Source organism: Pyricularia pennisetigena, chromosome 3, assembly GCF_004337985.1.
Source record: "Pyricularia pennisetigena strain Br36 chromosome 3, whole genome shotgun sequence".
In the NCBI taxonomy this organism is placed as follows: Eukaryota; Fungi; Ascomycota; class Sordariomycetes; order Magnaporthales; family Pyriculariaceae; genus Pyricularia; species Pyricularia pennisetigena.
In genome coordinates this window covers 1,369,268-1,441,356 of record NC_043742.1, presented here as the reverse complement: position 1 = coordinate 1,441,356, position 72,089 = coordinate 1,369,268, and the positions used below count along the sequence as shown (strand labels likewise).

General features: G+C 33.7%; 6 protein-coding genes across 6 annotated transcripts; 3 read left to right on the top strand and 3 right to left on the bottom strand.

Annotated features, from left to right (window-relative positions):
* Nucleotides 1-6,773: 6,773 nt before the first annotated feature.
* Nucleotides 6,774-7,758, top strand: PpBr36_02306 (uncharacterized protein; the record flags this gene model as incomplete). Its single annotated transcript, XM_029889488.1, has 4 exons — nucleotides 6,774-6,817; nucleotides 6,893-7,007; nucleotides 7,073-7,316; nucleotides 7,355-7,758. 4 exons carry the CDS (start codon nucleotides 6,774-6,776, stop codon nucleotides 7,756-7,758), a joined length of 807 nt encoding a protein of 268 aa, XP_029753211.1.
* Nucleotides 7,759-27,629: 19,871 nt separating this feature from the next.
* PpBr36_02305 (uncharacterized protein) lies at nucleotides 27,630-28,209 on the bottom strand (the record flags this gene model as incomplete). Its single annotated transcript, XM_029889487.1, has 2 exons — nucleotides 27,630-27,755; nucleotides 28,042-28,209. The coding sequence occupies 2 exons, from the start codon at nucleotides 28,207-28,209 to the stop codon at nucleotides 27,630-27,632; spliced, it is 294 nt and encodes a 97-aa protein (XP_029753212.1).
* Nucleotides 28,210-29,269: 1,060 nt separating this feature from the next.
* On the top strand, nucleotides 29,270-31,528 carry PpBr36_02304 (uncharacterized protein; the record flags this gene model as incomplete). The annotated part of the gene is made up of 3 exons (XM_029889486.1): nucleotides 29,270-29,279; nucleotides 30,202-30,281; nucleotides 31,433-31,528. The coding sequence occupies 3 exons, from the start codon at nucleotides 29,270-29,272 to the stop codon at nucleotides 31,526-31,528; spliced, it is 186 nt and encodes a 61-aa protein (XP_029753213.1).
* A 326-nt stretch (nucleotides 31,529-31,854) lies between these two features.
* PpBr36_02303 (uncharacterized protein) lies at nucleotides 31,855-33,001 on the bottom strand (the record flags this gene model as incomplete). Its single annotated transcript, XM_029889485.1, has 3 exons — nucleotides 31,855-32,019; nucleotides 32,176-32,370; nucleotides 32,813-33,001. Coding segments are annotated over 3 exons (543 nt in total), but the record flags the coding sequence as incomplete, so codon positions are not given.
* A 6,569-nt stretch (nucleotides 33,002-39,570) lies between these two features.
* Nucleotides 39,571-40,749, top strand: PpBr36_02302 (uncharacterized protein; the record flags this gene model as incomplete). The annotated part of the gene is made up of 2 exons (XM_029889484.1): nucleotides 39,571-39,905; nucleotides 40,422-40,749. A coding segment is annotated over one exon (273 nt), but the record flags the coding sequence as incomplete, so codon positions are not given.
* A 27,964-nt stretch (nucleotides 40,750-68,713) lies between these two features.
* Nucleotides 68,714-70,056, bottom strand: PpBr36_02301 (uncharacterized protein; the record flags this gene model as incomplete). Its single annotated transcript, XM_029889483.1, has 2 exons — nucleotides 68,714-69,049; nucleotides 70,048-70,056. 2 exons carry the CDS (start codon nucleotides 70,054-70,056, stop codon nucleotides 68,714-68,716), a joined length of 345 nt encoding a protein of 114 aa, XP_029753208.1.
* Between the last annotated feature and the right edge of the window lie 2,033 nt (nucleotides 70,057-72,089).

Genomic DNA, 72,089 nt, shown 5'->3' with positions numbered 1-72,089 from the left:
TAACCAAAAATTCGAAACAGGATTACCCGAACACAGTCCGTTCGACCACGAAATACCATTAAAAAAAAAAACCCAACCAAAATTCCACAAAATATACGGTCTAAATCCGATACAAATGGAGGCTTTAAACGAATACCTCGCGGAAAACCTTAAAAAAAATTACATTAAACCATCGACATTACCAATAAAATACCCAATCCTTTTCGTACCAAAGAAAAACGGAAAACTACGATTATGCGTGGATTACAAACAATTAAACGACATTATAATAAAAAATTGCTACCCGCTCCCACTAATAGGAGAATTTCGAAACATGCTTTACCAAATATAATAATTTACGATATTAAACCTCAAAAAAGCATACAACTTAATCCGCATAAAGGAAGGCGAGGAATGGAAAACAGCATTTCGCACCAGACGAGGACATTACGAATACCTGGTAATGCTTTTCGGTTTTACCAACGCCCCCGCAACCTTTTAAACCATAATTAACCACGTTTTTAGGGAATGCTTAAACATTTTTATTATTATTTACCTGGACGATATCTTTATTTTTTCCAAAACGTTGGAAAAATATAAAAAACACGTCCATACAATTTTACAAAAGCTACAAAACGCTAAACTCTTAATTAAACCCGAAAAATGCATCTTTCATAGCAAACAGATTAACTTCTTAGGATATACTATCGCCCCTGGAAAAATCAGGATGGAAAAATCAAAGATCCAAATAATAAGGGAATAGCCCCAACTATAAAACGTAAAAAACGTTCGAATATTCCTTGGATTCGTAAACTTTTACAAAAAATTTATTAAGGGTTACGGCGCGATCGCCACCCCATTGACCAACATAACCAAAAAGGACCTAAAATTCCAATGGACGGAATAAATACAGCAAGTTTTCGAACAATTACGAAAGGCAATAGCACAAAAACCGATCCTCAAAATACCAAACCCAACGAAACCCTTCGAAATCGAAACCGACGCATCCGACTACGTAATCGGAGGACAATTTAACCAACGAAACGAAAAAAAACGCTTACACCCTTGCGCCTTTTTTTCACAAAAATTACATAAACCAAAACTCAATTACCAAATCCACGATAAAAAACTTATAATTATTATCCGAACATTTAAAAAATGGAAACCATAATTATCCGGAATTAAATACGAAATATTAATTTATACGGACCACAAAAACCTAACCCATTTTACTACCAGCAAAATATTAAACAAACGACAAATCAAATGGGCAAAATTCCTATTAAAATTCCATTTTAAAATTATCTACCGAAAAAAAACAGAAAATGGCAGGGCCAACGCCTTTAACAAAAAACCAAACCATAAAAACATAATACCCGAAGAAACACGGAAAATTTTCACGGCAAACGACAACGGAAACCTTTTACCAACTCACCGAAATCTTATAACGACCAATACGGTAACCACACCAGAAAAAATACGGAAAATCCACGAAAGCAAAGCTTACGGACACCAAGGGATTTCCAAAATATGGAAACGGCTAAAACAGCACCACAACTTTAAAAAAACACGATAAAAAATACGAAAAACTATTAAAAACTGCGAATTTTGCGCAAAAAACAAATCCGCCAAACACAAACCTTACGGGCTTTTACAACCTTTACCAGCCCCTAATAAGGCCTGGCAAACCATTACAATGGACTTTATCGTCAAATTACCACCTTCCGAAAAACCATTCACTAAAACTAAATACAACAACATATTAATTATAATGGATAAATTCACTAAATACGCCTACTTCCTACCCTATAAGGAAAGTAGCAACGCCGAAAAAATCGCCTACACATTTTTACGAATAATTGTTAACAACCACGGACTTCCAGGAAGCATTATCACGGATAAAAATAAGCTTTTTACATTAAAATTTTGGAAATTTTTAATGGAACAGCTAAAAACCGACCACAAATTATTTATAACATTCCACCCACAAACAAATGGACAAACAAAACGAGTAAACCAAATATTAAAACAATATTTAAAATATTATATAAACCACAAATAGGATAATTGGGTACGGTTATTACCCATAATACAATTCGCATATAACAGTTTAAAAAATAAAAATACCAAAATAACCCCGTTTTATACCAATTACGGATTTAACCCTACGGTATATGGAAAACCAAAAACCACGATTACGGCCCCACGAACCGATAAACAAACAAACGAACTACGAAAACTCCGCTAAAAACTCCAACAGGAATTGGAATTCGTACGAAAAAAAATGACCAAATACGCCAACCAGTATCGGATAAAGGGACTATCCTTCCAAAAAGGAAATAACGTTTACTTTATTCGACGCAATATTAAAATATAACGACCAAATAGCAAATTTAATTATAAAAAACTTGGACCTTTTAAAATCGACAAAAAAATTAGCGAAACCAATTACAAATTATTATTACCAGGAATTATGAAAATCCACCCAACGTTCCACGTATTACTATTAAAACCAGCACCACCCGGCACCAATATATAAAAAACAATCGAAATCGACGAAAAAAAAATATACGACGTCGAACGAATACTGGACCACAAACGCAACCACGGTAAAACAAAATACTTTATTAAATAGGAAAATTACGGACACGAAAAAAACATTTGGGAACCCCTTAACCACTTCCAAAATTGCTAAAAACTACTCCGTTAATATTACCAGGAATTGGATTTGCGAGCAAATTAACCAAAAAAAAAAGGACGATTTAAAAAAGCACCATTTACCATTCCCAAAAACTAAAAATCGACCAGGATTCGAAACCATACCACCAAACGAATTTACAAAAAAACGATTAACATATATTAACAAACCAAAACATACGGATAAAAGCAATTCACCGACCGAATATTGCGTAAAAACATTTATCTCGTCCAACAAAAAAGGATTTAAAAGACCTATTGGGAAAAACGAATCCCAAACGAAATTGGAATCCGGAAAAAGCAACTCGAATGACATTTTAGGAAAAACTTCGGCCGATCGCCGCCGCTCCTCCTACTCTACCTCCTCACGCTCGATTCGATCCAATTCCTCCAAATCGTTAATCCCGCGAAACACAGCTCGCATTATTTTCTTAAACCATATTTTTTTTTGTTTACGCAATCGAAAAACTTTTTCCTCCGCCGCCTCCAATTTAAATTTAAATTTTAAATATTGGGCCGCGATCCTATATAGCTGCTTTCGGGAAATACCCATAACATCGCATCGCGAGCGACCCAGGCGAACACATTCGACACAACGAAAGGAATCCCGAGGCGACACAACGCATTTCGCAATCCCCTGCGACTCGCAAATAAAACAAAAAGGCATTTCGACCGCCGAAAAAAAAAACACAAAAAACAAATCGTTACGACGAGCAATGGACGTGCAACCACGGGTTTTAATTACGCGACTAAATATAACGTAAAAAGGTTAGCAAAAAAAAAACATAAAAACAAAAACAAAAATCAGGAAAATACAAACTATTTAAAAACCAAAAGGACTTGGCCAAAGAAAGGGAAACCTGATATTACAACCAAACAAAATGGGTCGGTACCAATAAGGCCAGGCGGGGTCACCCCCCTCCTAACGACATTCGACCAAAGGAAACACCGACCGACAGGAAACAAAATAACATAAAAAATCACGTAACCCCACGTAATCGCCAAAAAAACGATATAATTAATATGTCACATATCAATTATAGCAAAACAAGTGATATGCGGGCTATGGGACATATTAAGCATATCACACCCAGGACAACGGACTATATAAAATACGTTCATTACCATGTAAATAAATTCGATTCTAAGATTGCTTAGCAGCAATCAAACTCTAGTTAACCTCAATACTTACTTGAAAACGATTATAATTTCACCCCAGTTATTAAGAACCCCAGTTACCCAGTCAAGACGCTCAGTTGCTTCAACCCACTGTACTTTACCCTAAGAACAGGTTACCCGATACCTTGATCGTAACACATTTTTTCGAATATAGAGAAAAATTGGTGGCGCAAAAAACTTTATAAACGGTTCCCCGCATATAGGGAATGGGAACTCCAATATATATTGAAAAAGGAGCCCGAGGAACTGGGTTTACCAAGACCCCTGCTGGGCCACTATTTTTGGCCACAAGGACCGGCCATGGTGATTTTAAAATTTACTATAACCGTTTTAACCACCAGGATGCAAATATTTCGTATACCTGGTACTGGAAGCGGACGTCCCCCGAACCGGTCGGGCCGCCAAACCGCGCCCAATACCGCAAAAAAGCCTCCCGTCCCCCACGCACAGTTTCGTTAGTAAATATTCGTTTATAATATTAACAAACTATTGGCTGTCCTCGTCGCCCACGTCCTTCAAATTAACAGGATAATCCACATTAATATTAACGCCCATTACCTGGTTATTTAACCGAAAGAACAATGTTTTACAGCTGCGACGCTTTCCCAAATTTAATCGATTGTCGGGTGCTGTTCCTAACTTTTTGTGCTGGATAATGGAAAAAACTGCAAATAAAAATAAACAAATATAAAGGCTGTTTAAGGGAAAGGGGACACGCACACCCCTTTTTAATTTCTTTTGGTTATTTTGTAATTAAGTTTGGTAAAGAAGAAAATGGGTCGATAATTTTAATTATATAAGCGTTCCATTTACATTTTATCCTATTGGTTGGATTTATTTTTTTTGCAACTTGATTTAAATAAAAAACGCTATCGAGCTGGCAGACAATATTCGTACGAACTCCTTATTACTTTGTTAAGCTTTTTAGGCATTTTCAACTTTCGTTCGGCTGTGTGGCAACCCTGTCAACATATATATAACATTTGGCAAAAACTGGAAACGCGCAGGAATCGAAACTATCGGTATTTTTAATGCTTTATTATATAAAACCTGTAACCTTCCCATTTAATATTTACAGCGAAATTTATTCCATATTTAACTCCGTTATTTTATACCATTTTGGTATTTGATCGTCGGCGTAATCCCAGTTTCACGGTTTTTCAAACGCATGTAAATCGGATAAAAGGGGCGTTATTGCACTTAAAAAATTAAAACGCGATGGACGGTTCTCCGGCTCCATTTCGTACAATTAAAACCAGGCCCAACGCTGTAATTTTGGACCCATATAACTATCCCATTTACGGTTGGCAATATAATATTTATAGCCTAAAACGGGCGATTCGAGTTTATCCGCCCTAATTATTATAAAGGTACCCCTTATACCCAGATTTTAAATAAATTAACGAATTGGAAACAGTGGCCGGGTCTTGTTTGGGAAAATCCCTGGCTGACGTAAATTTTGGTTGGAAATACGAAATTGTGCATATTTAATCACGAAAACTGGTTTCGATGGCTATTAAACGGTATTAATTTCCAATGGGATTACCAATGCACGGTTATTATTAACGCGCCGAAGGTTGTCGATTTTGGCAACGTTAAAAATATCGGCCCATATAATATCCCGAATTATCCAGCTTTAATAAAAAAACTCCCTTAAAATTGAACCGAATTAATTATCCATAGGTTTTAAAGGGTAAAATTAATGGTTAATAAGGCTTTATCGGGGAAATATCGAATATATTTTACTCCATATAATAAAGTTAACACACGCCGTTGTGTTCGAAGTCGTAAGGATTGTTCGCACAGTATACCCGTTCGTTCGATAATAAACATATGGGTTCCTGTCTTTTTACCGTATTACCACCCGGGTTTTTATTCTAATATTTCTCAGTTTTTCCAATATACCCCGTAAACCGATCGGTATTATCGCCATTTTATACAAACATATTTAAATATCGGACGCCCTAACGGCCCAATTCAAAAAAGTTAAATGCGAATATTCCTAACACTAATGCGTTGCAATTCCAAACAGGGTTCGAAATATAATAAAATTATCCACGAAAACCTTTAGGCCAATATTAATGTTGGTGATTTTCCTTAGGATACAGGTTTGGAGCCCAAAAATGCTTTTTATGCCCGATACAATGCCAAAAAATCCACTATAGTAAGGTGCGAAGACAGCGTTTCGAGGACCGGGTAGTATTTTCCCGGATTAAGCAATTCCACCAGTTTTAACTGACGCCCGTGTGCGATATTTGGAAAATTTATCGCTATATTGCGCATTTTGTTTATTTTTTACAGGAATCGCGTTTGGCGGGAGATGTTAAGGGCTGAAAAAGCGGTTGCGAAAGGCAAAATAACGCGCAAAAGCGTTAAAATAAACCTGGTTCCGTTGGACTCCGCATTAAAACCCAACACGACGCGCGTTTTTTTAAAATAATTGAGGTAATGGGGAAGGTCACGCAATGGGCACCTTCTCCAACCTAGTGCTTTTAGACCTTAAACCGCTTAAAAAGAAAAAAAGGTGCTAAACGTCCAACGTAAACACCAAATAGTGGGCAGTATATACAGCCTATTAAACAAACAAATTTGTTTAATTATGCAGGAGGCCCTTCAATTTGTGGTATGGAGCAAAAACGCAATCCGATTCGTGGGCTAGGGCGGCAAATGGCGGGGTCGACCTCGCATAATAACAATTGGACTTTTCGGGGCCGGGCAAGGATCTGGGTCCTTATACTTCTAATTTGACCATAAAACCAACGCTGCTACCTAACCCGTTAATAAGGAGGGTATATGGCTGTATTTTGGTAACCGCAGTTTGCCGATAAATCCTCCACCTGGCTTTCAAACTTGTCGTTAACAAGGTCAAATGTTTAACAATGCTCACAATTTTAACGGGTGAATAAGCCACGCTCGAGATGAATATATCGCCAAAACAGGCCTTAAAGGATTCGTTGAAAAGGTGCGTTAGCAAAACGATAGCATTAAATCGTAAAACGAACTAATAATGATTTTACCATTCAAATTTTCGCATTAGTGGAAATTATTCCGATATAATTATCGTTTGCGGCCACGATACCTATTATATCCACAAAGCGATTATGTACCCGCGTTCGAAATATTTCGAAACCGTTTTCAAAGCGGATATGCAGGTAAGTCCACGGCACGCGTGCATTAAAAAGACTTTAATAAGGTTTAAAGCTGAGCTATTTTCCAGGAGAACCGCACATCTTGCGTAAACCTGTCCGACTATAACCCAGATGCAATTAAATTTATAATCGATTTTTTCTATTTTACGGATTATGAACCTTTGCACAAAACCGCAGCTTGGGGATTCGAAATTAAGAAAAAACCTACAAATTTCGAATTTTTTGCCGCTGCAGTTGTCGAACCGGAAGATATTACAGCCGAACGCGGGGATCTTCCAACAAAACCCGAGGTTTATAATCCTTTGGAAAAACGTTTCGTGCCCAAAATGGATAAAAAAAGAAAAAAAAAGGCAAATTAATCGCCATAAACGAACCAGCGAGCTTACCAACCGAAAACCCTAATTCGGAGCCCATTAGCTTTGCCGAATCGCTGTTTAACAAAGCTTTCCTTTTTACGCACTGCCACGTTTACGTTTTGGCCGAGTATTTGCAAATCGGCGATTTTAAGGTTTTAGCGGCGGGTAAGTTTCGCGCCGAGGCCGAAAAGCGATGGAATTACCCAAACTTTTTCGAAACGGTGCAGGAGGTTTACCGAACGTCGGTCCGCAGCGACAGGCTCCTGCGCGACGTCGTGGTTAATGTTATGAAGCGACGTAAGGAGTTATTGGATCGGTTTAAATACCAGGATGTTGTCAGCCAGTTTAATTTGGTTTTTAAGCTATTTATAGCGGTTAAAACTAGGGAGTGGGGTTGAGGGCTTTTAATGACAAGCGCTATAATTACGTTAGTAAGGTATTGCGTGGAGGATGTACGAATCCACAAATTCTGCCGCCGAGCTATTTCGTATATTTTTGGTCTGATTATTGAATTCTAAATGCCGTACTTATTTCGATTAAAGTTTTTTTCGATTTGTGGAACCAGGTTATTCGCAATTCGGTATATTGGTTATATTTACCTGCGATGTCCTAATAACTTACCAATCCATATTCCTGTTAAAGTAGCACCTGCAAAATTGCCTAAGCAAATGGGTATAGCCAATTGGTGTAAAAAAGGATTTTGGACCCGATATATGTAAAATCATTTTGCCTATTAAACGTGTTATTTCCAAAACTCTGGCAAATCCCACAATTTTAAACTAATCGACACCCGTAAACGGCCTCCTGCATTTCGGAAGCTAGTTTGTGGCTGCATGCTAGGCTCCCAAATGGGGATAAAATTAAAATTGACCGCCAATAGACCAAATTACGATTATTCCTTTAAAACGTTGCCCATTTAATACGCCATAACTTTATCAACTTGGGCTTTGTTTTCCTAAAACAAGCTCCAAAATAAAGCTAAAACAAACCTGTCCTTAAAACCGATTTTTTTCTATATTATATATTTTCCTTATAGTTATCGTAAAAAGTGAAATACTTTCCCGCGATTAATTTAATTTTGTCCCCGTATTGTCTCAGCTATGCAAAGGCTTGCCATTTTTGCGGTTTGGAGCAAGACCGCAAGTTGATTTAAGGACCTTGGGCGGCAAAATGCGGAGTAAACCTCCGCATTATTTCGCCACGTATTACCATGCGCCATACGCTGTTGGCGCCCGCAATTCGCCGCCCCGTAAATAGCGCGCCGCAATAATGGACGTGATAAACCCCCTTCCGACTGGAATAAATGGCTCAAAATGGCTTATATTGTATTTGCAGGGCTATAACGTCAATTTATCGAATTATATTATCTGTTTTGTAAAGGTGCAATTATTGACAGGCGTTCACTACCGCCTGTACATATTATTCCCCATTTAAGCATGCGAAGGATTTGGAAACGCAAATTAGAATTTTATAATATGCATTTTTTCCAAGCTGCATACCAATTGAAATCAATGTTGTAAAACTGAAAAGCAATAGTTTCCCCAATACCCTCTTAGTGCCAATGCGTGGTGTTAAACAATCGGTTCCCTATATTAGTACCTTTTGCACCAGTGTATTTATTTTCAAATACCCGTAACGCCATAATGCACACGTTTCCATACCACCCTAATTTCCGCCGAAAATTACCCCCTGTAGAAATTCCATCCACCTTAAGCTCGATCGCACCAACCTGAACCACACCTGCAACGAGCAAAATCTTGGTTTTGGAATTTATAGCTCGGATATGCTCGACGAAATTAATCATACATTTATTTATATTAATAATTGAATCGATTAACAAAATGCTTTCCATATCCACAACGTTTTTCGTAGCAAATTTATACGGGTATTTGGCGAATGCAAACATCGCCAAAAGAAAAGTTTGGTATACGCCCCTAACCATAAATTCGCCGCCACGTATTATAACCACGATCAATATTCGTTTTTCGGTTTTAAGCCGATATCCAATGGTATTTTAACCTTATACGTGCGGAATAATATGCTCCTTTAGGCCAATTACCTGGGCGATAACCTGCGTCGCCAAAAATCGTCCGGTTTAAGTATACGTTTTTTGTAAAACTGGGCCGGCGATTAAGGCGTCCCGCATGGGTGAAGCTAGGAGTTTGGCTGCCGTCGACGGCGCGATATTAACAAATACGTCCTCCATTGGATATTGCAATTCCGCAATCGGTAACCCTGGACGTGGGGTTATATTCGATGGTAAAAATATTTATTTAATTATGGTTTTAAAATTTTTATTATGGGTTTTCCCGAAGATTTCGGAGCGGATGGCTTTTTTTAGCTTTAAATCCATCGTGTTATTCCGGGTTTTTTTATTCCCGACAATTACGAAGGCGCGGCCAATCTAAGCCATTATGGGGATATTTAAAAGGTTATCCCCATATACCGTAACGTCGCGGCGATAATCCCCAGTTTTAACAATGGTAAACCATGCCACGATTGTCGTTTTGGTTTGGGGTATTACGACGTACTGGTCCCTAATTTGGCCGCCACCAAAAATAGGAATCCCCTGGAGTTTTATTCGTTGGAGCGCCATTTCCCAAACCCGGCGGACGCCATTTGTTATTACCAACGGAATTACCCGCGGATTTCGGGTAACCTGTAATAAAATAATGGCCATTTCCGGATAAATGGTGATTTGGTTGGATACGGTTTCGTAAATGGAATTATACGTTTCGTTAAAGTATTCGAAGCTTTCCAGAAGCACCGAAATTTGCTGGAAAGCACGGTGGGTATAATTTAACGGGCCGCCGAAAACCGTTTTAAAAATATCTTTCGTCCTTTTTGGTTGTTTTAAGTGGCCATTAATGAGGCCTTTTTTTACGAAAAACGTTCCAAAATTTTGAGGGGCAAGTGTCCGATCCGTATTAAACACCAGGATATTGCTACACAGTTTAAATTGGGTGCTGTTGAAAATTTTACTGGCTATGGATACCGCAAAATCTGAATTTTGCTGCTCGTTTAAATTCCAGAATAAGCACAGGTTTGCAACGCGTTACATCGTTGTTTCTTTCCCTTTATTAATAGTCGCGAAAACGATACCTTTGTTTAAATAAAGGTGAAACAGCCTTTTAATTTCGATATCCTGCCACTTGTTCACCTCCTTAATTGGGAATAATGCTCGTTTCCGCTGCATATTAGCAGCGTATTGCTTGCAAATGTTTTTTGCGGGGGTTTTGAGATAAACGATATGCGTAAATGTTTCCAGGTCGGCTTTAGTGTACACCTTTTGCAAACCCCCGTTAAAATTATCGTTGGGTAGGATGAAATGGCCGGCCACCAGGGCGTTTTTGCCGTTGTTATAGGTATCCCTGCCAATCTGTCGGACAGCCGTAGCCCGGTGGCGCTGTTTATTTGCATGCGCCAGCTTTTTAGAGGCAGTTAGACCGCCGTCCATAACAGAATTAATAATTTTAGAGCTTTTATAATAGTCGTACTCCCCAAACCATGTTTTTTTCGTTTGGCGGAATTAAGATAATAGGGTTGTTTTGCCGGCTCCTGGAAGGCCGTAAATACCAATTATGTTTGGAGTTTTAATTTTATTAACGTATATTGAAAAATTTCGCTAATAGTGCTTACAAAATACGAATGTAAAGGGTAGCACAAAATGAGAAAAAAGAAAATGTTTCCAGGTTAAAGGAATAAAGGAGAAATGGAAGTTTATGTTTGTAAATCCAAATGTCGAAAGGAATTAGGGAAAGCATTTAATCGAAATAAAATAACCTCCAAAATTTGCCACCTATCCGAGTTAATATGCAAAATATAAGGTAAATGGGAATAATAATTTTTTAAATATTACTAAATATAATTAGGAGAGGATGATGCAATTACGTTAAGCTGTTAACTGCAAAAGGGATTTCCCATCCTTAATTTCCTGCACTTATGCAGAAGCCACCCTCCGTAGTGTGAACGGATTAAAGTCTCCGGTTACACGTAATTAACGATAATGGGGATAATATTATATTTTATACCACAATACCATGCAGGAGGCGGCCTGCCGCCCATTTATACCTTAAGGTCTGGGAAACGTGTGGATAGTAATGCTAATTTGTCGACGATGGATTAAAATTATTTTCGGGAATGTATTAGCTATTTGCAGGCAGAGATATTTGGAAGGCCGCCAAGATAAAGTAACCGGTTTAACACGAATATTATCAAATTTCGCTTGGTTCGGAACGCCCGATTACGTTAATTAAATCCGCGCCGATATATTGCAGCGACGGGATTTGGTAATTAAAAGCCGAATTAAAAAGGCCCCTCGTATATAATTAAAGAAACAAAGGCCAAAAAACCTTTACCCTCGTTACCCAATTCCTGCAAATCCGCGGATTTAACCTATACCGCCCTGCAACCTTATCGACCTTACCAATTTTCCTAGGGTTAACAACCTTTTTAACGTTTTTTAATTTTCGTCCCCTCGCACCGTACGCAAATGTAATGATACGATAAAAAATCCACCGCAGTTTGAATTTGGTTATTATATATAGCAATATATTGGCGGGCACCCTAATAAATATGTAATTTTGAAAAAGGTGTCCGTTAAACCGCGTTTTATTAATCGTAAAAATAATATCGGCCGTTTCGTTTAATCGTGAAATCGATGTAACAGCGGCACGTAAATATGTGCCAATAGTGGAGGGCGGCGTTTCGGAAACGAATTTTAATTATTTATTTCATTTTGTGGTAGCATTTGGTAATGGGACAACTTTTTATAAATTTACGTTAATTATAGTGTCGGCCATAAAGAAAATAATATATAAAGATTAAATGGCGTTACAAACCGAGTTCCACCACAATTGTTTTCTTGCTACGCTTGGGCGGCGAAATTTTCGTTCCGTGTATTGAAAAAGAAAGTTAAATTTTCGCTGCCTATTCGATTAATTAAGTCGACGTAGTTTTCACCCTATTAAAACGGTGCCGCAATTAATTATTTCGGCAATAAACCCTGTTTAACGTGGTTTTTTCCCACACGTAAAGGTGTGTGGCTGTCAGGCCCAGCGGGTGGCAATAAGTCGGACAATACCGTCCGGACCCGCATTTTGCTGGGCAATAGATAGTGTGCCCAATAATGGAGGGCTTCCTGTATCGTAATGGACGCGGTTCTGAGTGGGGTAGGGGTAAGTGGCGCAAAATGGTTTGTGTATTTAAAAGGCTATATGGACGTACTATAACCACCTGAAAAATTGCATAAACAAACCCAATATGGTCAATTGCCCCCAACATTTTCCAAAAATACGAATCTTGGAATCTTGTATCCCATACAGTTTTGCAAATGTTTCGATCCTAACCTTATTAACAGCTGGTGGAAAGTTTTTTGCATTTTAAATGCTAATTTATAATTGGATCGCTTACTGGTAAGGCTGTTAAATTAGATAATAGGAGGGTATAAAGCCTCCCGCATCGCATTTGGCTGGGTACGGGCCACCAATTACAGGTTTTCAAAATACCTGGTAGTAAATATCGCTTCCTTGCCTAGCATGCTGCTGATTATGCAACAGGCCCTTAGCTGACGGAGCGGTTCCATTATTAGCTTAAAGCTTTTATAAAGAAGTTTACATCGATTAACCCAACAAATGTACGACGCCTGCATTAAACCCCATTATTTATACCAAAATTTAAATGCATTTTGCTCTAATTAGAAGCAGTATTAAAAATCGTCAAAAATTTTAAAATGGTTACAAATATATTGGCAATTGCAAACCAACCTGCTGCTTGTGTTTATATTATTTTCCTAATTATTGGGACGTCGTCCAAACCCGCCATTCTTATAGCAGTTTATAACCCAAATGGTGCCTTCCAAATTTGTACCTGGATAAGCAGTGTATAATATCCCAAAAACTTTATAAGCGAGTGGTACGGATAATAGTGCATGTTCGTAACGATGCCAAACGCAGATTAAAGGGGGAATTCCCTTTAAAAACGAAGCACAGCTCCAATAAAAGCTTTTGCACACCGAGGTTGTACGATCTAAGGGATTAACGGGAAATATTGCTTCCTAAACAATTTACAATCGAATCCATCTTAAATGGTAGAACAGCAACCGCCTACCAAAACGTGCCGGAGATTTGTGTAAGATGTGTTTGCATTTTTACACCTAATTATTTGATTTTTGTTACTCCTATCGAAACTTTATATACATAATGTGAAAAAAATTTTAATTTTTGTTTAATGCGATACCCAGAGGAAAAAATAACAAATAAATATTAGTTAATTAATATAATGGGGTTTTTATATAAAAACCTTAAAAGCTTCACCCTAACCGTATTTACTGTTTAAATTTTGCAAAATATTATTAAAGTCCTTATAGGGTTGCTCGTTATTATTAATTACCCTTATTTTCGTAAATGTGGAGGTAAACCACGTTAACCATATCAATACCCAGCAAAAACCACGTTAGGGTAAGGCCAAACAGCGATTAAAAACAGTGCTAAAGGGGAGACAGTTGCACTTTATCGATCGTTCACAGCCCAAACAGCGCGCTATCATTAAAATGAAAATTATTCTTCCCTAACTAAATATGCTGCGATTATGCAAAAGGCCCCTTATATGCAAAGGCTAAGGAAAATGCTCTGTTGCGGGCCATTAACCAAAATGCTTGCTTATCAGGTATGTCGGAAACCTACGGTTGCATTCCCAGAAATTATTAGGTTTATATAAAGGGCCTGCTACCCTCCTACTATTATATCCTACAAACAATGGTTTTGGTGGGCATCGCTTATACGATTACGAAAAAGCTTTAAAATGCATAAGGTTAGCTTTCCATATAATTATACAGCCAAAAGCTGGCGCGGTAATTTGTGGTTGAAAACGGGCTGGAATGGCCACATAATGCAATTAAAAAGCAACACTGCAAAAGCTATGCGCCTATAAGCTAGCTGACGAAGAATCGGTTAATGCGCTGTATTACCCCCTATCGCTTCGCAAAAAAACCCGCCCAAAAGCTACTAGTTCCGGGAAAGGACGGCCTCCTGCATAAGGGGTAGCGCTATTCCGACTGGCTGGCTAATAGTACACCATATATTAAACTGTATATGGTGCTTTTAAAAATATATAATTATATATTGTGGGAGAGATAAAAGCATGTGAGGGCAGTTACAACGCCCTTTTCCATGCTTTTACCACATTATTTCCTGTTCGCAAACGTCGATTTGCGCCTTTCCTGCATGAAAAAAATACGTTTAATAATTTCCCCAGGCCCAGCCAAACTGACAGCGTAAATTATAATCTGGTTAATTAGAATTTCCCTTTATCCGCCGTATTTTTTTCTCTAATAACGAATTATATAGTCGTATCGCGCAAATATTGCGCCATATATAGGACACTTTCCCCCTATATTAAAATATTTGTTTTAAGCCGCCCATATCCTGTAAATGTTCCAAACGTGACGTTTCTTTTTTTTCCCATTTTCCGTCCCTTCCCATAGGCAATCCCCTTTAGGACATTTTCGATATTGGCGCATATATATCCTATATAATAGGTACAGGAAGGTAATAATAATTATTATAAGTGAAAAAGTTAAAAGAATTAATTTAAATTAAATTTATTTTAATTTATTTAAAATTGCGGCGTTGTATCGGTAATCCTTCCAGTTATAACGAAGCCGAATTCTTTGTCTTACTGGCTGCTTTCCAAAGGCATTCCTAATAGGAGCAAAATATTAAAAATATTTGTAATAAAGTAGGAAAAAACAGTTGTTTAACTTCACCAGATTGTTAGCGATACTTTTTAATAAACCTAAATTCGTTATTTTCCGGTACCGTTTGCACCGATTATTTATCAGAAGCCATGGGATCCTGATGAAATCGTTGCAATCCACCAGCGGTTCAAACATTTTGGGAGGTTAGTCAGGCTTACAGGATAGGTAATATTTTTGTGACCGGTAGGCGACCATATGCAGCCAAAACAGGCTTTTCGCTTAAACTGGGCAGGCAATTTTTTGACAATCTTACCAAATCAGTATTAAGCTGTCCTAAGTCTCTTATGTGCTAAAACCTCGTCACACCGCTTTTTTAATTGGGGCTTTCGTCCAAAATACCACCTGCATTTTAACCGCTGTCAATCCCGGATTTAATATAATAAAAAAGGCGATTAAAAACTCCACCATCAATTTTTAAAACCAGGTAAATAAAATAAAAAAATCACCCCACCGAGGTTTAATTACGTATAATTATATAATAATATATTTGTTTAACTGTTTTATTGGAGCTAATTTGCCCTATATTTTTCGGTGACGGATTAATGCAATTTTGGGAAAAAAATTTAATATAATTACAAAAAACCTCCCGGATAAAAGGATATACCAAATAAATAAAATAAAATAATATTATTTAGGAAAATCTTCCTGCGATTGTAATTATATTAGGAGGTTTTTGCGGTAAATTGTATTTGTTTTAAAAATGTAAACCGGGGAACCACCAATAAAAAATACGTTAAAATACCTGGAAATTTCAAAAATTATTTTACCGATTCCACCGCAGCGATTTTATTTTTCGGTAATATTAACAACAGCGCTTTATACATTTATATCCTATTAATATCCGTTCGTTTATTTCCCAATTTAGAACGTAAAATTTGACGAACCCCGGAATAAATCTTATAATTAAACTTATTTTGGTTTGCGGGTATAACCATTATTATCCGGTATAATTAATCGAATTCCCCCGGTTTTACGCTGTTTTCCCAATAAAACGCGTCCATTATATATATAATAAATAATATTAGTAATAAGTATTTTGAAAATTATAATGCGGGATTTACATATTTTAAACGCCCGAAATTTAAATAATCCGTTATCCAGCAAAATAACCTTTTTTTCGTCGCTTTTTTCGTTTTATTTTAATACGAAATTATTAAACCGCTAAATTTTCCCCGGTTCCTATAAACGGTTAATAAATATAATTTACGTTAAATAAAATTTATTGGATAGGTTTTTTCGGTATATTATTGCATTTTATTTAATAAAATTTAACTCGAGTATAAATAGGAATTTAATAATATTTACCGGGTTAACGGTTATTATTAAACAAAATCATTTTTTAAAAACCCGTATAATATTGTTAATTAACCCAGTTTTTCGATTTAATTGGTTTTCGAAAACCCAAAAACGCCAATTAAAAAATTAAAGATTTTTATCCCCGTTTTTTACGGTTAAAATCATAATTAACCAATTTTAATTTTATTTTCGGCCCCGAATATGGATTACCAATATGTGTTAAATATTTTCCGAGCGTGTGTATCGCGGTAGGGTTAAAAAAGGCGAAATATTAAATAAAACGACCCCATTTTCAATGTATTTGCCTGTTAATAAAACCTACAACCGTAATAAAACCTTTTAAAATAATTGTTCCTCCGCAAATACAAACGGAGCGATAACGTAACGTAATAAAAACGAACCCGTTAATGAGGTATTTGCAAATCGCTGGAAAAATAATAAATAAATATTACTTTCCGTAAAATATTAATTGTATAAAAACGGGTTACCCGGTATTAAATCCTATTGGTAAGAATTAAAAAATGGGTGTAATTTACCTCCGTTAATTTCCACCGGATGTTTTTATTTGTAATATAGGGTATTTATTAATAATATAAAGTAATATATAAATATTTTAAAACGTGTCGATAAACAGGGCCAAAATAATTTAGCTTTGGGTTATATATGCAAATTTTACAATAAACAATTACCGGCGCCTTTACAGGGTTTAACCCTGTTTTTGGGTATAGGGCCGACAGGAAACCAAAAAAGCGATGCTATGGGTTAAAATTTGGAAATATTGCGCCCAAAAATTTAATAATAATAATAATTGGCGTTTATTTATAATTTTATTTTCCGCTAAAAATATTTACTTTTGGAATTATTTAAGCCCAATTAGCCGCGATATTTTAAAGCAAATACGTTATTGGGGGTTGTTTTTATTTATTATAATTTACTAATGCGGTTATGCAAAGGTTGGATTTTTTTAAAAATTATTACGGTGGGTTAAAATTTGTTATAGCTTTTTACCAAAAAAATTCGTTGTATATTAGGCCAGGTTTAATTAATATTATATTTTTTCGCCTTTTTAAATTCTGCCTAAAGGTAATAAGCGGTAATACCCCTGAAAGGTTGCATACCCTCCTTTGGTTAACCTATACCTCATTGATGAAGCAGCTGGGGCGAAAAGTGTTGCAGGGTGCGAATCGGCACAAATATATTTTTGTTAATTGCCGGAATGCTACCACATATATATATTAATATTTTCAATTGTAAATAACGACGAATGGCGATGGAGAGTTTTTTCGGTGTGATCGGCCTAGTTTTGCTTACTGCCACTTCCCAAACCCCTGTTTTTGGCCCTGGTTTTGTGCTTTTAATTTTGTACCACCACCTGTTTCTGCTTTTGATCGATTTGCTGTTAAATAGCGAACACGGGCACCAATGACGGGAACGGCGGATATTCCCTTACAGATTCCTGCGCCTTCGTTTTTTTTTTGCAGTTTTACCAGCACTTTAGCAAAGATGTGGCAGGAATTTATAAATATGGTTTAGGTTAATAAAAGGAGGGTATGCAGTTTCCCGGGGTATTGCCGTTTATTATTTTTGGGCATTGGGCTAATATGTAACGAATAATACCTTTTAAAGGAATCCAACCTTTGCACAATTGTATTGGCGAACCACGCCAAGTAAAAGCACCAACGACTTAATCTGGTCTAAGCGGCTCCATAACCCAAATTACTATTTTGATAATGCAGGTGGCCAAAAAAATCGTAACATCTGTTCCAAGTCGGATGTAACCCGCGAAGCAAATCGGAATTAAAACCATTATATGGGATTTGGTTAAAAATCCAGTTTTATATTTCCGGTGCCTGTGTTGGTTTTACCATGATTTTTTTTGGATGGGAAGGCTAATTCCAGGGTGGGGCACGATGGGCTTATCACCGGAAATAAGGGTTTTAATTGGTTTGTTTCGTATTTTAAGGCGATAAACGGCCCCCTGAACTCGAATAAGGTAACCGAAATAATGTAAAACTAAATTTGGCAATTGCTTTTCATCTAATTTCGCGTTTATTTATTCTAATTATATTAAAACATCAAATATAAACAGCTGTCCAATACGAGAGTTTAGTAAAGGAAATATGGGATAAAAGTACAAACCGGGGTCAGAACCGCGAAAAGAAAAAAAAAAAATGTTGGTAGGATGCTAATAATCAAATAAAAACAATAATTCTGGATTATTTTGGCCATTTTAAACAAATTCGTTTATTTAGCAAAAACGTCGTTATAATCCCTTTAGGAAATGTCCAGGATATATTGGTAAACGCACGCCAGGGAGAAATTATGCGGCTAATTAGGTGTGCTAATTGGAGGTATAATTTCACTTCGCATAAAGGCTAAAACTAGGTTGGTAATCCAATATGCTGCAAAAGTATAGCAGTTAAAAATTTAGCACCGAAAAGTTTGTTAAATTTTGACTGTGGTATTTTTAGGCAGCCTACTTTCCTGCGGAGGCATGTACAATCCGTCGTGCACATTTTTAAACCCTAAATATTGAGGCTAATTTAATTTAATCCTCCATTTCCAGCAGGGATGATAAAACGGGTCGGGCGAAGCTTTTTTTAAAGTGCAAATGGGCACAATTATACCCTAATTAGTTAAGCACAGGGATGGTTACCTTAAATTATTTTTTTAAAAGGTTCCCTGGAAACAAAGGCCAATAAAAACGAGGTTATTACACAACGCGCCCCTTTAGGAAAACTGGCATTAATTTCACCCCCGAAATATTCCCACATAGGTTATTAGTTCCTTGGCAATACACTATAACGGTATAAATTGGGAAAAACGACATGGTTCGCCAACGAGGCCTCCAATTCGAAAAACGAGGCAAAAGTACAGCTGAATTTGCAAAACAATACTGCCTTACCCGTTTTAGGTATCCCCGCTGGGTTATATATAAATATTTCCACTATTATTGGCAAAACCATCCTAAAAACGTTCCTAATTTATAAAAATACCTTTCGCACCCCCGCAAACCCATACAATCTCAATTTTAACATAATTATCCCTAAATACATTATTATTTTTTATTAATAATCCTTAAATTAAATATATGCAAATTTATGTACGAAATTTTTAAATACGGATATAATTTAAAATGGATTTAATCCTATACCGAAAATGAAAAAAGGTAATATTAACCAAAAAATATTATTTTAATTAAATTAAACTATTAATGCGCAATTTCAAACTACGACCGCGAGCAAAACCATAACCGCCGCGAAAACCCAGGTAAAACCAAACCAATTTCCGAAAACCGTATAAATTCCATTAATATTACCTAAAAAATCGTATTAACGGTGGTTTTACCGACGGTATTTTCGATATATCCGACATTGGACGGAATAATAACGAATAAATAAAAAATGGGAACATTATATCGAATATATTGCCTGTTATAATGGGTAAAAGGAGTTTTAATACCTCGGCCCAACCATTATTAGATTAAAAATGGAAATAATTCGTATATTATATTTAGCGAGTTTCGGTATAGTAAAAAAAGGTTAATAATATTAAAGGTGTTTCGGCGGTTTTTGAACGGTTTAATAAAAATTTATTTCGTTATTAAGGTTTAAATTGCCTATTTACTTTAATTCCTGGTAAATAATAATTGGTTGCGCAATTACAAATCCCGCCCCAACGAAGAACAATCCCTAAAATTAGCGTACAATAAAATATATTTAATTAATTCGGAAAATTGTCGATAAATTCGATTAAACTTTATTTAAACACAAATATAGCTAAACAAATATATTTAAAAATATAAAGACGGAAAATAATATAGCAACAGAAAAAAACGCCTTTTAGGGATATGTTAATTTTATTAAGGATTTTATACCGAATTAATAATGGAAAAACAAGCAAATACAAAAAATTTGTTCGGGTAGGATTTGAAAAATAACCACCAACCGTTAAACCTGGTTTTTATAAAATGTAAATCGGAACCGCCTTAGCTGCCCCCCCCCTAACCGCTAGCCCTAAACCATTGATTTATCACTTTAATTTTCGTAATTTATATAAATATATTTCCGTTATTTTAAATGTAACTAATTCCAAACTTTGTACATAAATTCTACAGCCAAAGCTGAAATAATATACAAAAAACGAATTCGAAACGGCTTTGCACGCAATCGCAACCGGTATATTAATCCGGAAAACCTCGAAAATATAGGTTATTCCGCATAATATACTCCGGGGCCGAATCCGGGGGGCACAAACCCGGACCCGGGCACAAAAACCAGCCCAAAAACTTTCCGGAACCCAAAAAACTCACTTTATAATTTGGACCCTTACCAAAACCAAATTGGGGCTCCCACCTATTTATAAAAAAATGCGGTAATTGGCCGAAATAATATTACGGGTTAAAGGAAACCTTTAACCTTTCGGCAAACGTTGGATTAACTCCTTTTTGGCCCGGTACTTTTTATTTAAAATATAAAGATTTTAACGAATGGATTTATAACGGGTTAACGGAGCAATTGTTAAAAAAATTAGGGAATAGTGGCCACGGTTAAAGCACCCCGAAATCCGGCCTATTAAACCGGAAAACCGCTGGAATATAAATAAGGCCGGCGTTATCGAAGGCCAAAATTCGAATAATTTGGTTTTAAGGTCCCAAAATACGAAACCAATAATTAAAAAACAACCTGGGGGTCGGGGGTAGATTATTTTTATCGAATACATCTCGGCTGCCGGGTAAGCCTTTCCGCCCTTCGTTATATATAAAAAGAAATCGGTATAATAATAATAATTCCCTACGGATATGGCCTTTTACAAAGGCTGGAAATTTACAGCTATTTTTAACGGTTGGACTAATAATAATACCGCCCTTTAATGGTTTAAAACCGTTTTTTTGCCAAATATTGTACCGGAAATCCCAGGGGATATAAAATTATTAATTATCGACGGTTATAAATCGTATACAACCCCGGATTTTATGGCCAAATATTTCGAAAATAACGTTTATATTATTTATTTTCCGGCCCATATATTTTATATCCTTTAACCCCTTAATTTAACGGTATTTTCGACCTTAAAGGAAACCTACCGACGTCGATTTTCGGAAATAGGTCAATTTAACGATTCTACTATTATTGGAAAGCGATATTTTTTTAATTATTATTATTAAACACGTTAAAAAACATTTATAAGCCGGATTATTGCAAACGGGTGGCGTGCAACGGGATTATAACCGATTAATATTAATAAACCGTTATTAAACCCCCTCCTTTTGCAAAATCGGAATAGTTCGGCACAATAACCGAATATTCCCAATACCGGGCATTACGGCCGTCGCATATTACCGTTAAAACCCAGTAATTTGGATCGTTTAACCTAAAACGGCTCGTTGGTCGATTGGAAAACCCCCAAAAATGTTAAAAAGGTGGCAAATTAATTGGGACAATATATTAGGTTAATTGGAAACAACTTTACATAACGTTTATTATTTTCAAAAATCCGCAAAGGATAGGGTTTTAAAAATTTAAATTTTACTAATGCACAGCGGAAAATTGAACAATTGGAATGGAAATTGGAGGCGGTAACATTTTAAAAAAAACGGAGGGTCGAACCTAACCCGAATACTACGTTTATGGGGTTTAGGGAGGTTTAACGAACCCAAAATAAGGCGGGTGCAATTGAGATTAATCGCGAAAAATCTTTTAAATCCGGCAATTTTAACGATATAGCTAATTATATTGTTACCGCTGTATAAATAGTTAATATTACGGGTTATTATATGGAATTATAATTGGGATTGTAATTTTTGGGTATAACGATTTAACCATGGTTGGGGATAGCTTTCCCAACCATATAATTTCCTATTAAATTCCCTACCGGAGCGTGTATAATATTGTTTCCAAAACGTTCCTCAATTACCCGTTATATTTATAAAAGCCCTTAAAATTGCATTGCTTTTTATTTTGTAAAATTAATTCGTAATTGTAATCGATTATCGCCTAATATTTCCTTTATAAATCGCCTTTAATAATTCGCTAAAATCCAGTAGGTAATACCATTTTCGTGGTATTAAAAACGGATAACCCAAAAGAAAAAAGCAACTAACAAAATTGCGTTACTAATTTCCCGCCAACCGCCAAAATTATTACGTTATAATAGTGGGATTTATTTGCGGAATATAATAAAATTATCCTATCGATATTGGGAAAAGGGATACTGTGCGCAGGGATTCGTATATATAATTAACGGGCCAAATGTTTAATATCCTATATAATAGGTAAAAATATAAATTGCTTTGGCTTACCACGAATAATTTTTTATATTAAAATAGCAGGTACGTATATCCAATTTCTAATTAAACGAACTTTAAAAAAGCCGGGATCCTACCAAAATTTTACGCTGCGCCAACACAGCGATCGGGATTATTTGCTAAATAAATACTTTTACCCCTTTTTACTATTAATATTGGTGTTTTAATAATAGGACGTAATATTGCTCGGAACGGCCCATTATCCCGATAATATTAAATAACAGCTACAGATTTCCGACGGTGGTGATATTTCGTATAATATAATAATAATTGTCGATTTTTCTATTATTATAATTTTCGTTAATCACCAAAACGAATATGATTCGTTTTGCGCTATCGCCAAAAAAACCGTTACCAGCGTAATTTATTTTTAACAAAAATAAATTGCCGAAAAACGGAATTAATAATAGCGAAAAAACCAGCGAAAACCTAATAACCGAGTTAAAATTAAAAAACCCAAAATTAATTACAAAATGGAAAAATTCGACCCTATATTTTTAATGCGGATTATTGGGTTTACCACGGGATCGCGCGAAACCCCGTCCTTATTTTAAAAATCCCACCGGCAAAAAACTCCAACGTAAAGCAGTAAATCTCGATTATATATATATTTTTTTTATAAACGAGTTTTTTAAATTAAATTATTTATATTATAGGTTATTTTCCACAAAATTTTGCTCGTAAACCGATCGCAAAATATTGGGGCTGGAATTTGCGGTAATTAAACGATAGCGGCAAAACAATTTAAATGGCAATTTTTCAATATTGTTGGTAATTATAATAATAATGCGGTTTTTTGGGTTTGCCACGCCATTTAACGAATTTAATAGCCCAAAAAGCGAATAGGCGGACCGTTTACCAAACGCGCCTGGTATTCCATTTTCGCTATCGCTTTCATTTTCCGAATTTAAATGGATGGTTGGTTAACGCCGACATTTAACAGTATTAACATCCTCCAGCAAAACGATACAATTTGGCGGTAATTTTGTAAAAAACGTTATTAATTCGTTATTATGGCGGACGTTTGGGATATGCAGCATATAAACGTCGAAATTGAATTTACCCGCCAACGTTAAACTGAAAAAAGTTTTACCGGTCCCTGGAGGTCCATATAGGAAATATCCTCGTCGGTAAGGTATCCCACGGTCGTGGTAATATTTTCTAATATTGGTAATAATTTTTAATATTATTAACGAACTGTTTTTTCGTATCGTTTTTCAAATATACCGTATTAAATAACCTTTTAGCCTTTGAAAAAGTTATATCCCAATTTGCGCGACCGCTTAAATCACAATTTTATCGTATATGGATAATAACCAATTTTTTGCGCTATTTGTTTTTAAATTCGCAATAATGGCGTAAAAACTTAACGATGGGATTTAAATACCAATTTTGGTATAATTAAAGTTTTAACGCGTCGTTTACCTATTATATTACCTGGAACCGCTTTTTATTCGCTTAAATCGCAAAAATGCAAATTTATATTTAATATTAAATTATTATACAATTTTACAGGCGTATTGGTAAACTGGTAATAAATTTTGGGTCGCTAATATATTCCCCAAAACGCCTCGTTTTTATCCAGCACTGGTTATAAACGATACGTTATACCCTTTATTGTGGAAAATCTTTATCCGTACCGCCACGAAACCGCCCCAAACGTTACGGTATATTTGGTTACCGCAACGGAAATAGCCCGATACGTAAATAACAGTATTCGATCAAATTTCCGCCGCTTTTCCTGCTAATCCAGGTTTATTATATTTTTAACGGTTTCCAGAATTCGTGGATGGAATAATGGAAAAACTAGCATTAATAAACGGTTATATTGGGAATTATAGGATAAAAGCAGTAGTAAATTTTACTAGGCCGGTTTATATTAATAATATTTAACTAATTTATACTTTATCCAAATATTGTCCTGTTTTTATTATTGTTTTAATTTAAATTAGGATATGGCGATGTTTTTGGGATTATACGTAAACAATTAAGCATAAAAAGTATTTCGGTTATTATATATTTTTTACCTGCAATACAAATAATCGCTTTTTAATAACAAACCACTAATTTCGAATTTATAAACGTCATTTTGAAAAAAGCTTTAATTAATTAACTATTTTATTTAAATTATTTGTGCAAATTGGTTTTGCGGAATTCCTTTCGGTTAATTATGGGATTATTAAATAAACGTGTAAAATAAGCTAATTTCCCACGCATTTTTTATATTTTATCCACTTTGGTTTTATCGGCCAATATAAAATTTAACCTTCTTTACGGTATAAAATATTTATACAGTAAAACTACTATACCGGTAGCAATTATAATAAAATATAATTTACAAATAATTTCCGTAACATTTTCGGCCATTTTTTTCCGCAATTCCGCAATTAATTGCGGGCCGCCTATTAACTCCGACCCCAAATTAACCAATATTTTTCGTATAATTCCGTTATTCGGTATTAATATCCCATATATATATTACTCGATCGCCTCGCGCACGTATTTTACCCTAAGGTTTTGGAAAATGCAACCACCTACAAAAATAAATAGCGTAACGCCTAATATTTGCAGCGTTATAAACGCCGTAATATAATTGTTTTCCTTAATTGCATCCCCCGCGGCCACCGTTTTAAACACGCTCCCTCCCGTTTGGAATACCAAACCCAACCTAATACCGACGACCGCCAATTTTCCCAATATAAGCGATTTTGGATTATCCACCGTTACGAAGTTTTACAACGCCGAACCGATAATAATAATACCACCTTTTAATACGTACAGCGGCGCGTATAACCTAAACCGCGATAGTAAAATATTGGCGATAATCGTGGTACCGATAAAGTTCCCGATAAACGGTATAAAATTTAACCTAATTTCGAACGGGGTTACGTCCTGCGTAAACGTAAAAAATAGCGGCGTATAATATAGCGAAATACCGTACGCGGCCGCCGCTATGGCCACCGACAGCATTAATAACGCCGAAATACGTTCGCGTAATATTTTAACGGGAAAAATCCTGTTTTCCGGCGTGGTAAAAATGTAAAAGGTTTATTACGTTACGTATACCGTACCTAAGATGCCCGTAAAAACCCACGCGGCGGTGTATTAATCCGAGCCCCATTGCTATTATATACCCGAAAAAATAAGGCTAAAATATAATATAATAAAAAAAACGTTATATAATAACCAGTTTAAAAGGTCGATATTACGAAACCGAACGGTTGGGTGGCTTATAATTTAACCCAAATATAAAACGGGTAAAAAAATAATCCAACCGACGACGAGGAACACCAGGACGGAAATATTAATATATATAGCCCAGCGCCAGGTTATCGAATAATTTTTAGCAAAAGCGCCGCCGACGACGGGGCCAAATAATAAACCGATAGCAAAACCGATACCGATTAAGGTTTGGCCACGGGGGGTTTCGACGGGTATGGAAAAAATGTAATTATAAAATATAATATTAAAATTTAAAATTGAAATTAGCAATACTGTTTTTTTTGTAAATAAAATAACCTGTAAAAAACAGAAATATTTTTGGTATAACCCAGCACCCCCAATTCCAATAATCGCCCTCCCGAGCACGACGAAATCCATATTTGTCGCAATTCCCGCGACGGCAGCACCCGCCATTTAAATACAAACGTAAATATAAATATATTACCTTATATTACCAAATATGTATAACCTGCGGTAAAACGGCACGACGCAGGAATTAACGGTTGTATAACCGATGGCGACCCAGGTAAACAGTTCGATTTTACCAAAATCGGTCACGATAGGTATTTGGATATTAATAACGTTGCTAACGTTATAACCGAGCAATATAGTATTTATAAAATTAAATAACTATACCAGCGGCCATTTATATATAAACTAGGTTATTTTAACCAAAAGGATTGGGCCTGCAAATGCGATTATGGGGCTAATTACCCGTAAAACTCCTGTACCGAATCGGGTTATGGAAAATATTGCTTTTATTTTTGTTGCAATGGAGGCTAATTGCGTATATAAAAAAAATGTGCTTAAAGGGGTTTTTTCCTAAATAAATAATAAAATATAAAATACCCTAAAAAAGTATAAAAGGGCACGATTATTTCAGAATATGTTAAATAGCTTAAAAAAGCACTATAAATTTATATTCCAAAAACGGTAATTAGGTAAAAAAAAGGACTATATATACCAACAATCCGTTACAATACGCCGGCACATTCGAAAAATAAATTTTAAAATCCAAAAATAGGGAGCGAACATATTTTTTCAATTAGCTTTTTAAACCTTTAATACCGCTTAATTATTTTGAAAATAAGGGAAAAATTAAATAAATATAATTGTCGCATTTTTCAGGTAAAATCTACAAATTTCAAAACGGTACAAAACCGAAAAAATGGTTAGGTAATTAAAACGAAAAACCCGTCATTAAAATCTATATTGTAAATCCAAAAACAATTCGCCGTTAATTTGGATTTGCATTAATATAATAGTCAAATTCTGGGATGCCCAAAAAACGTTAGGACTCCGACGAAAATAACCTGGAATATGGAAAAACTGAAATTAGGCCAGGGCTTGCCCAGTTTTGGATATACCGATTTTAATTGGGGCAATTTAACCAAAGGCCCAAAAATGGGCCGTGGCGATTCCGTTATAGGTTAAAACAATGGTCACCCTCCATTTATTTAATTGTAATTAAAAACAAATTCAGTACCGAATTTTTATATTTAATACAAATCTTACAACTGAAATTTGGAATTTAAAATTTCGTGGTCGGACCCGAGGCAGTGTAAAATTTTATTTTTCTATTATTTGTATTAACGCCAATTATAGTTATTTTTAGCTTTAAAACTCTAAATATTAAATCGGTAAACGTTTTTTACGTTCCATATTACGTACGGTTTTTAAACTGCATACTAATACCACCTCCCTGCCCCAGCATTATATTTACGCCGGTATCCGTTTGGATGCGATAACCTAATGCTGTTTAAATTGCAATATTTCCACCGGGGCCTCCCAAACCAATATTTAAACTTTTGCATCTATTCCCCGATTTAAATATTTAAACGACGACCTAATTGGCCAACGATACGCATCCATCCATACCGAATTAATATATCCAGCGTTTCCCGCATCGTAATATTAACCCCGTAAAATTAATTTAAACGCGGAATAACCCATATATTAATTAAACAGTTTTAATTTTTAATATTTTTTCGAATAGTCGCGTAAAATTGAAAAATTAAAAGGTATTGGGAATTATAAACAAAAACCTGCGGGTAATCGTATTTATAAACGTATTTTAAAAATACCAAATTTATTAATAACCGAAAACGTTCCGCAATCGTAATATATATTTATTAACCCTTTTATTTTTTGCTTTAACCTTTTGGTAATTGTTCCCATAATTTTGGTCCCGGACCATTCGTTTTCGTGAATAATACCCCATAGTTTAAACTCGCCCGCGCACAAGCAATATTTATGATTTTCGACCATTAACGAAAAATAATGGTTAATAGTTTTGGAATTAGTGGTAACCTTTAATAATCCTGATTACGAACGTTCGAATACGTTAAACCCGTCCCAAACCTAACGATATGGAAGAAACAAATATCTTTAAAAATTTCGGGTAATATCTGCTTTTTATTCGATAAATTTATTAATTATATTCGCGTTAAATGTAAATCGCTTTAAACGATATTTTGCTAAATTTTAAAAATAATTATATCCTTAACCGAACCGTTTTTCGATACAACCCAAGGTTGCGTTTCGAAATCCTGCTTTTACTTTAAGGAACTTTTATACCCAGTTTTTCTTAGAAATTTTCGGGTTTTTTCCAGGTATTTTAAAAAAAAAACACTGGGTAAATCCTTTTTCAAAACATCCCCGATAAAATTAAGCATTGCGTTTTTATTTTTGTGGTTTTAAAACCTATTTAGGCCAATTTAAAAACTTTTTCCAACCATTTTGCTAATTTTGCGGGAAAACCGAAATTTGTTCGTTTCGGTATTAACAAACGCACTATTATCCCTTTATGTAACCGGAATAATTAATTACGTTAGCGGTAAATAAAACAGCAATTACTAAAGGCCTTTATTTGTCGGGCGTTACAGGTTAAGCAAAGCCGGCGGCAATTTGCATAATAATGCGGTACGTATTAAATTTAGCCGGAATAATAAAGCTGCGAATACCCGTTCGCTGAAACTGCAATTTTACCACCTCTGGACAATGGAAAATATGCTTTGGAACCTAATATTAATATACGCCTTAATTAATAAAATAAAAATAAAAAAAAATAATCCGGAAGTTAATTCCCTAAAATTAAATATACCTATATTAACAGGGATAATAATATATTAATATAATTTTGGACCGAAATCCTGGGAAATTTATATTATTTAATAATAGTGTACAATTATTTCCGATATTATAATATTAAGGTAAAAATGGTTTAACCCGGTTCGATATATAATAACGACCCTTTAACGACAAATCGAACTATTTATCTTAAATTTATAATCACCCTTCGTCGGTCTATTTTAAATCCTTTTTAAATATGCCATTTCGTAAAACAAGCGCTTATCGAATGCAAAGGACTCGATAACAAATTCGAGCAAAATATACCAAAATAGCTAAACCAGCTATATGCCCATTTTCCCACCTTTTTGCACACCAATAACGATTATAAAAAAACGAAAATATTACCTATAATACCTACCGAATAAATTTTCCCTAAAAAGCTTACGGTTTACCAAACCTAATTTTAAACCTAAATTACGGATATATAAAAAGGGTTTAAAAAAGGCAAAAATGGTTAAAAAAATTTAATACCTGGGGGTATTGGGGATTATTTCTTATTATTCGTTTAAAATAATTTTACCACATCGCTCGATATTACTAAATTCCGCCCTAATCCCTGCATATTTTAACCTGGTAGGGTTGTTTAACATTTATTCCCGAATAATTTTTCTCGTTTGGTTTTTAAAATCGTAACTTGGGCCCGGAAGGCGTTTATAATAAAAATATTATTCGTTAATAAATACGATATATAACCAAAAACGATTTTACTACCATTTTTAATTAATTTTAAATTCCCAGTTATAACTCCCTTTTATCACGAAATAAACACAGCAATTACGTATTAAACCTTTAAAATTTTTAAAACAAACTTTGCAATACGCCAAAATACACAGCGAAATCTTATTACGGTAAAATCCGGAATCGTCCCCCTTTTTTTTACTTATCGCACTTTTCAATTATATAAATTTTATACGTTTCCCATTTATCGGGGTTCCCTGTCCCAAAATCTCGTTTTAAACCTTTACCCTCCCATTTTATCCTCTACCTTCGTTTAACACTTTTATACGAAAACCGGATATTTTAAACTTTTTAAATTAGGGAAAACTGCCAATAAAAACGGTAAATTTTAAGCTGGACTTCCATTTAGAATTTAAAAACGGAATTTAATTTTTTTATTTATTATACCAGCATATACGTGCTATTTTTCCAAAATAATTATACAAATTATCCAACCGAATTTAATGCGCAACGCGTACGACACGACCGGGGTGCCCAAACCGCCGCCACCGAAACCCCGTTAAAACATTATTTTCGTCCGTAATAAAGTTTTTCATATTTTATAATACTATTAGTACGGGTTATAAAAAAACGAAAATAGGAAATAAACTATTAAACCTAATTATATATTATTAAAATACGTTGGGAGGATATACCCGAAACATGGACGGAGGGCAAATAAATTCTATTAATATTTTAACCTTGGTTTTTATACTATTAATACTTTTTTAATTAAACTTAAATATGGGCTTTAAATTTTATTTATACATTATTAATATAAAATATATTATTTTTTTACCGTTTTTCGAAAAACCAGATATCACGTTCTCAAAATGCGATTTTCGTGTAACCAAAGCGCTATAACTTATTTCGACGCATATATTAACAATGCAAAAAAAGCTTTTTCACGTTTTTATATATTTTAGGGATAAATTTAAAAAGGCTGTATAATAGATTAAAAATAGGTGGTTTATCGTTTAAAGGCGGTTTATAAAATTATATCGGGCCAAATAACCTTTTACCTTAATATTATAAAAAATAAAAAAAAAGCGAATAAAACGCCGTAATAATAGATGTTAATAAAAATAAAAAAACATCCAACGCCGGCTAACGTGCGGATAACCTTTAATCGGAAAAAAGTTAAATGGAGTTCGCCTAATTGTAATTTGCAGGCATTTAAACAGAGGGTAATAGCTGTATTTTAATATTTTAGCAAATTACGGTGGATAACGTTATAACGTTTATTTTTAACATTAATTTTGCGTAATGTGGCGTATAACGGGTATTATGGTTTAGCTCCAAAATTTACCCGTTTTTAATAAATATAAACGAAGCGATAATTGCAATTCAAAAACCCGTTCGCATATTTGGAATAACGATATCGGGATAAAACCAAATCCTATTTTAGGTTTCCGCGATCGGTATAATTTATTAAACTTTCCGGTAAAAATTTTATACTACCCAATATTTCAAATTTTAAATTTATAAAATAACCACAGTCCAAATTCCCGTTTAATATATTGTTTTGGACAATTTAAAAAAGGTATTTCGTCCTTTTCGTCCTCCCGGATAAACCGCAGTAATAATAACCGCGATAGCCATTCGTTTGCTAAATCCAAAAATGGACGTTAAAAAAAAACAGTTAAAAGGAAATTCGCAGTTTAAAGCGATCCAGCAAATTCGGTACGATATTTTAGTAAAACGGTTTTTCATATTAACCGCTGGTACCACGCCTTAAATTTCAAACAGATATATCCGCCTTAAAAAACCGTCAATTTTGTCGAGCAGTCGAAAATTCCAATTATTTACAACCTGCCAGGAGCCTTTGAACTTCAAATATTTAAGCACAATGGTCTGGCACACCCAAATAACAGTAGCTGTATCGCTGCAATAGGGTTTTTGGATAATTAATTCCAAAAGTCTCAAAACCCGACTTTATGGCATTAAAAGCTACCCGCTATAAGCAATTGCAATGCTAAATGTATTCCAACATTTCCTTTTTTTTGGTTTATAAATAAAACTTTAAAATTGAAAAACGAAATAGTGGCGCTAAACCTTAAAAACCTATTTTTAAACACCCCTTATATGCAATTTAACTTTAACTCCCGTTCCAAAGCATATTATGGCCGTTATATTATATTTCGCATTTTGTTTTAAATCCCAATTTTTTATCCGGTCGATTGGTTGTAATAACTTCACGACCAAGTACGCAGTTTTGGTTAGTACCGACTATTGGCCGGGGCAAATTTAAAATCCTCCAACAAATTAAATAAACGGGGCAAAAACGTATTAAATTTTTATTTATAAACGCGAAACAAATACGAAAAAAAAATACAAAAATAAAAAGCAAAATTACCGGTATAAATTCCCACCCATGCATGTTACTTTTAATTTTAAATACCGGGCCGGGTCGCGCGCGAGGTTATAAAATAACCAATTAATAAACGAAACCGTGGTATCGCGGCCGGCGAATAGCACGCCCAAAATTTGGTGAAAAAATTCGACGGTGTCGGGGAAGTTTTCGGCCAGCGCGTCCAAAAAAATGTACCTGTTTTTTTCTTTATTTGTTTCGGCAAATACCTGTTTTTCGGTTATAATAGTAAAACCGTTATCCAACCGTCGGGTTACGTATTTATTTAATAGTATTACCTTAAAGCGGTAGGATTTGGTAAAAATAGAGCCTAGTTTTTGGATGGATTTACAAAATAATAACAGGGTTTTCGATAAAACGGACGATTTGGGTTAAATATACCCGTTTCAAATATAAAAAGCGGTGGAAATTTTATAAATTATAATATGTTTATAATTTTATTAACATCTTATTTACCCGTATCGGGTTTATATATTAAATATACTGCTTTTAATTTTGCATCAATTATTGTAGAAAAATATATATACGAATTGAAAAATCCCTTAATATGGCCTCAAAAAATATATTGGCCATAATTTACCATATTTCGGGGTTTAACCCGAAAAATTACGAACAAAAACGTGCGATACACAAAACCAATATATATATAACCTTTAGGATTATTAATATTGCAATAATAGCAAAAATTATATATGTTTCGATAATTATTGGGAAAGATTTTGCGTAAACCGCCGCGCGTATAATGTTAAATTCGGGGCCGTTACGGATAACCAAAGTATTAATAGGTGTGGGCGCACCTTCGCCAAAAGCGATAATGGCTATAATAATGGCGAAAATTATGGGAATTTTTCGAAATTAGCTTTTTATTACCGGCATTATTAGTAAAAAAAAACGGGAAAATAGGTATACAAATTATTTTTTCTGTACGATAGGAAGATTCGCAGTAAAAATGTTATTAAAAAAAAAAGATTTATAAATTATATTTATTTCCAAATTAAAGCTATAATATAAACATTATATCGGTTTAATTATATAGGAATTGTATTTAATTATACCAAATTGGGGCATATTGGCGTAAATTGGTTTAAAAACTATTTATTATCGTTATACACGTAATAGCCAGCTTTTGGACCGCCAAAAAATAAAGGGTTCGAATTTAGGGTTCGAAAAACGAAAACCTGGCAGGAACGCAAAAACCGGGATTGGGCCAAGGCTTTATCCAATTGCTGCATATACCCATTTTTAATCGAAGCAATTTTGGCCGACGGCCCCAAAATGGGCCTTGGTAATTGCGCCGCAAACTGAGGGTGCGTTGGGTATTATATAATAGGATAACCCGCCGATTTTAATATTTGGCAGAAAAATTGCAACGTATTTAACGTTAACGCGTTTAAATTTACCAGCTATATTATTCCTATTTAATATTAACAAATACACGTTCCAGCAAGTTATTTAGCGGTAAGCGACAGGGAGTCGAAAACGACCGTATATTAATTATAGGGCAAATATTTACTAATTAAATAATTGAAAAAATTAACTCCGTTAATTCCGACAGCACCGGGAATCTAATCGACTTTATTATTCCTGATAAAAATATTTTTTCCGAAAATAAAATACTAAAATTATATTTTTTCTCGGGTCCGATTTGCACAAAAAAATATCGTTCGGAATACCGGTAAAAAATTAAAAAAATTAACGATTTAGTTTTTGGTTTAAAGGTAAATGTAAAAAATATCCAGGAATTCCTAAAAGTTTTAATGGCAAAAATAAACTCGTTACGGGGTTTAATTGCAAATATCGGTAATTTTAATAATTTTAATATTTGTTTCCTATCGTTTTTAATAAATTAGTGCTATATTTCGGAAGAGGGCAAAAGTCTTTATTTTCTTTTTTTACGAATGCAAATAATCTATATGGCTATTAATTTTATTTAATGCTAAAATAAAACGAAATAATTGAAAAGGGCTGGTTGCATTAATTTAATATTAAACAAACTACCAAATACTAAAGAATTTAAAAGGTGTTAAAACCAGTAAATAAATAAAGGGTACGATTTATATAGGTAACGCAACCGGGGTAAAAGCTTAAATAAATTATATGAAATTAAAAAATTGGTTAAATATGGGAATAAATTCTGCCGGGTTAAATTTAATTATTTAAATGGGTGTTTAACCGGGCGATATTATACCATGGGAAAGGGCCAATATAACCGGATACATAAATACCGTATATTTCGCAATTATACCTCCGGAAACCGGAAATATTACAAAAAATTGGGCGATCGAAACATTTGCCGGAATAGGATTGGCCGTTTAATTTGGTGTTTCAACGCGCTCCTAAGCTAATAAAACTGGATTTAGGGATTCCGTTCGTTTTTGCTTAATTATATCGTGGATAAGGCCGATAAACGGCGACCGGTTATTTAAACGCCCCAAGCCCTAAATTATTTTATATTTGTTTTCGGTCTCGAGCGCCGTATTGTAAATAACCTGGTTTGCTTTTTCTAATTTTTTCCATAATCGTCGAATATAGGTCCGCGTTTCCCAGGACTTTATTTTTTCCCCATTAATTTTCCATTTAACGAAAATATAAATAATAGGTTTTTTTTTCCGTTGGGGTTCGATTAAATCCAATTTATACGGGGAAATATCCAAATTACGTGTCCAAATAACCCCGTAAATCCCAAATATATAACGTCCGGTATATTTATATTTACCGTTTTCCATTTTTTCTCCATATTTGTTCTCCTAATTAAAAACATTTTATTTTTAATATTTTTAATATTTTTTCTTTTCGTATTTTGGGGGATAGCAGTATTTTTTAATGCGATACGTCGGAGCGTTTTAACTGCTATATATATTAATATATTTAATACCCCAACCACCGAATTACCCTATAATTTTGACGTTTTTATCCGGAGCGTTTCCAGGAAAAGGAATTAATAATTTTTCGTTGTTATTAAAAAGCGTTTATTTTAAGCCATTTCCTTTTTTTCCACTGGGCGAAAATTCGTTTTTAATATGCCCAGGTTAGCCACGATTATATCCGGTTTTAACGTTTGTATTATTATTTGGTTGTTCGTCGTTGTTTCCACTCGTATTTTGGCCTTATTTTTCCGCCCCATTTCGAAAATTGGATTTAATAAAATAAAAATTATTTAATTTAAATAAATCCTCCTTAAATTTGTCGAACAAAATTTTAAACCATTTCTTTTATTTGGGATTAATATTTCGGTTTATCGAAGCTTCAAACTTTTCCCGACGTTTTTGCATAATTGCTATTTTATTTTTAAACGCGGTTTCGGAATTTTGGTTTTTATTTTCCGGGTTTTAAATTTCCTCGTTTAAAAGCTTTTAAACGTCGATTTTTATCGCGTCCGTTTTATTTAATTTTAACAATCCTTTATTAAATTTGCTAAATAATTCGTTATAATATTTCTTTTTAATCGCATTTTTGCTCGTTCGCTTTAAAATTCTAAGCTTTTTGCGACGTTTTGCAGCTAAAAAAAACACAATACAGGTTACAATTTAGTTAAAATATATTATTTGCCTTTTCAAATTATTTTTTCGGGTTACTGGAACGCCTAAATATTTATATTTAATTTTATTAAAATTTATTTCGGATTTCCAATTATAAAATACAAATTTAATCCCAAATTAGGGGTGTTCCCACTAAATATTTAATCCGTTGGAGTTAATATATGTTTTATAGGAGGTCCCAAAATTTGTTTAAAATTGTAAATTAAAACCTTTATTAAATTTATCAGGTATGGTACAATTTTATACCAGCTGCGAACGAATATTTGCTGCGATAAAACCCCGAATTTAGGATGAATGGTAAAAACTTATTTGGGGAAAATAACGGGTTCAAAACCCCCATTTTTAATTTTAAAACTTTTTCCAATCCCGTTAAGCGGTTTTTGTTTGCTCGCATCTTTTTTTTCTCAATAATTTACAAAACAAAGTTGTTTTTTTATTTCAGTTAAATTAATGGACGCTGCGGTAGGAAAAACGGGAATTTAACAAACAATATAACCAAAATCATAAAATATAAATCGACTAAATTAGTGATTTTTGCCACCGCTAAAACCTGTTACTTCTTCCAACCGAAAAAAATACAAATTATACGGAAAATTTAACGGATTAAATAGTTATATTATTTAAGTTTTATTAATAACCTAATATATAATTGGTTAATTATATCGCGACCATACGTTTTACTGGGGGCGCGGGTAACCGTACCCAAAAAAAACGATATATATATTAGGAGGGAAAATCCCTTATAAATAGGACGTTAGTTTCGAACCAAAAAGGTATATTACGTTTTAAATTAGATAAAAAGCTACGAATTCCGGGTTTTTGTTTCGCTGTATTTTGTGCATAATTATAGAAAAAGCATTTAATTTAGCCGCGTTATGTTAAATATTCGATACCTATTTTAATCCGCCCCTCCATAATTTCCGTATATTTATTGGTTTTATCGTAATTGGCGGATATTTGGATAAGGCGTCAGAATTCCGAATAGGGAGGAATTATGTAAAAAAAGCGAAATATTTTACGATATTTTACGGAATTTCAAATATCGACGAATTTAAGAATTTTTAATAGTAAAATGGACAATATTATAGTAACGCAATCCACCGATTTAATTGGGATTTTTCGATTGCGTTAACGGTTTTTTTCCATAAATAACAATATGTTTCCTTGCATTAAACATATCCCAAAACTGGGACGTTACGAGGACCAAAATTATATTTCAAATAAAACAGGTTTTTAAAAACCTATGTTAGCTTATCGACACTAACGGCCGAAAAAATATAAAGGCTAGCGAATCCGCTGTTAAATATTCTAATTTTAAACAGACAATATCGCTTTTAATTTAGACCTTAAAATAAAAATAAAAAAAATTTTTAACATTTTATAACCGGAAATGGTTTCGCGAATACCCGTCCCCACGGTAAACCCTAAATTAGGGTTCATTTGGGAGGGAATTCCAAATATAAACACATTTAACGATATACCCGTTGTCCGTAACGTATTTGTATCCCATTACCCGGATATATTCGGTTTCCCCCATTTACCAGTTTCAATTTAATAACCCTCCCATAACGTTAAATCCGCCGACGGTATTTAAATAAAAATTATATATTTTTTCCCCGATATATTTGCAAAAATAAATACGCCACCGGATCGTGCAATTATATTTTATTTTGGCGGTGGTTTTATTATAGGAAACGCGGATAATAATATTAATTTTGCTGCTAATATGGTAATCCGAATATATAATTATATATTTATACCAAATTACCGCTTCGCACCGGAATACCCAATACCGGCGGCCGTGGAGGACGTTTATATTACGCTAAAATGGGTATAAACGCATACCGCGGGGCTCGGTATTAATATGGAACGGGTGGTTTTTTTTAATATAAACGCTGGCGGCGGAATCGCCACCGGGACGGCCCTAATGGTTTACGATAAAAGTTTTACTAACTCGGAAAAATTTCCACTACCGGCCGGTTTGGCGTTGCGGTATTTTATGTTAAACGACCGTACGTTCCGATCGATCGAGGACCCGGAATATTTTTACCATTTTTGGAATTACGTAATTAATAAAATTGCGTAAACAGCGTACGCAGGCGGTAAAATAGGAAAAGAAAAAACGAACGATACCATTTTTATATACGCGGCGCTAACGCGGGTTAAACCGGATAAATTGCGGGGTTTCCCGCCTATATTTATAAACGTCGAAAGATTGGATTTGTTCCGCGAAAAAATTAACAAATTTGTAACCGTATTGGCCACCGCCAGCGTTAACGTCGAATTCCACCATTATTCGGGGTTTTTACACGGCGTTAAAATAATGGCGCCGGGGATTAGTAAAGCTATTATTATAAATAAAAATATTTGCAAATTTATTAATAAATTTTAGCTTTAAAAAATTAAACCAATAAAATATGGCGCAATAAATGCAAAATAGGGAAATGTTTTCGAAGATTTGCATCCCCAGAACCGGCGGGGCCAAAACTAATGGGGAAACCAATCGTAACCTTTTAACGCATAACGGGGGTTACCGCTGCAGCAAAACAAATTGAAGTTACAAATTGTGGGAACCAAATATTAAATATTAGCTAATTACCCCCGCTTATTTATTTCCACTATACCGGAAAATTTAGCTATTAATAATAATAATATCGCTATAACCCCCCAATTTTCCAAATTATTAATAATTAATGCTGGTCTGGTAATTTTTTAATAGGAATAAGTAACTTATATGTGGCTAATTAATTTTTTTTTGGCTTCGACCCATTTATTTGTCCGCCTTTTGCATTTTTGAAAATAAAAGGATTATATATAGGGGGAAAAAAAAATAAATATATTTTGTATATATGTACGTCGGATACGTCGATTTTCGCGGATAAAAAAACCTTATATAATTTGCCGTATTTCCCAACGCGATAAAAGGTCGCGTTAAAGCGGAAAAAAGTGTTTTTATACATAACCGCAAATTTATCTTTTTAATATTAAATGTTAGACAGGGGTTAAAAAGTTTTTATTTTTTTGGCTTGGAAAATAGGGATTTGTAAAAAGAAAAAAAAAACTGTTAAAATTTGTTATTTCGTAGTGAGTTCGGTTAGTGGAGACGATTATTTTCCGGGTACCGGATAGCGATAAACAGAATTCCCGTTATAAAACGGCGGGGTTTTTTATATTTGGCAAAAGGGCCCATAATCGTAACCGGTTATCGGAATGGGAGGTTAGCGTATTTTCGGTAAAATGCAGCGTTTAAATAAAATATCGGACAATTGTCAACTCCTTTTTTAAGATAATTTTATTTAATTACCTTATTTACCCTATTTATTTTATATATTAAATTTAGTTTTTAATTTTTCGCCTAAATTAACCTGGTTTTCATTTAATAATACGTAATTAAACGTTATTGCCTAATCCCCAGTCCTCACGCTTTTAAACGCTTATTAAATAACCTATTATTTGTTGTTTTAATAATCGCAATAAAGGGAAATCGATCGCAGCGGAATTAAAATTTAGTTTTACCGCCGAAATTTTCATTTAAATGCTTTCCTCACTGACTTTATATTAACGATAACAACGGTTTTTCCCACCTGTAATTATCGTCTTTTATACCGTTTATATAATAAAAATCCCTTAAATAATTTTTTTAAAAAAAAAAAAAACAAAAAACCCCCACCAAAAAGTAAGGAGCTATTTGTAAACCAGTATTTACTCAAGCTATAACTTTAACTCCAAAATATTAATCGGATTTACCTTAACCCAGAAACCAGTATTTATCGTAAAAATAGGCCCGTTAGGCCTTTTCCTCGCCCTTCTGCTATTATAGCGCGGTATCCCTGTGCAATAATTATATATTTATTAAACCAGTTAATATATTTAATTAACGCCGCGATATTCGAAAAAATCGCAAAATTCGCGCATTTTTATTATTTTACCCACAAGCTTTTTTTCCATAATCACCGAAAAAACGCACTTTTCGTCGGGGTTAATAAATTTGACAGGCGGATATATAATAATAACGCCCTCCGTCGAAAAACCGCCGAACAAATGCCGATAAATAATCGGTTTCCCGAACCCAAAATTAAAACTACTAACGTCGGCAGGCCTATGGTTAATTATAAATATATTTATAAACGGGTACGAAATTAATCGCAGGTTAATAATATTTTTATTCCTAATAAACGCCACCTTATTTAGCAATTTGTCGATATATTCGTTGTCGCAACTGTTTGTTAACGCGCGGATATAATACGTTAATTTATTTAACGGCGTTTCGTCCACCATTTCGGCGACCGTTAATAAAGGGATAAAATTCGTATTTAAAATAACGCAGCCCAACGCGTTGCGCATTAATCCTTGGGGCAAAAGTGGGCGGTAAAACCGCGGTCGAAAATTAATGGCCTCGCCCCAGCATAAAACCATATTTCGCGAAAAGCTGTATAAAATAATTTTCACTTTATTAAAAACACGTTAAAAATAAATATACGACGTATTATACGTCGATATTTAATCGCCGCTCCGCGGCGTGGCGAGTTTTTTTAATTCGGCCGTTTTGTTTTTAAATAGGTGGAGCAGCACCGCCTGCTATTTCCGGTAATTTTGGTTCCTTTGGGGTATAAGCGGACCATTAATTAATTTATTAACCGGAATTTTAATGGTTAAACGCAATATATCCAGGTTTGCCGGGTCGAAAGGCGGGAAAGGTATCGAATTGGCCAGGGTTATACAATTGGCCGCCAATTGCATAATATAGTTTTTAAATCCAATTATATTTAAAACGTAATAATAAACCTGGACGACTAAAACCAAACCACCGGTGCACCGGTTAATTTGGTAGGCGGACACGGTAGGGCTGCTATTTGGGTTTGCCTTAGGCCCTTCGCCCCATATTATTATTGGAATACCTGTTTTAATTATTATAAGTTTTTTTTCCATACGATGGGGAGTAATTTGATGGAATAGTTTATTCCAAAAATTAATATTTTTTAAAATTTCGCCTCCAAAATGGCCCTTTTCGATATTATCCAAAATTGGAATACCGGTATTTGGATCCATATTATGGATAATAACCTGCATTATTAATTCGCGTTTTTAAACAAATAAATACCGGCCCTGTTCATCCTTTTCAATTATTCCGCATAAATGTTAAATTTAAACGAAAATATGCATTAACCCAAATTTTAGCAGCTCCACGGCCCGGTTTTTGTCTTTATCCCGAAAGCGGAAAAAAATGGCGTAATTAATATATACGTAATTGGGGATAATATTAATAGTGGAAAGCTTAAATGGTTTTTCAATTAGGGTTAATTCCCGGTTTAGCGGTTGGAAATAAATTATTTTTTTAAATATTATACGGAATGCGAAAATATATTTTAAAAGGAATCGGTAAATACGAAAAAAAACAAGGTTGGCCAAGCGACCTAATAAATATTTATGCAATACATTATCGTAGCAAACGGTAACGCAGCAATTAAAAAGCCCAAAATTGGGGTTTTTAAATAAATTTAAAATTCCGTCCCCGCGTTTACGAACTCGAATATATTGTAATATAAAACGTGTTACAGGTATTACCCTTCCGCAAACGGCGAATTTTGTAATTATTACGTCCAATTTTTTGTCCCGATTGAATTTTCTAATAATTATTTTGCTTCGTTAAAAACCAGTTTTGCGAATAATATTATAGGAACATTCCACTGTGCAACCACCAAAAATATGGGGCACGATAATAAATTAACCACCAATTTTCTTTTATATTACCCGCCTCCAAATTTTAGCACCAATATATCGAATTTAATATCATATAAGGAATTAAGACCATTAATTATCAATTATTTATTCCAAATTTTATTAATACCCCTATATTACCCAATAAAATACCGCGGGATTTGGATTTTAAATCAATTTCCAAGGTATTTTTATTATATAAACTAAAATTGCAGCTTTAAAATGGAAAAAAATATCGAAAAAATATCGAAATTAACCTTGGAAATATTATATTAAAGCAAAAATACGGTAATATAAATTAACGATTCGAAAATTTCTATAACAGGCCGAATTGCGAGGCATACTGCAAAACCATAAAAACTAATTTTTTTCAATTTCGGTTTAACGACTAAATTTCGCCGCGACAAATTTCACCAAAATATAATAATATTGTTGGGAAAAAAAAAGGAAAAAAACAACCGTGTCCGATTCGCCAAACTGGGACGTTAAACCCATTTAACGTTAAAATTTAACCCCGTTAAATAACGTATTTCCGGTACCGCAACCCATACCCAAACGTAAATACAGGGTTTTTGGTGTTAAACGGCACGTTTTCCATTAATTTTTCGACGGCCTTTTGCGAACGAGGTAAATTAAAAAACAGTTTGCCTTCCGGGGTTGCAATACCAAAAACTATATCCAAAAAGGTTTCGGTTCCGTTTCCAAAGCTGCCAAAAACGGCGGCGGCACCTTTTACGACCTTAAAAATAACGGTTGGTTTATTTAACATTATATTAACGACGGTGGGGACGGTTTTATAAATGGTAATTTGGCGTACTTTTTCTATCGCGTTAAATTCGAGCGATCCAATATAAAACCGGGATTCGAAACCGTCCGGCCGAGGTTCGTAAAACGCCTATAGGCGGAAAAAAGCGTAATCGGCCTTTTTTGGGGTTTTAACAATTAAAAAATTACGATTTTCGAAAATAATAACGCCAAAACTTTCGATATAAAATTTTGTCGAAATATTAACTTTGGGTTTTTTAAAAAAGAGTAATTCGTTTTTATTAATAAGGAAAATGTAGGTTTTGCGCTGCGCGTTTTGGCTAAAACGGACGAAATAATCGTTACCCACGATATTCCGAACGGTTTTAAAGTCGACGAAAAAGTTTTTAAAAAGGCCCAAAAGAAATTTTTCGCGGAAAAGACGTTTAACGGAGGCGTCGATGCGATTTTCGTTAACGTTACCTTTTTTAACCAATTATATAATTAGTTTAAACCATATTTCGCTGTTAAACTGGTTAACACCGGCGTCGAAAATACGTAAGGTTCGATCGAATTCCGACAGGTGTTTTACGCCCCACGCGCGGGCCGGTATATCCTGGTTAAGGATTATAATATCCGTAATTAAACCCCAATCGGAAAGGATAATCCCTTTAAAACCGAACGTTTCCTTTAAAAAATATATTATAATTTATTTGTTAAAAAAAAAGCCGATAAGGTCGTATTTAATACCGAACGGGCGTAAATAATACGGTATAATTTACCGGGCTCCCGTTGCGATAACAGTTTTAAAAAATGTAAAATAATATTTAAAATTATTACCGGAATATATTTGGTTTTTACCGTATACGAAATAGGAATCCCCGCTATTTTTTATCGGGCCGCCGCCAGGGAAATATTTCGTAACGGTTATAATATTATAAAACTTAATTTGCCCGCTTTAAAACCCTTTAATATATTCGACAAAAAATTTAACGGTAAAAATGGCGTTTTCGCTTTAAATATTATTTTAACGAACCCATTTCGGCTCGGTCGCGACATTTATTTGGGGGTGCAAAACCGCCCGAATTCCGACGGCCCGATATTTTTCGCGCGCGATTTTAACAAATTATTTTACCAGGTATAAGTCGCGCAACGCGGCGAATCCTAACGATTCGGACCATTAAAAAAAATCGCCGGCCCGCACACCTGTGCCAAAATTGTTTGTAAAACTGTATTGTAAATCCGACGATATAATAACCGGAATGTTAAAACGTATATTTAATGCGCGTTGCTAAACCAGGTTAACAAATTGGGCTGTTTTTTTGCATTTATTATCTCGTTTACGATATTAAAATATATTATTAATTTTTCGGTTATTATATTTTCCGTATTATTGCGCCTTTCGCCCTTTTTGTTAAAAATCCCACGCGGTCCCTGGAAGATTATAGTTTGGAAAAATTGACCGGCTTTTTTTTCGATGGTTATACGTTTAACAAAATCTTCGACGCGATCGTCGACGCAATAAATGGGGTTTTTGTAAATGGGCAAATTATCGCTGCTATTAGTTGGTTTATAAACCGAAACAAAGTTAAATAAAAGTTTATAATAACAATTAACTTTTTAAGGAAAAATTAACGCTGCAAGTTTTTTATGGAATTTTATAATGGCCAAATCTTCGGTAACAAAATTGCCACGGAGTTGGATTAATAGCGCAGGCCATACGTCCAAATTGGTTTAAAACAGCTTTTAACCAAATATATACAAATTAATTAAACAATTGGTCCTTTTCCGACCTAAATATAATCCTGAAAATTATGGGGTAAAAAATTGCAAATTCGCATTAAATTTAAACAATCCCAAATTCGGTTTTATATTCCCAAATTTGGGAATTCCTTTTTTAATCCATTTTATTAGCTTACACAGGCCGTTGGTTTACCGTTTATGTGGCGGTCTTTTATTAATATGGCCCAAAATTGGGCCTGGCCCGAAGCCAACAATTATTCCGCCCCGTAACCGCATTTTTTACATTACGGACAAAATACGTTTTTTTTTGTGTATTTTTTTCTTAAACAAATGATTCGCAAAAAACATATTATTTTTTACTATTTAAAAAATAACCTTATTAAAGGGATTAGGTGGATGGATCTATACGTTAAACGTAATGCGAATAATGTTAAAATATAAAAAATAAACGGTATTAGTAAAGAAAATAATCCAGCGGGCTATTTGCGAAACCTAAGGCGGAATATAAAACGAGACGACGATTGTTTAGCAAAAAAATAAGGTTTACCCCAAGGTAACGGGGGCTTAAATATTTGAATAAACCGAATAATAATATTAACGTAAAATGGCAAAATAAGTTGGTATTTTGACGCGCGATATTAGCCGTTATTAACCGTTGGCCACAATTTGCGTTTTGTAACAATTTGTTTCTTTATTATCGAAAAACCATTTAACAAAATTATCAATAATAATTCGCGTCCATTTTTCAACCATATTTTTAATAGTTTTTACATTACCCGAGGAAATCGCGATTTTAATAAATTTCCAAATAACCCCATTAGCTGCAATTATATAACGCTTCGTATTTTTGTGTTTTTCACCCTTGTTCCGCCAATTCGAATATATGTCGATATATGGTTTCCCCATCGCGGTGAAAGGTAAAAATATTTTCAATTTTTCCGTTTAATAAACCCAATACGTTTGCCATTATACCACCCTAAATTTTGAGGCTCTTATCCGAATGGAATCCGGAAAAAACACGTAATAACTTTTCGTTTGGAGGTGGCTTTTCGATACCGGTTTTTTTTTTCCAACAAATATTGGGTTTTTTTTAATAGTCGGAAATGGGTTTTAATTAATTTCGTTTAAGTTTTACCTTATCCCTGATTTTGCGCCCGCAACATCAGGCTTTTCGGCCTCGAAACCTTTGGTAATATTTTTTCCGAAGTATTCGGTAAATTCTTTATCTATTTTTATATATTTTTTATTATTTCCATCGTGCATATTTCCCAAGGTGTCCATTTCGGTCATTCTCCTATTAATCGGCTATTGTATTAGGAGGCGGCTTTTAATGGGAGCGACAGCTAATATAATATATAAAAGAAGATAGCCGAAAGGGTTGATTTGGAAATTTATTTTATTATGGCGTTAAAATTGTTAATTTTTATAGTTTAAAAAGAAGAGGATTGCTAAATGGGAGCCAAAAAACGTCCCCAATTAAGGTAAAAATCTGTTTAAAAACTGGTCCACGGACCTAAACATGTCCTAACATATTCAGGTGCTAAAATTGGATTTCCCAAAATTATCCTATATTGCATTGGCCAATTGGTAAATTTAAAATTCTATATTTTCTACAATACATATATTTTTACAAACAGTACGTTTTCCGTTTAGGGCTGCGTTTTTGTACGCCATGTTAAACAGACTTCCATCGTCCAATATCGCGCACTAATGTATATAACCCGGATTTAAAATTAATTAAAATTTATTTAAATGCGGATTTAAACCCTGGTAATAACCAAATACGGTATTTCTTATTTTTACCCAGATAAAATATATAATACCCATATTTAAGCGCAAAAACCGACAAAATTTTAACCATAATATTCCGGACGTTAAAAAACAAAATACCGGAGCCAAAAATGGTATAAAATATTTAAATAAGATTTTGAAACGCGAAAACTTATATGGCAATATTTCGCTACCAAACGCGAAAAAACCGCGGATCGATTTCCTTAATTAGGTTAATTCCGATGCTGGAATCGAAAAGGCATATTCCAACAACGTTCCGGGATCTTTAACCGATATTTCCGAAACTGTAAAACGAAAAATTTTTAAAAATTTACAATTACGGTAACAGTTGAAGTTTTAGCAAAAAAAAAACGAAATAGGTATATTTTTGCTGCGTAAAACTACCAAAACAATGGAAACTTTGCAATCAGCTTTAATCGAATTTAAAAAATTTAACGAAAGGATATAAAGAACAAAAACCTGTAATCCTCCCTTTTAGCAGAATTTAGCACGAAAAACTAGTTTTGCGCGAGATTAAATAGCGTTACTATATTATTATATAATATTTATTCGCCGTAAACCAAAATGGTATTATTATTATAACCCCATATTAAGGTTTATATTTACCAATATTTGGTGTTTGGTGTTTTATGGAAGCGGTTTAATATTTGCCTTTTTTTTTGCGACCGTTATTTTTAATTCGTAAAATAAATAACGGATAAAAACTGCTTTTTAAAACATAAAATATCCCCCAATTATATTAAATAAACAATCCCCAATTTATAATCCAAAAATGCACAAATAATTTATATAATAAAAAGTTTTCCAAAGGTAATCCGGCAATTTAAAGGTATTGTAATATTGCTTCGCCCATAAATCCACCATTTATTTAACATTTTTTTAAAACATAGTCGCTCCTTGTTAACCTCCCCTTTTTTATAGTTTTTTCGGAAATCCCAAAACGTATTGGTTTTAGGAATATTTCCAATTCGTAATATAAATTACTGTTTTCAATTTTCAAATCCCAAAATAGCAGATCCAAAAGCTGTCTTTCCATTTCGTTTACTTTTGCAATACTAAAATGGAAATTATAACCTAAATTATCACCGTTTACGTTCATTGCACGTAAGAATGCGTATTTGGCCCATTTTTTGTTCCAGGGCGATTTATCGTTTAAATATTTGGTTATTAGTATTAGGTTTGCCAAAAAAAGTCTATATGGAGTATTTGGATAACCAATACAGTTTTGGAGGCGGACTTTTAACCGACTTAAATAAATTAAAAAAGATATTAATGTTGCAGTTCGGATTTTGGGATATTAAACCAAATTGGTAATAAACCTTTCGAAATCCGATATGCTGGATTTAATAAGTATATTTATTTTTTTGTTATTTTTATAAACGATTACCTCGTTTGTCCTTACAACGAAATATTTAATCGTTTCCTATATAATAAGGTTGTTTACGGAGGCCCGCAGGGCTATAGCGTTTGGAGCATCATTATTCGGATCTAAAGATTTTAAATTTTTGCAATAATTAGTTGATATGGTTAGGTGGTTAACGCTGGTAGCTGCCAATAATCGACCAAAAAAATGTACAAAATAAAAACGTAAAATATGTTCGTTTTAAAAGTAAACGATAATTTTTTTTGCAAAAAAAAAGGAATAAAACGAATAATAAAATAAAGATTACGGAGCATTATTAAAAAACCAGGTTTTGTTAATCGGATTAATTTCTTATTTTGGGCGCGAAAACTCCGTTTTATAGCAAATACGCAGGGTGAAATTGCAACCAAGTTTTGCAATATAGTTAAATTTTTAACCTGGCCAAATTTTGGGACCTTAGGAACTGACAAATTTAACACAAACACCTTGGGCTATTAAATCCACCAATTTTTATAATATTAATATGCCTAATTTGGCACAATACGTATGGTATTATTTTTAAACGTATATAATAAACTTTTATTACCTGGTTTTCCGAACCATAACGGTATTATTTGGTTATAAATACGAATTTGGAAACATCCAAATTACCTTTAACCTACCATTTTCCAGGTTTTGTCCTTATTCCAGCCCAACTTCCTCCAATTTACCATTTCAATTATATTATATACGCCCATATACACTTTTTTATAATTGGGAAACATTCCACCTTCCGTCGCTATCCGCGCAAAAACAGTTTCGGTATTACCCAATAACGCGCTAACATGGCCGGTAACGCTTACGTTTACCGTATTTACCGCGAACAAAAAACCGAATTCCCCAGCCGTTAAGTAGGCGTTTGTCGAATCGTTACCGGGAAACGTAAAATAAAATATTCCTTTTAATAGGAATAACTACCTATTAAATGGTTAATAAAACTAAAATACGGTTTTTTATTTTTTGCCCGACCTTATAAATTATATAATATATTATACGGCCTTTGGGACTTTCCTGGCGGAATAACGCTCCAAATAATATTTTGTACGTTCCCTAAATTTAAATTGCTTTTAGCGTCGATAGGCGAATTTATTTCCCAATATTTAATCGTGGAAACGTTATTTTATATACCGATCGCCGTTACGTTTAATCGCATTTTTACCACCGTATAGGGAGCAAAAAGCGAAACGGTTAACGGAAACGCCGTAATAAAACGCATTTCTAACTTTTTTGTACGATATATGTCGTTAATATGGCTAAATTAAATAGGATAATTAATGGGCCGGGGCCTAATTAAAAATAAAAACGGGTTAATAATATAATTTTTTTATTGGATTTAAAATAAAAGGTTTATATAATTACTCCGCCTTTTATCCCGTTTTTAATTTGCCCGTACCAAAATCGGTTAAACCATTTTTCGTGGAAACGTCACACTACCAAACAGGAGCGCAAAAGCGCCACATTTTTATATTTAATATAATTTAAATTTAACATAATATTAAATTTAATATAATATTAAATTCCTAAATTTTATCGTATACCAAAACTCCATTTTGGGTAGGAAAGTAAATAAAATATATTTGGAATCGAAATAAAACGAAAAACCGTGTCCAGGCCGGTAATAATTCCAAAATTCGAACTCCCATATTAATTTGCCTTAATTATTAATCAAATACCCGTCCCCATTTATATTATATTTTCCTTATTAAAAATTAGCATTTTCGTATTTATAATTTCCTGTTAATAAAGGCCGCACACGACGAAGGTTATTATACAAATTAAATTCGAAAACTATAACCTTTATCCCTATTTTAATAGTAAAACTTTCGCCTATTTTTATTTAATTGGATGGCCGCCGTCTTTTTTTTTACCGTTTTCGTTTTCGTTCTCCAAAATTTAAAAAAAATTGCTACCGTCCTCCAAAAAGTTAAGGTAATATTTTAAAAACGTCGACATGACTTTTTCGTTATCCTTTTTCAAAACCAGCAAATTTCGCGTTTATTATTCGACCATATGTTCCAATCCCTCGATTTAAACTCTGTTTAAATCCGCATTTTTAATAAATTAACAATACTGCTGCTCCCACGCAATTTGGTTCATTTCGGCTTTTTCGAATTAAAATTCCAAACTTTAATTAATTTTTATTATTTTTTCCTGGTTTTTAATGGTTTTAGTATAATCCGATATAAATTCCTTTTATTTTTCCTATAAATCGTGCATTTTGTAAAACAATACCTAAATTTCCACACGCTCCTACTGGTAAATCCGCTTTTTTTTCACATTTATTTGGCGGGCGGATTCAATTATTTGCAATGCGCGATAAAAATAATAGTTAAAATAATTATAATTGGGCATTTAATAATATATTAATCTTACGTTTTCCCAATCCGTAAGCAAATCGGTTTAGGGACGTTTGGGAAATGGTGAGGTGGTAATTACCGAGTTATTTTTATTCGAAACAATTACGCCGCTTAATACGTGGTTTTAAGGCGCGGTTACTATAATTTTTAAAATCTTGTAATATTATGCGACTAATAATATTAGTAAAATAAATTAACCATTATTTTAACCTAGGAGTTGGCGACGGTAACGGCGTCGGACTCGACTTTTATAATAAATATTCCTTTTTCCCTATATTTACATCCACATCCTAAAAGTTACCAGTTAAAACGGGGTTTTTATCGCCTACGCCTATTCGCCCACGCAATTAGATTCCGCATAAACGGTCCAAATTTGGTTTTTGGCGATTTTTTTTGTAATAGCCGCCTTTTTCCTTTTTTTGGTCGATGCTGGTACTATACAAAAATAATAATATAATAATGCTGTTTTAAATTGCACTTCCGGTTCCTAATTCGGTATTTTTGCAGGGTATACTTTTTATAAAACCTGGTAAATGTACGGGCCCCATTATCCTTCGGTTAATAACCTCAATTCGGCTTTTCGGCCTTATATTCCAGGCGTATAAACACCAATTGCGCATTTGAAAAATGGCAAATTCGAGGGTCGCAACGTCCTTTTACTGGACCCGGGGTTTTAGTTTTTATTACCACCTTGGTAAAGCTCCATCCCTGGTTTTCCTTACGACGGAGTAGCATTTCAACGGATACAATAGCGCTAAAACCCCATTATTTTAAAATATATTGCTAATATTTTTTCTTTTTTCCAATCGCAATAATTTTGTCGGTATCACCGTTCGACTTTTTATTATTTCTTATTACCAATTTTATTATAATCCCGAAATTTTGGTTTAAATTACCAAAATTAACGTTATTAATATTAAACAGTTTAATATTATTATAAAAATAAAACACGTCCAAGGTTATGGGTTTAACATTTGCGACGCCATCCTACCTAATATTGCTTATTATATCGCCAATATTTCGTTATCTTTATTTTGGTTATATATATACGCGGGATTTAATATTATATCGTCGAAATGTTTCATATATCGCCTGGATAATATTGCAATGTAAAACCCCCGTATACCGCTAACGGTAAAATCCTGGGGCTGTTTTCCTTTAACATTTGGTATGCAGGCCCATTTTTAAATTTATCCTACGGGGTATATTCGAAATCGGTTTAAATATTTGAAAACTTTTTATATTTATTAACTCCGCGCGCGCCGACCGCTAAAATACCTGTGCTCACAACATAGCTCCTCGTTATGGGGAAATTACGGGAAACAATACATACGTACTTTGGAATTATGGGATTTATACAGCTTTAATTATTTATAAAGGTCCAAAAATTATATTATTCGCCCTATTAAACCATCCCCTGGCCAATTCAAATTCGTTCGGTCTCCCAATCCATTGTTATTTATTTTACCGAAAAGGTGACGGGTGCGAATACCCAATATTCCAAATAAGGTTTAAAGATTTTAACCGTATTATAAGGTATTATTTTTATTAGCCATGGCCGTTTTCATGTGGACCGTTAAAAACGGTTCCGCGAAATCATTTTCGGATCCCAAATCGGTATAAAATTTAGTATTCGACCAATAATTCTATTATATCCCCTTCCTCTTATTTTGGTGGCCGTTTTCATCCTATCCCGGCTCCTTTTATTGCAAAATTTATCCAATTAACCGGAAAAATCCATTAAATATTAACAAATTTCGAGCTTATATAATAAAGGTATAATTATATTTTATTTTATCTCTATATTAAAATATACTGGTGCAAAATAGTGAATTTTTGGGTAAATGTTAAAATTTGGAGGATTTGGCGGTTCGCGTTTTTTTTGTCCCCTATTTGCTCCCTTGGTTATTTACATTTAAAACGGACCCGGTGGGGTATTCCGCTTAAAATTAAACCCCACTGGGTGGAATCGTATTTTTTCCAAATAATATTAATAGCACCAACAACGTTAACAGCAACGATTCCAGGGACGAAATACCATCCAAAAAGTTATATTGCGATTATTTATATTGTTATTGGAAAAACATAGTTCCAAAGGTTTTTTTCGCGGTTTTTCGCGATAAATTCGTTATTATATACTATATTACCCTTTACCGTTCGATTACCATAGTAAATTTTGTAAAACGATTAAATATAATTTGGTTAAATTTTTTGGAATAAATATTTGCCGATTCGGATTTTTTACAAATTGTTACGAATATTGTTTCAATTTATTTAAATTTTGCCAATAATCGGTTTTATACCTGCATTTAAATAACATAAAACCTAATTTTTAAGGTACGGACTTTATTGGCAGTAATTTCGCATTTTACAAGGTGTTTCGCGCCGATTTTTAGCGAAAAAATATGAATATAAACACTGCCGGAGGCCACGCGGGCTCCGACAGCAGCAATAGTTATAATTGCTATATAAACGTATATTATAAACAGATTATATTAACGCAATATAATAACACGAGCCCGTATATATTTCCAAACGTGTAACCACAGCAGCACCAAAATTAATTTTGCGCAGGGTATCCGCAATTGGCTTCGCTCGATACCAGTTTAATCTGGTTTAACGGCGCAAAAAGTCCCAGTTTCCCGTCCAATTAAAACACCCAAATTTTATTAACCGTAGTTACGCCAATTGCAACGCGGCCAATCGGAGGACGTAATACGTTAAAACCATAACTACGGGTTAAAATATCGAACAAGCTTAAACGAAAAATTTGTAATTTTTACAGCGAAAACAGGAGTTTAAAACAGGTCGAAATAGCGACCCGGTTCAAAATAAATAAAAAGTAAATATTTACCAATGTTTTGTTTGGTATTGCGCGGTTCCAAACACAGTTTAAAATTAAAATATACTTTTATTTTTATATTGTTTAGCAAATCTGCTAATTTGACCAAAAACCTTTAACACCATTTCCAAAATTTTATCCGAAAAAAATAAAATTTTGGTTGTAAATAAGCTTTCGGAGCTTTCCGAGGCTAATATCGAAAAAATATTAATTTCCTGGATTAATTAACGCCTTTCCGTTATTTTTGCTAAATAAATTCGAAAAAAAATTGGGCAAATTTGCGAAAATAACCCGGAAATATCGAAATAATTTGCAAAACGAGTCCTATTTTTAAACTGGATAAAGGTTTTTAAACGAAAATATCGTTTCGGTATCCTTTATTTCCAAACCTTTACGCCATACGTCCTTTAACGTAAAATATCGCCAATATCGCCGCAAAATTACTTGCGGGGTTCGCCAGCTGCCTCGATTTAAAATAACAACCGGATTTGCAAAAATAACAGCTTTTCCGAAAACGATTTGTATAAAAAAATCAAAAACCGGATTTTCGTTTAATTATTAATTTAAACATTTAATTTTGCCATTTATAAATACCCCGATAAACACCGTTTTACCAATATCCTGTCCAGCTATTTCCGACGGCGGATTTGTATCCATATAAAACAAATTAAAACTATTAAAACGCTTTAATTTCGACGATTTCGAGCGCAAGCAAACCCAAACGCCACACCATATAACCAATAAACGTTGTGGACCAAAAAGGCTAAATTCCGGCTTTTATCAGGTACCGCCAATAGATTCACCAGGCCCACAATTACCGCTTACCAGCTCCTTTATTATATCGCCCGAACCATTATAAAATTGGACCAATTACCACAACGTGTTTCAATTATCGGACTTTTTTTCCTATACCGTTAATTTTGGTGGTTTAAAATATAATCGACCAATTAAGGAAAACGCGCAAAAAACCGTGGAAATATTATTAAATTATATAAATAACGGGGTAGGTAATATGGGTAACTTTTTTGCAATTTTGAATTTGAAAAAAAGGTTTGGTTTATATAAAAACGGGGATTTTACGACGTAATTAAAAGCGGAATTGTGTTAATATTGGTGTATAATTGGATTTTATAGTTGTAACCCGCAATAATTTTTTACAACAGCGTTTCCTATTTGGTTTTTTCCATTTAAGTGTGGCCTGTGCTTTTTATTCCGCATTTTTTCAAATTTTTTAATAATAATTCAACTTAATCCATTCCGCGGCAGTAATTTGAAACGTTTACCCGCAAATTTTCGATAAAACCCAAAAGTTCCTGCATTTAAAACTGCAATCCCGCCTAACTGGCCCGAATTTACCGGTTCTTTTCCTCCGTATTTAATCTAATTCGTTTTTCGATTTTTAATTTTGTTTCAAAATCGTCGACTTTTGCGCAAAGTTTTTCGTTTTCCTTATTAAAATCCTCGATTATAATTGTAAAACTTTTACCAATAGGTAAAAATTACAAACAAATAAAAAAGGAAAAGGTTAATTCCTATCGTAACCGGTTTATAAAGGAAATATACCGTAATAGCTAATTAAAATAATGGGGTCGCATTTTAAATTGGCACAACTTTAAACCTTTTTCCCATTATATAAAATAACAATTAATAAATCCCGGTCGATTGGTCGCTTAAATTTATCGCAAATATAAACTTAAAAATCACTTTTTTACCAAATATAAACTTCCATCGGTAAAAGTTATTTTTCCCTGGGTTAAAACGTATATCGCTTGGTTGGACGATAATTTTTAACCTTTCGTTTGCAATTTGTTAATGCGTATACGAACGTATCGGAACGGGCGGGGGAAAAAAAATAAACCCATTTATATAATTAGAAAGTTTTATACGGCAATTTTCTTTTGCCTTTTTTCGGTTATTATTCCTTACCGACATTTTCAATTTGGTTTTTTAGGTGGCCGAACGATACAAACCACCCAAAAAATTATATTATTTATATTTAATTTAATAAAAAATTGGTTAGTTAATCCCTGATTTAACCTTTCGTTAAACCTGAATTTGGGCCTTAATTAAACCCAAATTTGGGCCATTTATGGTAATAAATCACCTAGGTTCCACTTTTGGCCGGTAATATCGACAGCAAAAACTCCGCGTTACGTTGGTGGCAAAACCCTGTTTTGCTGCAGTTAAAACAAAACGGGCAATCGTTTTTATTGGGATCCCAAACCGTACGCCGGTTTAACCTTACCAGGTATTATAGCATAACTCCCTAATTTCGAACAAATAAATATTTAATTTGTAACGGTATTGGTAAAATATAAACCGATTTTTCGTTTCGCCCAAATTAACGTCAGATTTACAACGCCTTTTAACCAAATTAAACCCCATGGTAATTTGAATAACGAATACTGTTAAACTTAATATATACCCTATTTGAGAATAAAGCGGGCGAAACCTTATTTGAGAAAATTTATTTAAATTGCTGGTACCCGTTATTACCGAAAAAAATTCGACGGCCAGGGAGTTTGGCCAACTTTCGAAATTGTCGAATTTTACCCGTTTTTCATTTTTACAATAACCCTGCATTATTTCCATTATTATATTATTTAACGACCTAATATTTGTACTTTTTCGTTATATGGGCTGGTAGTTTTCGTACGATTTTGGATTATTTTTAAATTGCGTAATTATTAAAAGCATTTAAAATATTTACATATTTTTACCTGGCCAAATATGTTTATCGGAATATTGGAGCAGGTAAACTGGCTATGCTTTAAACCTTTTACCTTCAGGTAAGCCAAACCCTCGATAAGCTGTTTTCAAATTTTTAGCTTTAGTTTTAAACGCGTTAGTATGTGGATTTATTATATCTGACCTAAAATTGAAACCATAATTATATTATTTAAAAGCGGATTTATTGCGAATTCCGCAAATAATAATAGCAGAAATTTAAACGTAAAAATGTATAAATTTTGCAAAAAAAACGCCTTATAATACGCGAGGAAATTATCGTATCGGATTTTCTGGATAAATTTTAATTATACTTTGGCGTCGGGCCCATATAACCTTTTAACGGCGATTAATGTTAGCCGGTCCGGTATAAGGTTAATTTTTTACGCCACCGTAATGTAGTTATTATTTCCATATTTAAATTGGAAAATATCGCGGTATTTGTTTTAATAAAATTTAAACAAATTTTTTTCAAATCCGTTCGTTGGACGAAATAATACGGTTTTACCTTGTTTAAAAAATATACCGGTAACACCGTTCGTGCGACTATTACGTGGTTTTTCGTAAATAATATTTATCCGTTTATTTAAAAAAATAACAGGTATTTGAATTCCTAATATTAGTTTACTATATTTCGTTTCGCCATTTTTAACCTGCGTTAAAATTAATCCATTTTGGAATTTTGTTTAAATTTCCGGTGGTTCGGCCGCCGGCAAAAATTGAATTCCAAACTTTTAATCCCACGCGCGGTTTCCGGGGAATATTATTTCGCGCTTTTTTTAATATTTTTTAATATATAAATCCAAAATTTTTTAGTCCATAACTGCTTTGGAAAGCGTGATTTTCGACCTAAAAATAATGCAATTAATTCCGAATATTTACCACGCTGCTTGTTTTTTCGTTCCCACCCTGCAGCACGTTTTTTTAAAAATAATTAATAATTTTTTTCACTAAAACAAATGTCCAAAAATAGGGAAAAACCGGATTTTATCCCCATACCTTTTAACGTAATCCTATTTCCGTCCACAAAACCTATATAATATTTAAATTAAAATTTTTAATTATTCCTATATTAAATTTCGGATTTTTTTACCCTAATTTACATTCCGGAAACGCGTAATATCGTCGACGCTAATATATTTCGAACCCTGGTTATCTTTACGTCCCGGCGTATTAAAGCAAAAAAAAAACCAAATATTTGGGAACAATTAACGTTAATATTAATATTTTGTTATTTCCCTATTTTAAGGAATTAAATCCATAAAACGTAAAACGTTTTAAAAAGTTTTATATTGGCGAAAAAGGCTGGCGCCCCGAAAAACTGCCTAACCGTATTCCTGTTTATATAAAAAAAAATTAATTTAACGAATTGTTTTATATAACTGGTATATTAGCGGAAAATATTTTAAAACCAATTCGAAAAAAATATCCAAAATTGGAATTCCTTCCCTCTTTTAAATTGGAATATTTTCGAAGCCGTTACAAAATCGAAATTGTTCGGGAACTGCGTTCCTACGCCCAAAAAAAATGGATAATGGATTTTTATCTCGCCGGTATATACCTGGATCCCAATTTTACGACGGATATAAAAATTGACGGTTTTATAACAAATATTAGCAAAAATTTAAAAATTACGTTAATGGATAAATATATAAACGAAAAAAAGCCAAACGACGGGGAATTTTATTATAAAATTCGTTAATTCCAAAAAGTTTTCGGGCCCAAAAATTCATATTTCGAAATACGATAATAGGTTCGATTTACGTCTATTGCGGATACGAAAAACAAATAATAAAAATTGCAGCAATTATTGGGTTACGCTTAATTTGGGCCAGCTTTCGATGTTTTCCTAAAATTTCCGGCCCTATACGGGGGCATGCGTTTTAGCATGGTTAACAAAATAATTTATTTTAAATGCTACAACGTAAAGTTTATAAATCCAATATATTAATTGGAATTTACTAATAATTATAACCAATTTTTTTCAAACTTTTTAAATCGAATAAAGGAGTTTTACTTTTTCGTATTCGATAACGATAAAAACAAAATAAAAAAAATTATTAAAACAAATATAACAGCGCTGCAATTAACTGCCTTTGGCGCATTTATATCGGAGGCGGTCGCTCTCCGCGGCCGCGTTAAAGGCGGCGATATTTTTCAAATATTTAATTCCGACGAAAGGAAGGAAATTTGGTCCAGGATTTGTTCGAAAACCAAAAATTCCTTAATACCGTCGTTTTTCCAATTTTTCGAAAATTTGAAATATTTGAAAAATCCTACCAATTATATAAAAATGCTAATTAACCCTAAACGGAAAAATATTATCCAATCGGTATTGGAGGATATTTTTAATAAATTTAATAATCCGACCGATATATATGCGGTGGAAATAAAGCGTTATAAATTTAAATATATTCGAATAAATCCCGTCGATCGGTTCAGTATTTTGTACCGATAATTGTGGTTTTTTACCTTCCGCGAAGGGATGGGTATGGAAAAAAAAGCGAAAAAGCGACTGGTAGGGCCCCGTATCGAATATGCAAATAAAGGGGTTTTTTTTAAATTCGCAGCGATGGTAAACATATTTGGGTTTAATAACGACCAAATAAAAGCACTAATGCAGCAAAACCCAGATAAAAATATAGCCCGACGTTTGTTTAACACGGCGAAAAACCCAGCAATATATAGGTATATAAAAAAAGACGATTATGTAAAGAAAAAAGTGCGTATTATTCGCGAGGCCGAACCGCACGAAAACCGAAAAAAGACGTTTAGTTCCGGTATAAATGGAGAAAAAAAGCGGTTAAATCGTTATAGGTTACCAGCCGTATGGGATTTTACCAAAAACAAAAATTTATTTTTTTTGGCCGATTTGCATCGCCCATTGCTAATAAACGACCGGTTTAAATTTGACTTTATACAGCGATTAAATTATTTTTTTTTTTTGGTAACCATATCGCCTGTAAAAATAAAATCCTGGAAACAATAACTAATACCAGCCAAATTAAATATACCGGCGTTACCACCTGCATTACCCAAAATATACCTGGTAATTGGGAGCAATCGGCGCCACGGTTTCCGATTTTGCCGGGTAATTATTAGGAGCAGGTCCATACAGTTACACGTTACCTGCAGGATTTTAAAAAGAGTTTAAAATTACTAAATGTGAAAAAAACAGAAAAAAAAACGGAGTTCGGACAATCGCAATATGAGATTGGGTAAAATCGGAATATATATAAATCCTTTGCGCAGCAATTAAAGTATTTGCAAAACGAAGGAATTAAGCTTAAAACCACAATTGGGATACTAAAGGTTAAAAAAGTCGAAAAGCAGAATAACGTACAACGGTTAAAGGAAATAAAATTAAACATTAATTACAAAATTAAGGCTAATAATACACAATGTCAAAAGCTTTCCGAATACGAGACGAGGCTCCGAGCCACAATTACAAAACTGAAAAACATAAAGGAAAAACATATTTAGGCAATAGACCAACCGTCCATAGCAAAAACGCAAAACGTCCCACGTAAAGCTACCGCACTATCCGGGGTATAAGTTAATCAAATATATTTCGAGGATTACTTTAACCAAACTAACCTTGCCTTATATTTAAATAACGGGTAAAGCCCAGGAACCTAACCTCGATCGAGGAAAGAAAATCGTAAAATTTATAAAATTGCAATAAACCGTTGCATATAAATTATTGGTCGATAAACCTAAACCTTTAAAACCAAGGCCCTCAAAATTTGCAAAAATATTAAAAAAATATTTGGGAAAAGGGATAAGAATTTTTAATTACGAATTTAACCATATATCGCCAATTAATTACCTCGACCTGGTTATGGATATACCGCAACTATTTAAAATATATTTTGTATTAAATTGGGAAATAAAAAAAATAAAAGTTTTTCGTCCCGGAGTGGGCAATAAACAAATTTAAACCGGTTCGAGTTCGAATGAAATAATAAGGTACGCGGCGGGGAAAAATGCAAAAAAGCCCGAAAACATTGCCAAAAAACGTCCAAAATAACCCTCCCGGCAAAAGAAGCAACCCCGAAGAAATATAGCGCATAACGCGTTAAATAAAGGATATCCCGGAAATAAAGATTAACTGGCAATTTCCGGGCCGCACACTCTAATATTAAGGAAGGAAGATTGTGCTGGTCTGCACAAAAGACGGAGGTGCGCCTCGCCAATGTCGACTATATGTATGCAAATCAATTAATAGGCCTCTCCGGTTGTTTGGTAATATAAGATTAATCAACGAGGTTTTTGCTTATAGACCTTGTCTACGCGTAGGGATTCGGGGTTAAGACAATCTAATTAGTGCGATTCGCTATATCTAATTATCTGTCTTATTTACTATATACAAAAGAGAGTAAAATGCAATCTAGCTATAGAAAGAGATATAGGGGTGGTGTGGAGTTGTGGATGCCTGAGAAGTTAGGAATTCGAATCGCACGTGATATCTGCTAGTTAGCGTGCATCCACACGCCCAAGTGCGATGGCAGTGACTATGATTCGAACAATTTTCTCAATGCAGTTTTGTTGCTCGATATCACTTTAAATTTACCAAGGCGCTATTAAATAGTGACGGTAGGAAAAGCATACTAAAAACAGGTTTTTCCCCATGCAAGCTAAATTAACCAGCAAAACTGCCGCTAAAGTCCAGTATGGAGACCAATTTGGTATATAATATAAATTAAGGTAATGTGCTAAAATTGGAAACGGGACAGGTTTTTAATATATTTACAGTGGTAAGACTATAGTTTTGCGTTGGGAAACTAATTGCTTTACGGTTAACGGTAACCGGAGGTATTTATTTTAATAAATTATATTTGCTAATTGATTTTACAAATTGTTTGGAATTTAGGGTAATTGTTCGAAATGTTATACGAAATTTTTTCGGCCAGCGCATAAATTATGGCGACTGGATGGCCGGGTGGTAAAAACGGAAAAGCTAACGCATTAACGACGCGAAGATTTCGAACGCCATATACCCGAGTTTGGGCATCCATTACGGCCATAAGGTTCTCCGGTTTACCCATAGCGGCAATACACGAACCGTAATTCGTAATATAATAGTTTTACCTAATAATATTTATAATATTATCGTCGTTTTGGATTAAATTGCCCGGGAATTTTTTTTCCTTATCGACGAAAAATTATTATATCGTGGTCGTCTACCAAAATTGTCGCATTCGTTTATAGCCGGCCAGTGCGACCTTTATATCGGTATATTCGGACAGGAATTTAGGGTTAAGTTTAAAATAAATAAATATGTCGTTAAAACGATGGTTACGGAGCTTTTCGAAAGCGGCGAAATTAACGCCACCGCCAAAATCGTATAATTGTACCCATCGTTTGGGGATCCCCCGCGAAAATCGTTATTCCAGCCCAAATATCCATTTAAGGAAATATATTCCAATTCCGGCCAATCGTTAGGATAACCATTTAATTTTATCCGTAAAATTTCGGTAAAATTCGAACGCAATTCCGTCGGAACTTTTTCCCACGCGATTATATCGGACGCAGGGTTGGTATATATTTTAACCGCGTGATTTTTAAATTCGGTCGTTTATTGCGCGGCGAATTTCGGGTTTTCGAAAAACGACGATATTGTTGGAGCGTTAACGCGATAAAACGGACCAAAATATATATAATTTTGCATACCTTGGCCAACGCCGGGACGATTTGCAAAAATTAGAATATTTAATTTTTATAAAGTATCCGCCGGCCCGATTCCGGACACCATAAACAATTGCGGCGTTCCTATAAAACCTGCTAATAATATAATTTCCTTGCGGGTAAATAGGATGTACTAAAAACCCTGCGTATTAATTATAAAATTTGTGGCTTTTTTATCCTTATTAAAAAGGACTTTTTTAGTTATAATAAATGGGTAAATAATAAAATTTTTATATTTTATAACCAATCGTATAAACGATATTTCGGACGACTTTTTCAATATAATAGTTGCGTTGATATTATATATATTATAGGATTGGCCCATAGTCGAACCGTTCCGTATTAAATGGCCGTTTTAAAATCCGGGAATAATAGGAAACCCGAATTCCCCGAATCTTTTCACCACCCACGTATTAAAAACTTGGACGTAATATAAAAAAATTAAAAATAAAAACCTTTAACCGTCCCTTAATACGGTAGGATTATAATCGGTATTACCATTTTTAAATTTTCGGTTCGTATCGGGGGGTGTGAATTTGAAATTTTTTTCAAAATAGGGCAGGAGATTTTCAAATTTGTAATTTTTATTATTAACCAGGTTTGCCCATATTTCGTAGGATTAAATATTGCCGCGCTGGTAAACCATAAAGTTTTTAACCGTTAAACCCCCGAAGCATTTCCTACGCGGGTATAGGATCGATTTTCCGTCCGTAGTTTAATAAATAAAAGTTAGGACGGGTATTTTGCTAAGGACCGTAACAAAATTTACAATCTGAGGTTTAATAATAAATCCCCAATCGATTTATTTATTTTATAATCAGCATTTACAATTAATAAACATTTTTATAAAACCTGTTTCGATAATATCGTCGTTTCGTTTCGATAATGGCAAAGCTCTCGAACATAAATAACGAAATATTCGTTACCGGCCGGTGCAGCTATACGTTGGGAAATACACTTACCATCGGCTGCCAATCGTGGATACCTTTGCTCGCGAATATGCTAATAAATACCGGAACCTCGCTTATATTGCTGTTCCCAATTTTATAAAAACTACCGGCTTCGACGACCGCCACCGTTCCTTTTTACTGTTGCGTAAAACGGGCGGTTACGGCAAAACCGGCGTTACCACCTCCGACAATAATTTACGGCTATATATTAGTCGTAATTTTTTTCCAAATACGAACAGACGTACGTAATTAAATGTCGTATTATTACCCGGGATACCGAAAAAAATTCCGAACGTTGTGCGTTTTCGCAAAAACTCAGGTTTTGGCGGCGTGTTTTTCGTAAAATTATTTTCGGATATATAAAAAAGGTAGGAAAAAACGAGGGAAAATGTCGTCCATCGCATAGTAGGCAACGAACGATAAACGAAAAGTTAAGGATCCCTGAAATCTCGTTTAATGCGGAATAAAATGCAATTAAATTACCGTGCGATTTAAGGGCGTTAAGCGGTAGGGACTGCGGTATAAAAGGATAAAACCAGAAAATGCAAAATATGTTTTTATGGGTTCCAATTTTCAATTAAATGGGGTGAGAAGGAAAAGGTGGAATTAACTCCACAAACGGGACATAGTTAAAGGACAATTTCTGGTCCATAATTTCAGAACCCGGATAGAAGTCGTTACGGTGCTACAAGCACAGGAATATTAATCCTGTTTTCCGCCCTGCTGTTTTAGGGTGGTTTTTAAAAACTCCGGACCGAAAATGGGATGCTGGAAATGCATTTTATTTCCGAAATTTAGGGTTTCGCAAATCCCCAACGCAAATAATAAATAGGGTGCAACAGTAAAAACTTATAAAAAGACCTTCGCTGCGCTGTTTAATATTTATTTGCAGGCACGATACACCGGGTAGTTTATTTTATATTAAATACTATATTTGAACAAAAAAAACTCGGAATTTTCGAAAATTTACCACAAAAAATCTTCGACACGATTACAAAACATTTACCTCCTGTATCTCGTATTTATTTAAAAAAAAATTGGCGCAAATTGGGATTAATGCGAAACTTTACCCGGAACAAGAAAAAACAACGCAGGTTTGGAATAAAATTTTCAAAAATAATAAATGGCTTAATACGGTAATAAACCAAACGTTTATATATGTTTCGCCACCTAACCCGGTTTTAATAAGCTACAATATTTTCAAATTTTACAAAGGTAACGACGAGCGAATGTATTTTTTATTTACCGGAAACGATTGGGATAGCGATATTTAATATACCCCGGATATTCGCAATTCGCTTAAACCACATAAATATAATAAGGAATCGCACGAAATTAGCATCGAAAGCACCAAAATAATAATCGTTTTGGAGCGTTGTAATATGGAAAAGCTGGAATTGAAAAAGTTTTAAAAGCTATTTTATTTGATAGGCAAATCCAAAAATAAACCAGAAACCGCTGCTTTGTATTATAATAAGGACGTACCTGTTCGAATCGGTGAAAGTGAGATAGGTGGAATTAGGGATAACGATCGGCTGCTAATTCAGGATTTATCGACGATTATGTCCAAATTTAAAAATGGTAAACCGGTTATAAAATATATATAAAAACATAGGGGTACGCCTCCCAATCGTATAATTCCGATGCGTAAACCAATTTTGGTAAAAAACGAAAATATAAAGGTGGAGCGTATATTTTGGAATATTATTGCGTTATAAAATTTCTGCTTTTTGTCGTGGGACCATTGTTTTCCTTTTTGTTTTTCAACACTATTTAAATTATATTTTTTTAAATAGCACCGTACCTTTGTAAGATTTAACGTTTTTTAAATGATTTTGGAAATTGCCAAATTACGGATTTATCTCATTTTTGCTTTTAAATATCGCTTCTTTTGCGTTTTAGGAAAGCTTGCCCCAGCATAAAGTAACACTATGGAACGTTTACAAATACTATTTCGAAACTACCATTTACCGATGCTCCAAGAACATTTTAAACGATATTTTGTTATTTTAATAAACTTTACGACTCCCGCTATATATATTATCGAATTCATTTTTCACAATAGCAAATAACCTTAAATTAGCGATTATATGGTTAAATTTAGGATTTGGACGCAGCTTTTTTAATTGGATTTTACCGCTCGTTTTGTAAAATAAGCAATAGGCCCGACCGACGTTTTTAATCGTTTTTTCAAAAAAATAAAGTGAAAAAAAATAATATGGCCACGTTATTATTCAATTTATGTATTTTTGCTACATTTTTCAAACGAATTGTTAATTTAACGGACCGAAAAATATTTCCTATAACAATTGGATATTTTTATCGAAAAAAGGGCTATATTAAATTCCTGGTTTTAAATTAATAAATAAAATCTTTTATTTGTAAATAAACAGGTTACACTGTTAAAAATTAAAGGTCGAAAAAAATTAAATAGGAATTTTAAAAAAGGTTGTTTAATTAGGGTTTATATGGCAAAACCGAAATATCCACCTGGTTAATATATTCCCAATTTGGAATTTAAATTGTCCAAAAACCCGTTTAGGGCTTTGGTAAAGTTGCTGGTTTCTCCGTACCTATTTTTTTTCTTTTTTTTTCGAAAATAAAAATCAAAAATAAAAAAAATGTTGTATAACCAAGTATTCCGTTTGCCTGCAAAGTTTCGCGATATATTAATTTATTCGAAAAAATATTTGCACGACAATATTTTCAACTTTTATGGTATCGTGCTTTTAAAAAAGCTTTTCGATAAAAATCGTAATATAGAAAACGTACACTCCAAATTAAACGAAAAACAATATAATAAAATATTAGACCTTAACGTTACGTTTACCCATTTAAAATTAGGCTTTTTTAACGCTAATTTTTAATACCTTCCAAAATTTACATAATAATTTATTTAACTATTTTTGGCTTCGGTTTACGTTTCAGGGCCAAAATTCTGTTTAAATAGGAATAAATTCCTTAAACTGACTATCGACGGGCGAAAAATTGGCAATTAAATCACTTTTATTTTTCCCCTATTCGGCGTCCGGTTAATTTAACCCACCAATACTATGGCTTAAACGGGGCGCTGGTTACAACCCAAAACTTTTTTACCATAAAACTGTTTAACGAATTTTTATCCCATTTATTTCGTTTTTAATCGCGTTCCAACCGATAATTTAAATAAAACGCTATTGTTAAATTTGTTAATAACAATTCGGGGAAATATTTCTGTAACGCTTTCGCAACCACCGGAATATAATAAAACCTATTATTATTTGGGTGTTTTGCTGTATAAATATTACGGCGTTAATTTATTGCAAACCCTTTAATCGTAAAAACGCATAAGGAAACTGGGTATTTTATTTTAAATATAAATGTCGCGAAAGACTGCTGGATGCAATAAAGGATGGAAGCTGGAAACTATTTAATTATATTATTGCTTTTATAAATTTTGCTTTTTATAAAAAATATAAAAGCATTTTATTAGGAAATAAAAACAGTAAAATTACAAATTAGAATAAAAATTGGGAAATTAAACGGGTCCGAATATCTATTTACGCCGGGTGATAAAAATATAAATAATTAATGCCTGCATGAATTTCGGCTGGATAATGTCCAATTTTAACAACTTTTCACCGAATTAAACACGCTGTTACGGCTATTTTAATCGCAATACACGTTACCACCAATCGCGGTTATTAGCATACCAATTATACGTGTTTTTACATCGTTATTTAACGGAAAAAAAAACAGTCGAAAAAAAGAAAGGAAAATAAAAAACCGAATTTCTGCGCCGTTCAACTTTTAATATTTAAAATATTTAAAAAAGGAAAACGTACCAGGTTTGGAAAAGGTGAAAAAAATATTATAATTTAGGCCCTTTATTGCGCATATATTGCTATTAAATGGTTCGTTAAACTATAAATTAAATTCGTTAGCTAAACAACCTTTTTATATTAGCAATTTTTACATTTCGCGGAAAATATCGAAGGTATGGTAGCGTTTTTAGCAATTATAACGACCGGGATAATATTAATAACGTTTACTGGATCCCGGGAAGCCGTCGCGACACCCACCCCCTGCCCACCGACGGAAACAAAGGCAATTTTACCACCGTTAATATTATATATATTTAACGGGGAATTTACCGCTATTACAGGGGTAAAATTACGGGATTATTATATAACGTTACAAATTTCGAAAAAAACCGCCCCGCCGCAATTTGGGGGAAATTACCTCCCAAAAGATTTTATTTTAAAAAAGAATATACCTTTTAGGTTTTTTTTAGCAGGTAAAACCTTGCTGCGACCTTTTAATATAAATTTAAAAACGTTTGGATAATGGGATGGTTTATAACCTATAGCTCGTTACCCAATTATTATTTAAAATACCGGGTTATTTGGTAATTTGGATAAAAGCAACTGGGCGGACGACGTCGATTATATTTATAAATATGGAGCAAAGGCCAATTGCAATTATCCGTGGCACCGCCTATCCTTCGACGAACCCTTACAAACTTTAATGGCCTAAGCGAAAGGTATTTGTGTAAAAAAATCGTTTTAAATTTAGCTATAATAAAAAAAAGGTTAATTGTGCATTTTGTGTAATTTAAAAACTTATTAAAAACAGGAGTTTTGAAGGTATATTGGTTTTATATACCATATATTAATGCGGGATTGCTAAATATATTGCAAATAATTGCTGGATAGCAAATGCGCACGTCGTGCGCAGAATTGCAAAATAACGCAAAATATATATTATTCGAAAGTTATAGTTTTTTCGCTTCCAAAATTTAAAGCCAAAATTGGAGTAAATAAAATATATTATTGCTAATCCCGGTGGATAAAAATTACGAGGAGTAAACCTTTTATACAAAAAATACGATTTTTAAACCACGTTAGAAAGCAAATGTTTATAAAATGTATTTAAAGGGCACGATTAAGTTAAAATTTGGCCTTAAAAAACTTTTGCGAAAACGTGTACAGTACTGCTTATAATTGCCCCAAACAGCGCATAATATATATATTTTATTGAAAATTCGAATATATCGCCATTTTTAACCTCAATCCATACCGGTAATTTATCGAATTTGGACCGAATTATAAAAAATGTTAAAGTGGGGATTATATACGGAACGCAAAACAGTAGTCCAATAAGCAGCCGCAATATAAAAACAATGGGCGTCGGTGAAAATAAAATCTTTTTCGACTTTTTAAACTAAGTAAAACGACCATAAGCCGATATAACGACATTAAAAGTACCGATACCAGTTAATATTACGCCGGTTATAAGGGTATGGCGGAAATAGGGCGTTATAATTTGCGTAAAAATAGCGTCGACATTTTCAATATTTTGAAAATGCTGTTTTAACATTTTTACAATTTCCGGTTCGATGAAAGTAAAAAGGTTAAAAGGCAGGGCGTTATATAAGTTTTTGCTACCGATTTGGATACAGAATTTTCCGGTCCCCAGGGAGCAGTTTTTGGGAACTAGTTCCGAAATAAGCTGGGGCGTTTGGCTGATAATTTTGGGTATATTTTTAATAATTTTTGGGACCGATGTAGCAATTGTTTCTGCTATATTTTGGAAATTGTTTAAAATGCTGGAAATACGAGCTCCGGGTTTTATACCGTTTAAAAAACCTTTTTACTGCGGGAAACGCCGTTGCAGCGTATCGAGTTTTAAGATTTGCGTAACATTAAATTTTTGAATTTAGCAATTCGAAAACGCCAAGGAATTAAATGATTTTATTTGTTTACAAAATAATTATGCCGGATTTTATAATATCCTCGTTTAAAAGCGCATATGCGTTTAATATTAAGGTGCAAATAAAAAAAAAATTACAAAGGCGAAAACGGAATGCGCGAAAATTTTCCATTTAAATATAGCGACGGTAAATTGCAATCCTTTTATAACGAGGGTCAAATTTATATTAGGTCCAATAAAATTTATACGAATTATATTGCTTCGTTGCAATTTAGTTTTGGACCAATTTTAATCTTTGTGGAAACCGAGCCTTATATATCCGTAAAACAGGTTTAGGAGATTAAGTCCTGGTAAATTATCCCATTTTAAATAATAATTTATAAAATCGCTATTAACCGACAATTGCTAACCAAAACCCAGCGGGGAATATTTCGCAATTTATTTTATTTAATTTGAAGCCCTATTCGCGCCATGCATTTTTTTTTTGTTTTTACCCATTTCGGTTTTCGTATTTATCTAGTTTCGGAAAATTCGGCAATCCCGTCCGAATTTTTCAATCCCGAAATCCAAATGTTGTCGACCATTATTATACGATTATTTTTCCTAAACAAAACAATTTTGTCGGTTTTTTGGCGCCCTATTTGCATATAGCAAAATTGGTTATCGAACAATAAAAAAATTGCGAATTAACGGGTATTAATGGTAAAAAATAATATAAAAAACTCCAACCGTTTTTTTTTTTCATTTGTTTTTCGTTTGGGTAATGCTGCTTTATTCGTTTTTTTCTTTTAAATCCAAAATAGGTATTTTTTATAAATTCTATATATTATTGCCTTTTAAACCAGGGAAATGTTTTACCATTTTTTTCGCCTTTATTTCGCATAATTATTTTTATTCGTTAAACTATTTGGCACGCTTTTTAATATAATTATTTAACCCAGGTAACTATAACCAGTACGTAAAATTAGCCCTTTTAAAACGTTTTTTTAATTTTATTAACGTATAAATTTACAAATTTTAACTCCCATTGTAGGCCTTTGGCGAATAGGAGTTTGGATATTCCGTCGAAACCTAAAAAAAAGTTTTAAACACATATATCGCCCATTATTTTCAACTTTTCGCGATTTGAACTTTGGTATTCGTTCGCCATTCAGCTTCCGAACGGCCATTTGTATTTTTTAATCTCGATATCGACAAACCCGATTTGCTTTAATGTTTTTTCCAATTTCTTTTCCGCATATATGCAATCGATCCCGAAAATTATCGTTCCTAACGTGGTATAATATAACCATTTTACCGGTAATAGCGAATGGTTTAGGTATTCCGGAGGTAGGTTTAAAAGAATTGGCTGGTACATTTCCTAAAATTTAATAATACCACCGGGCCGGAAATTGTTAAAAAAGTTTTGAATTATTAAATTTTGGTTTGGGTATATAAGCAGGAATATGCGGTTATAGATAAAATCGAAATATTTTAAATTACCGCAGTTTTGGTTTAAATGCAAACCTGCCAGTTTTTTCCAATTCGCAATAATATTTCCAATAATAAATTTGCAATTTGGTGGGATTTTGGGTGGCGAAAACGCGAACATGTCCATATTATATACGACGGTCGCCGGATTTTTAATTGCAAATTCGGTGGCCCAAATACCAGTACCTGTACCGAAGTTTAGGACACGGTGGAATAGGCCGTTTTCCTGTATCGGCGCGTTTAAAAATCGATTTTTTAATATTAAAAACCACAGTTAATGCTGCAAATTTAATTTTTTACCGTTATTTTCAACGTTTGGTGGAAATAAAATGTATTTTCAAACCGATACCATAGTTTTTATCGGTTATACGTTATTATAAAATTTACCTTAAACGAAATTTGAAAAAACGGAACGACGTAACGAATAATAATTATTTTAAACCAGTTTTGGGTCCAAATTCAGGTTTAAATTTAATTTCGGACCAAATTTAGAATTGCCAAAATTAATGTAATAAAACGTAACCATTACCTTTTTTCCCAATTTCTGCCCCAAATATCCATTAAATCGGGGTTGCGTTTAGCCCAACGCTTTTATTTTTAAAATCCCTAATAAACCCTGGGTTAATATCCCTTTTATTAATTTATATTGGTTTCCAACGGGCGAAATACTGTTTAAGGCCGGTTTTTTCGTAAATCCTTTTTGCTAAAAGAAAATCCACTATCCATTTATCCGTTTTTAAACCGCGCGCCTTTTATTTCGTCGGGACATTTTTAATTCGAATAAAAACCTTATATAACCTCCCTTTTTTTTATTTTTTTCTATTAAATTTGCATTTTTGTTATCGATTTGGCCTTAACGATTTGTTTTACCCCTAGGGGTTATTTCATTTTTTTTATCCCTAAAACGGGAATTTTTTACCATTTTTATTTTTGCAAATTTTTTAATCAATTCCGGTTCGCTACCTTTGTTTTAATAATTTATAAAAAAATTGTTTCCCGCAGCATTTTGCTTTTTTTTTAATATACCTGCTAACGTATGGTCTTCGGTTACGGCGGGCAAAAAATATTGCAATAAATTATTGGGTATTGGTCATATCGGGTTTTTATCCCAATTCGGTTAATATTGCGCAAAATAATACGAAATACCCATCGGTTTTTCGGATCCTGTACAAAATTTTTGCCGTTTAGTGGGTCGATCCGTTAATTCGACGAATTAATTTTCACCAATTTCATTTTTATTAACCTTTGCTGCCGTTACATTAGGATACGAATTTTTTTTTAAATCGCCAATTAGGCCAAAAAGTTCGGTATAAATAATATATTCCGCGAACTGCTTTATTTTAAATATAATTTCGGTTATTGCGGCAATTTTGTTTGGATTTTGGGGCAATTTTATTAGCGGCGGTTAGGCTGTATGATTGTTTAAACAATGCTTTCGCCGGTTTCCAAATTCGGTTCGTAGTTTGCTATTAATACCATAGTTTGGCTTTAAATGCGATTAATCCATTTAATATAGCGATAAATTAAATCCCGAATTCGAATTATTGGCCACGCGTTTGGTAATTTCCAGCTATTTGTTAATATTATATGCGTATCCACGGGGCTTTTGGGTAATTTTCAAATTTGGTTCGAATATAAGATAAAAGGTTTTAATTTTAAACGATTGGTTAACCGGTATATAATGGCCTAGTGCGACGGGAGGTTATAAACCAATAATAAAAGGTAGCGGGATTGGGATATTACGTTTAAGCCCATGGTTGTAAAATTTAATAGGTTTAACGGTATTAGTTTGCCCTTATATAATGGAAAAAACCAAAAATATGTTAATTGGTGCAAAAAAAAAATAATAAAAGGGATTGTAATCTGAAATTGGGGAAAAGAATTGATAAAACTATTATTCGAATTTTTGGGATTAATTGGCACGGAAATAAAATTATTTACATTTGGGCCGAGGAAATACTGGACGGATACGCCGTAACCAATACCGCTCCGCATCGACCGAACTGGTTTTCCACCCAAATTAAGCCAATTTGCTGACGGTAGCAAAAATTTGCCCAATTTTTATAATAAAACCGATAAAAAAAATTAAAAAAAAGCAATAGCAGTATTTGTAAAACGATTTAACAGTTTTGCTGGGTAAAAATATTATATATTCCCCTTTTAAACGAAACCCCATTAAAACTGGTATACTTAAATATAAAACCTACGGTATATTTTAAATTTCTTATTTCGTTTTAACGCTAAAAAGGTAAAGTAATTTACGGCAATATATAATGGACCGACCTTTCGGACTTTATTAAAAATTTAATTCGGTGGTAAAAATAAAACTGGAACCCGGACCAATAATTATTTTCGCCGCAAATAAAATATATACCAGGAGGTCGGCAACGAAAAAAACGACGAATTCGGCCTGCAATTGCCGGTCGGGGTTAGCGAGGCGCAGCCCGTTTTGGTAAAAGCTTTAAAATTTACAAAATATAACCAAAAAAACATGTTAATAGTTTTTATAAATAAAGGTAATATTATAACGATAATTAATAATGTTAAGATTCGGAAAATGATATGGATTATTAAAATTATTTTGGTTTGGTTAATGGTGGAGTTTTATATTAAACGTATAAACAAAAGCGCACCCGCCTCGGTTAAACGGTAAATAAAACACCTTATATAAAGGACAACTTAACTGGCGATTAAGCTTACTATTATTAGGTTTTGGCAGCCAATTACAAATATAATATTAATGGAATAAATACCGAATAAATAAACTGGTGCTTTGGGGTATATTTATATCGGGAATGTTTCTGTTAATTATAATATTTATAATATATTAATATTAAAATCGCATCGTATTAAAATCAATTTCCTTTATTTGTGGAATTATTATTAACCAGGAATAAAATGCGAGTATATATAAATATCGGGAAGAAAAATATAGTAGAAAAAGGACCCCAATAAACGTTGCTAAATGGATCGACCATACATAAAAAAGCTGTAAATTGTTTAAACAGGTATGGTTGCGCGGTTTTCCTTTTTTGCATAAATAAAAGCAAAATACCGCATAATTGAAAAAGGCGAATATACAAAGAAAATAAAAGCTAAAAGTGGCAGCGGCTGGAACAGCCGCTATAAAAGGATTAAAATCGTTGGACATTTTAAAAATTAAAATAATAAAGGCGATAATCCTTCCTAATCGTTTTAGCTTTCGATAATGGCCAAACGAAAATTATTTAAAAGCTGTTTTTTATTATTCGTATTATCGTTCCTAA